This window comes from Rana temporaria, chromosome 4 (genome assembly GCF_905171775.1).
Source record: "Rana temporaria chromosome 4, aRanTem1.1, whole genome shotgun sequence".
NCBI lineage: Eukaryota > Metazoa > Chordata > Amphibia > Anura > Ranidae > Rana > Rana temporaria.
Genome location: NC_053492.1, coordinates 16,539,235 through 16,606,318, shown reverse-complemented (window position 1 = coordinate 16,606,318; position 67,084 = coordinate 16,539,235). Strand labels below are relative to the sequence as shown.

The following is a 67,084-nucleotide window of genomic DNA, read 5'->3' as shown; positions in this document are numbered from 1 at the left end:
GAGTTAGACCGGCTTATCAGTAGATAAGCCGACCTAACTCCGAATCTACGCCGCCGTATGTTTAAGCGTATGCTCAAACAGAGATACGCTTAAACATATCTAAGATAGGCCGGCTTGCGCCGTCCTATCTTAGATTGCAATTTTTCGGATGGCCGCTAGGTGGCGCTTCCATTGCGGCCCGCGTAGATTATGTAAATGAGCTTGTACGCCGATTCACGAACGTACGCCAGAGGTGGAATAACAATGTTAAAGTATGGCCGCCGTTCCCGCCGCGAGGTTCGAATTTTTTACGTCGTTTTCGTAAGTCGTCCGCGAATCTGGAGTTACGTCGTTAACGTCCACGTCAAAATTAATAGGCCCGTACGGCGCACTTAGCCGCAATGCGCACTGGGAAATGTAGGCGCCCGGCGCATGCGCAGTAGCAAAAAACGTCAAAAAACGTGAGGTCAAGCCTCATTTCCATACAACACGCCCCCCTCCAACCAATTTGAATTAGGCGCCCTTACGCCCGCCGCGATTACACTACGTCGCCCTAAGTAAGGAGGTAAGTGCTTTGAGAATCATGTACTTTCCTCTCTTACTTAAGGCGGCGTAGTGTAAACACGCTAGGCTACGCCGACCTTAGTTTTGCGCGCCCCTACCTGAATCTACCCATATGTTTCTGGTTGCTGGAGGGTCTATTAATGCTGGCTACCGGGGAATCTATTGTTGCTGGAGGGGACTTATTTTTGTGTGGGGGGGGGGGGGTTATTGTTGCTGTGGAGGTCTGTTGTTGCCAGAGGGGGTTGTATTGTTGCTGGGGTGGGTCCTATGTTTCAAGGGGTCAATCATTGCTGGAGGGATCTACTGTTGAGGAAGGGGCATAATATTGCTGGCTGCTAGAGGGTCTATTGACGCTGGCTGTTGGGAGTGTTTTGTCACTGGGGTGTCCATTGTTGCTAGATCTATTTTACTGCCTTTCCTTACAATTTCTTTACACATTCTATACAAAATACTTAGAACTATAAAATGACACTTGGTTCTGTATTCTCTAAAAGGGGTGGTATTGGGAGGTGGGTAGGAGGTGGAACCAAGGAACAGTGCTCAGAGGTGGGTAGGGGGCGGAGTCAAGGTGACTCAGAAAGGAGGAGTTCCTGCACCTATTCTCTGAGAAAAAAAGCCCTGTGCCCAACACATTCCATAAACTTACTAATAGTTTTTGCAACCTCTCAACAATAAACATGTAATAAAATATACTTTAAATATATACATACAGTATAACTTCTCTTAACCACTTAAGGACCGGACCAATATGCTGCTAAATGACCCAAGGGGTTTTTACAATTCGGCACTGCGTCGCTTTAACAGACAATTGCGCGGTCGCGCGACGTGGCTCCCAAACAAAATTGGCGTCCTTTTTTCCCCACAAATAGAGATTTATTTTGGTGGCATTTGATCACCTCTGCGGTTTTAATTTTTTGCGCTATAAACAAAAATAGAGCGACAATTTTGAAAAAAAATCAATATTTTTTACTTTTTGCTATAATAAATATCCCCCAAAAACATATATATAAAAAAAAAATTCCTCAGTTTAGGCCGATAAGTAGTCTTCTACCTATTTTTGGTAAAAAAATCGCAATAAGCGTTTATCGATTGGTTTGCGCAAAATTTATAGCGTTTACAAAATAGGGGATAGTTTTATTATTTGTTTTTTTTTTACTACTAATGGCGGCGATCAGCGTTTTTTTTCTCGTGACTGCGACATTATGGCGGACACTTCGGACAATTTTGACACATTTTTGGGACCATTGTCATTTTCACAGCAAAAAATGCATTTAAATTGCATTCTTTATTGTGAAAATGACAGTTGTAGTTTGGGAGTTAACCACAAGGGGGCGCTGTAGGAGTTAGGGTTCACCTAGTGTGTGTTTACAACTGTAGGGAGGTGTGGCTGTAGGTCTGACGTCATCGATCGAGTCTCCCTATATAAGGGATCACTCGATCGATGCAGCCGCCACAGTGAAGCACGGGGAAGCCGTGTTTACATAAGGATCGCGGACGGAGCGGCTATAAACGAATAGCCGCGCCGTCGTCCCGGATCGCTCCCCGCGGGAATCCGACCGCCGCATGTAGCGGGGGGGGGGGTGTCCCGATCGGACCCCCGACCCACGTCTAGGCAGGGACGTACAGGTACGCCAATGTGCCTGTACGTTCCATTCTGCCGACGTATATGTACATGCGGCGGTCGGGAAGTGGTTAATTAAACCCTTCTCAACAACTCACAGTTGTCTCATAATTTACTTTCCCCTCCAGCAAGTCTAGGATCTGCTGAATATGGAGTGAAAATATACTAATATGTACCGTGTTTCCCCGAAAATAGGACCTAGCGTTATTTTCCAGAAAGGCTGCAATATAAGCCCCACCCCAAAAATAAGCCCTAGTTTAAAGTGCTTGTAAAATCCTATAACCCACTCTATTACAGTAGTATATAATGTACAATGAGTGTGTTTCTGTAATAGAATTGCAGGGAAGAGAGCTCCGGCGGTTCACAGAAGCGCAGAGCGGTGCTATAACGAAGGTATTTGGCACAATTATATTACAGAAACACACACATTGTACATTATATAATACTGTAATAGAGTGGATTATAGGATTTTACAAGCATTTTAACTCAGTGGGGATTCCTGTCAGGCAGGGGGAGAGAAGACATCACATTACATGGTAAGACCTACCCTGAAAATAAGCCCTACTGTGTCTTTTGTTGCCAAAATTAATATAAGACCCGGGCTTATTTTTGGGAAAGCACAGTAGTATAGGGTGAGCATAGAAAGGATGAGAAAAATGCGCCTACTAAGTGCAGTATGTCAAACAGGAATACATTTATTGATAAAATTCAGCCAAATGGCTACTCACAAAGTAGTTAACTAGTTACCGACCGCCCACCGTCATTCTACGTCGGCACTTTAAAGATGAATATCTCGGTAACGGCAGCAGCTGCTGCCACAACCGAGATGTTCATCTCTTCTGTGGGCGGCCGTGTAAACGATAACGGCGGTCTCCGCGGCGGATTCGCCGCGAGATCGCCGTTATCGGTGGCGGGAGAGGGCCCCCCCCCTCCCGCCGCTCTCCCGCGCCCTCCGCCGCTTACTGGAGCCGTCGGTAGCGGCGGAGGAGATCGGGACCGTTCGGCAGCTGAGCGGGGTTACGAGTGAAGGAAAAATCTCCTTCGCCCGTCCCCATAGCTCTGCTAGGCGGAAGTGACGTCAAAACGTCAGTCCCGCCCAGCCTCTTAAAGAAACATTTTTTTTTTTTGTCATTTGAAAAAATGACATTTTCAATTTTTTTTTTTGCATTGAAGTCTACATATGAGATCTGAGGTCTTTTTGACCCCAGATCTCATATTTAAGAGGACCTGTCATGCTTTTTTCTATTACAAGGGATGTTTACATTCCTTGTAATAGGAATAAAAGTGATAATTTTTTTATTTTTTTTATTTCAGTGTTAAAAATTGTAAAATAAATAAAAATAAATACGAAAACCCCCCAAAAAATTTTTTAAAGCGCCCCGTCCCGACGAGCTCGCACGCAGAAGCGAACGCATACGCGAGTAGTGCCCGCATATGAAAACGGTGTTCAAACAACACAAGTGAGGTATCGCCGCGATCGTTAGACCGAGAGCAATAATTCTAGCCCTAAGCCTACTCTGTAACTCAAAAAATGCAACCTGTAGAATTTTTTAAACGTCGCCTATCGAGATTTTTAAGGGTAAAAGTTTGACGCCAAGCCACGAGCAGGCACAATTTGTAAGTGTGACATGTTGGGTATCATTTTACTCGGCGTAACATTATCTTTCACAATATGTAAAAAAATTGGGCCAAATTTATTGTTGTCTTATTTTTTTATTTAAAAAAGTGATTTTTGTTCCAAAAAAAGTGCGCTTTTAAGACCGCTGCGCAAATACAGTGTGACAAAAAGTATTGCAATGACTGCCATTTTATTCTCTAGGGTGTTAGAAAAAAAAATACAATGTTTGGGGGTTTTAAGTAATTTTATAGCAAAAAAAATGTTTTAGTCTCGTAAACACCGAATCTGAAAAACAGGCCCGGGGCTAAAGTGGTTAATGTACGCGTGTAGAATGGGGTTGTAGGGTCGCTCTGTGGAAATCACACTGTCAGCCGAGGCTCCGTGCAGTATAGTGCTTCCTCCTGTGTAGAACAGATTCAGATCTGAAGAAAATGCGGAAGCATTGAAATGCGTCATCAACCCGAGCCCAGTCTGACGTCACTTCCTGCCGCCAATAGCCGTTTGCATTCCAGGCTGCAACGCACACCGCTTTAGAGTTAGTTCCGGCTCTGCCGACTCCTTCGAGCGCCACCACGCTCCTCCCATCACGGCACGACTAGTTCTACACCGGAGGAAGCACTATACTGCACGGAGCCTCGGCCGACAGTGTGATTTCCACAGAGCGACCCTACAACCCCATTCTACATGCGTACATTAACTACTGTTTTGTGAGTAGCCATTGGGCAGATTTTTATCAATACATTTCTAAAGTGCCTCCAACGTTGCCTATGTCATTTTGAACTTTATTATATATATGGGGCCAGATTCACGTAGATGGGCGTATTTTAGGGCGGGCGTAACGTATTTGATTTTTGTTACACCACCGCAAGTTTTTCAGGCAAGTGCTTTATTCACAAAGCACTTGCCTGTAAAGTTGCGGCGGCGTAGCGTAAATCACCCGGCGGAATTCAAATTCGGCGGGTAGGGGGCGTGTTTCATTTAAATGAAGCGCGTCCCCGCGCCGAACGAACTGCGCATGCGCCGTCCCTAAAAAATCCCGGCGTGCATTGCTCCAAATGACGTCGCAAGGACGTCATTGGTTTAGTCGTGAGCGTAACTTACGTCCAGCTGTTTTCTGAATCGACGTACGCAAACGATGTAAAATTAAAAAATTTGACGCGGGAACGACGGCCATACTTAACATTGGCTGCGCCTCATAGACCCAGGGGTAACTATACGCCGGAAAAAGCCGAACGCAAACGACGTAAAAAAAATGCGCCGGGCGGTCGTTCGTTTCTGAATCGGCGGAAATCCTCATTTGCATATTCGTCGCGTAAAAAAAACGAAACGCCACTTAGCGGCCGGCCTGGAATCGCAGCCTAAGATCCGACGGTGTAAGACACTTACACCTGTCGGATCTTAGGAATATCTATGCGTAACTGATTCTCTGAATCAGTCGCATAGATACGACCGACAGAACTCAGAGATACGACGGCGTATCAGGAGATACACCGTCGTATCTCTTTGTGAATCTGGCCCATGGACTTTATTCCCTTCCAAAAATCGGGACATTTACCATCATTGGGGTAGATCCACGTACATCGGCGCATTAATACGCTGGGCGCAGCGTATCTAAGATACACTACGCCGCCGCAACTTATTTTTTTCCCCGAATCCTGAAAGAATTTGCGCCGTAAGTTACGGCGGCGTAGTGTATCTTTGGTGGCATAATGGCGCCTAATTCAATTCGATATGATGGGGGCGTGTATTATGTTTTATGTTAATACGTCATGACCCGACGTAAACAACGTTTTTTTTTTTAACTGCGCATGCGCCGTCCGTGGGGGTATCCCAGTGTGCATGCTCGAAATTAACCCGGAATAAGCCAATTCTCACGGCGGTGACGTCATTCTACGCAAAACCCTATTCGCGAACGACTTACGCAAACAACGTAAAAGATTCAAAATTGTACGCGGGAACGACGGCCATACTTAACATTGAGTACGCCACCATATAGCACCTTTAACTATACGCCGGAAAAAGCCGAACGCAAAAAAGGACGTAAAAAAATGCGCCGGCCGGTCGTACGTGGATCGCCGTAACTAGCTAATTTGCATACTCGACGCGGATTTCGACGGAAACGCCACCTAGCGGCCGCCGAAAAATTGCAGCTTAGATCCGACGGCGTACTAAGACGTACGCCTGTCGGATCGACCCGAGATGCCGTCGGATCTTGTTTTGTGGATACAAAACAAAGATACGACGCGGGAAATTAAAAATTACGCCGGCGTATCAATAGATACGCCGGCGTAATTCTTTTGTGGATCTGCCCCATTGTCAGTATTATTTTCACTGCCATTCTGGCAAGTGGAGAAACGGAGGAGTGGAGATCCAGGAGTTTCATCCTATACGTATTATATTTATCGGCGTATATCGCGCACTTTTTTGCCCTGAAAATCAGGGCAAAATCGTGGGTGCGCGATATACGCCGATACCTGCTTTCCCGCGCCGAGTTTTGAATACTGCGCCGACATATACCGAGCGCAGTACACTCGGGTATAGTCGGCCAGTCTCGACTTCTTCCGCGGTCACGTCCTGGACGTACAGGACGTGAGCGCGACAGTTGCCGAGCCTACCCGAGTGTACTGCGCTCGGTATATGCTGGCGCAGCTTTCAAAACTCGGCGCGGGAAACGAGCGGGGAGGACGCGAGGACGCCGCAGAAGGACGCCGGACCCGCCGAAGAGGACACCGGACCCGCCGCAGAAGGACACCCGAAGCCGCAGAAGGACACCCGAACCAGCAGAAGGATGCCGGAAGCCGACGAGGCCGCCGATGGACCGATGGACGCTGCGCAAGACACCAAAACTGTAAGTACAAAAATAACTTTTTTTCCACAGGATTGGGGGCCACTTTAGGGGTGCGCGGCATACGCGGGAGCGCGTTATACCGCGATAAATACGGTAATTAAGCCTAGGAAACAGCACGGTTAACCCTTTGCAGGTCCCCATAGCTATTGTGTCCCGGTTAGGCAGCGCCACTACCCCCACTTACCTTTTTTTCCTTCTATCACAGGTTCCCCTTTGGGGAATTTAATATGGGGGGGCAGCAGCCTTTTTCATACAAACATCTTAAAGCGGAGCTCCACCCTAAAGTGGAACTCCCCCTGATCGGAACCCTCCCCCCCTCCGGTGTCACATATGACACCTTTCAGGGGGGAGGGGGGTGCAGAAACCTGTCTAAAGACAGGTATTTGCACCCACTTCCGGCCACACAGTCTCGGGCAGACTGCGGGCATGACGTCAGCTCCCGTCGCCCCCCGTTGTGTTCTGGTAACACTCGGCTCCCAGTACACAGCGGGAGCCAATCGGCAGGCGTAGCGCGACTCGCGCATGCGCCGTAGGGAACCCATACTTGCCAACTGTCCCGTTTTTAACGGGACAGTCCCGTCAAATAGGACCTAGTCCCGGCTAAATTAGCCTGCCGGGACTTGTCCCGGATAGTGGCGAACGCAGACTGAAACAATGGCCGCCGCAGCTGTCCGCGGCGCTGAATGACTGAATCATGACTGTTATTGTCATGTGACGTCGCGTGCGCCGCTATGTATAATGGGAGTTGTCTGAGAGTCTCTGCGGCCGTGCGGGTGCGGCGTCGGCTACGTGCTCGAGTGACAAGCTCCAGGCACTCAGCCTGCTCCCGGGGGGTGGAGTCAGTTACTGTGAAAAGAGCAGCGCAGCCAGCCAAGCCACGTGCTAGACCAGACCTGACCTCCCATTTGCCCGCCGACTCCAGTCACAGTGCCTGCCTCTGCTGCCACAAGGTAGGTCACTTGTTTCATAAATATAAACCGCACAAAACCGTAATTTTATTAAATTGGTTATTGGTGGTGCCGGACAATTGAGCTTATACAATCGTTTTACTATTTATTCAATAATACGTCATCTTTTCATCATGTTTTTCTAATATTATTATTTTTTTCTGTTACCTCCATGAGAGCTATATATATATATATTTTTTTTTTAATTGAGCTTTTGTAAATCGTGTTATTGGTATCCCAGTTTACTAGTGCAGTGAGATACTTCTAGAAGTTAAAAAAAAAAAAAAAAAATCTGCAAAATTAAAGAAATTAACCACTTAAGCCCCGGACCATATTGCTGCCTAAAGACCCAAGGGGTTTTTACAGTTCGGGACTGAGTCACTTTAACAGACAATTGCGCGGTCATGCGACGTGGCTCCCAAACAAAATTGGCGTCCTTTTTTCCCCACAAATAGAGCTTTCTTTTGGTGGTATTTGATCACCTCTGCGGTTTTTATTTTTTGCGCTATAAACAAAAATAGAGCGACAATTTTGAAGAAAATGCAATATTTTTTACTTTTTGCTATAATAAATATCCCCCAAAAACATATATAAAATTTTTTTTTTCCTCAGTTTAGGCCGATACGTATTCTTCTACCTATTTTTGGTAAAAAAAATCGCAATAATCGTTTATCGGTTGGTTTGCGCAAAATTTATAGCGTTTACAAAATAGGGGATAGTTTTTTTGCATTTTTTTTTTTTTTATTTTTTTTACTACTAATGGCGGCGATCAGCGATTTTTTTCGTGACTGCGACATTATGGCGGACACTTCGGACAATTTTGACACATTTTTGGGACCAGTGTAATTTTCACAGCAAAAAATGCATTAAAATTGCATTCTTTATTGTGAAAATGACAGTTGCAGTTTGGGAGTTAACCACAGGGGGCGCTGTAGGAGTTAGGGTTCACCTAGTGTGTGTTTACAACTGTAGGGGAGTGTGGCTGTAGGAATGACGTCATCGATCGTGTCTTCCCTATAAAGGGGATGACGCGATCGATGCGCCGACACAGTGAAGCACGGGGAAGCCGTGTTTACACACGGCTCTCCCCGTTCTTCAGCTCCGGGGAGCGATCGCGACGGAGCGGCTATAAACAAATAGCCGCGCCGTCGTCCCGGATCGCTCCCCGAGCGGACCCGACCTCCGCATGTACCGGGGGGGGTCCCGATCCGACCCCCCACCCACGTCTAGCAGAGGACGTACAGGTACGTACATGTGCCTGTCCGTGCCATTCTGCTGACGTATATGTACATGAGGAGGTCGGGAAGTGGTTAAGGGCCAGATTCACGTAGGTGAGCGGCGGCGTAACGTATCGTAGATACGTTACACCGCCGCAAGTTTTCATCGCAAGTGCCTGATTCACAAAGCACTTGCGATGAAAACTACGCTGGCAGCCTCCGGCGCAAGGCGGGCCAATTCAAATGGGCGTGTGTCATTTAAATTAGGCGCGCTCCCGCGCCGGACCTACTGCGCATGCTCAGTTTCGCAATTCCCGTCGTGCTTTTTCCGAACGGCGACGTGCGTAGCGTACTTCCGTATTCCCGGACGTGTTACGCAAACGACGTTAAATTTTAAATTTCGACGCGGGAACGACGGCCATATTTTAGACAGCAATACGATTGCTGACTAAAGTTTGGGCACCCAAAACGACGACTAACTTTGCGACGGGAAACTAGACTAGCGGCGACGTAGCGAACGCGAAAATCCGTCGTGGATCGCCGTAACTCCTAATTTGCATACCCGACGCTGGTTTACGACGCAAATTCCCCCCAGTGGCGGCCGCGGTACTGCATCCTAAGATCCGACAGTGTAAAACAATTACACCTGTCGGATCTTAGGGATATCTATGCGTAACTGGTTCTATGAATCAGTCGCATAGATAGAAACAGAGATACGACGGCGTATCAGGAGATACGCCGTCGTATCCCTTTTGTGAATCTGGCCCTAAGTTTGTGCATGAATATGAGGCCTATACATTTAATGGGATATAGAGCCTGATGAACCACAATCATATGTTAGGGCAGGTTCACACTTGTGCGATGCCAGACATTGCATGTAATTTGCAGCGCACTGCTGTTCACATTACATGCGATGTCTGTGTGGTGTGACTTTTTTCTGTTCGGACCACAATCGGATCACATGTGTGTTCACACACATGCAATCTGATTCAAGTCTGAACTGTCAGTTGGAAGTGCGATACGCAAGCTGAACTGGGGCTGTCGTTAACATATAATGACACTCCCTAGCAGTTCGCATATGGCAGTGTGAACTGCCATGCGTGTCGGGTGCGATGCGGGAACCCGCAGTGGATTCGCAGGATTCTCGCATTGCACCAGTGTGAACCGGGCCTAAGAAATATTTTTTTTAGTTTACAAAATGCATGCATGCAATGACAGTTGATAAGGATTAACCGCTTGCCAACCGCCGCACGACGATGTACGGCGACAGAATGGCACGGCTGCGCACATGGGCATCCAGGTATGTCCCCTTTAAGATGCGGAGCCATTGGTCGCGAGCGCGGTGGCATGTTCGCGACTTGGTTCGGGAGCTTAATAGCTGTGCTGCAAAGTGTCCCTGGAAATTTTTTTCAAATGTTGGCAACTGGAACCGGGCAGTGAAGCCGGAGCGCTTCACTTCCTGGTTCCCTCACCGTGGATGGTGGGGGGAGCAGCAGAGTGACGAGCGATCGCTCATCCTCTGCTACGGACAGCGCTGGACTCCAGGACAGGTAAGTGTCCTAATATTAAATGTCAGCAGCTGCAGTATTTGTAGCTGCTGGCTTTTAAAAAAAAATTTTATCAGCGGACATCCGCTTTAAGCGCAGGACACATACATTTTTTTATGTTAGTCACACATGCTTACCTTTTTAGTTTTTATATTATTGTATTGTGTTTCTGGCCTTCCCTTTGCGCCATCATTCTGTTTGTAATTTTAGGGTGATACATTTATGTACAATGCGGTGCACTGTCTGGGGGAAGAACATCTCCAGATACGCCGTCGTATCTCTGCCTTGCGCCGTCGTATCTATGCGACTGATTCTTAGAATCAGTTACGCATAGATATCCCTTAGATCCGACAGGCGTAAGTCTCTTACGCCGTCGGATCTTAGCTGAAATTTTTTTAGGGACGGCGCATGCGCAGTTCGTTCGGCGTGGGGACGCGCTTCATTTAAATGAAACACGCCCCCTACCTGCCGAATTTGAATTCCGCCGGGTGTTTTACGCTACGCTGCCGCAACTTTACAGGCAGGTGCTTTGTGAATAAAGCACTTGCCTGAAAAACTTGCGCGGCGTAACGTAAAACAGATACGTTACGCCCGCCCAAATTTACACCCATCTACGTGAATCTGCCCCATAGATTTCAAATAATTACCATTATAAGATTAGACAACCTGCAAAACCTCATGTAAAAGTGCACACATAAAATAATAGTTCATAAGAATCTACTAATCTACTATGCTATCGACTACTTTCATTATGGTTATTATGTTTATATTAGGCTTCTCTGTGCAAAACCAACTGCACAGAGGAGGTAAGTACAGTACCTGCCACCGATATTGTGTCAATCTTGCCTCTGCCAGCGGCGAGATTGACACCCAGCGATCCCCGTCGCGGGAGCCAGCGCCAAACTATGTCGCTCCTCCAGATCTCCGCTCCGCTATTTCTTATAGATGCTCAGCATCTCGTGAGGGCAGCGAGCGCAAGAAGCACAGCCTCACAGCGCCAGTTTCCAGTGCGATCCCATCGCGCTGGAAACACAAAATCGGCGGCACCTACTGTATAACATGTTTGTTATTTCTAAACAAGACTTTACATTCACTTTAATGAAATCAGCATTTAAAAACTTCAATTTGTATTTACTTGGGTTATCTTTGTGCAATTTTGTTTATTTTTTTTTTTGATGATCTGTATCATTTAACCGGTTGCCGACCGCCGCATTTATATGTACGTCCACAGAATGGCACGTACAGGCAAATGGGCGTACATGTACGACCCTGTCTTTCCGCGGGTCGGGAGTCCGATCGGGACCCCCCCATAACATGCGGCGGTCGGAAACCCGCGGGGAGCGATCCGGGACGAGGGGGCGGCTATTTGTTTCTAGCCGCCCCCTCGCGATCGCTCCCCAGAGCTGAAGAACGGGGAGAGCCGTATGTAAACACGGCTTTCCCGTGCTTCACTGTGGCGGCTGCATCGATCGAGTGATCCCTTTTATAGGGAGACTCGATCGATGACGTCAGTCCTACAGCCACACCCCCCTACAGTTGTAAACACACACTAGGTGAACCCTAACTCCTACAGCGCCCCCTGTGGTTAACTCCCAAACTGCAACTGTCATTTTCACAATAAAGAATGCAATTTAAATGCATTTTTTGCTGTGAAAATGACAATGGTCCCAAAATTGTGTCAAAATTGTCCGAAGTGTCCTCCATAATGTCGCAGTCACGAAAAAATCGCTGATCGCCGCCATTAGTAGTAAAAAAAAAAAATGAATAAAAATGCAATAAAAATATCCCCTATTTTGTAAACGCTATAAATTTTGCGCAAACCAATCGATAAACGCTTATTGCGATTTTTTTTTACCAGAAATATGTAAAAGAATACGTATCGGCCTAAACTGAGGGAAAAAAAATGTTTATATATGTTTTTTGGGGGATATTTATTACAGCAAATAGTAAAAAAATATTGAATTTTTTTCAAAATTGTCGCACTATTTTTGTTTTTAGCGCAAAAAATAAAAACCGCAGAGGTGATCAAATACCACCAAAAGAAAGCTCTATTTGTGGGGAAAAAAGGACGCCAATTTTGTTTGGGAGCCATGTCGCACGACCGCGCAATTGTCAGTTAAAGCGACGCAGTGCCGAATCGCAAAACCTGGCTTGGGCATTTAGCTGCCTAAAGGTTAAGTGTGACAAATATGCAAAAAAAAAATCAGGAAAGGGACAAATGCTTTTTCACAACACTGTATAATATAATGACTGATTAGAATCCCAATGCTGCTTACCTTAGACATAACATTATACTGTTAACAGGATCTCTTTTTCGCCCCAGTCCTGTCATAAAATGGTTGACAGTGAAAACCCCTCCAATGATGATGTCTCCGTCCTGCGCATATTCATAATCATCAAAGGCTGTAACAAGATTCAGATGACAGGCCGGGGAAGGTCTCTGGATCTCAGATACACAAGGCGCCACACACAGGAGGAAGACAAAGAGCAGCATTGTAAGGGGGTGATGGGAGGATGGAGCTGGAGATAAGACATCCCCAGATAATAATACAGAGTACCCCAATATAAGACATGAGATGAGGAGGGGTCCGTACAGCTCAGGATCAGGTAACATGGCTCAGCACAGGCAAGGTGATGGATGTCGGTGACAATGATGCGATACGGATCCTCTTTATATACATTATAGAGTGATGGCAGACAATTGCTTCTACATTTACATCTCAGTGTTTGTGCCGCAAATAGATTTATCCTTTTCCTGAAATGGCACTTTAAAAATGTCATGTCTGACTGCGATTCTGCAAAACACGGTCGAAAAGAGCAATATTATTTTTAGTGAATTTATGTTTTGCTGTAAAGTTGAAAAGTCAGATGGAGTTGAAAAGTACACACGCTCGGAATTTCTGACAACAAAAGTGGGGGTTAGGGTTGGAGTATGACAATGGTGGCAGTCATAGGAAGGTGTGGACATCCTATCTACCCTGTTCATGCATTTAAGAGCAGAGGGCCAGATTCACGTAGAGCGGCACATATTTAGATCGGCGTAACGCATCTCTGTTACGTTATGCCGGCTCAATTTTGTGACGTAAGTACTGTATCCACAGAGTATTTGCGCCCAAATTTGCGCCAGCGTAACGTAAATTCTGAGGCGTAAGGCGGGGTAATTGAAAGTGGGAAGGAAGTGGGCGTGCTTCATTAAAATGAGCCGTGACCCCATGCAAATGAAGGGCCGGCTGGCATGCACATGCGCAATGGTGCTGACTCTGTTCATAGCCTCTCTGCGCTAGGGTGCCCATGTGTCCCGGATTGCCCGGGACTGTCCCGCAATTGACATGTCTGTCCCTGGTCCCGGGCACCTTCATTCCGGGACAATACAGTGTCCCGGAATGAAATAGAAGACACAATTACCCCCTACTAACTAATAACTATATTTCCGGAACTGGTTGCAAGGGTCTGACGCTGCCTGGCATCTTGCAACCAGTGACAATTTACTCTCAGACAGTGAGGCCGGGAGCGAGGCCTGCGCCTAGTGCAGCGCTACTATCCCCACCCACCTCGGCACCTTCTCCTTCTCCGGCACCTAGCGGCAAGCAGCAGGGACTGGTGTGATCTTCACTCTCCAGATTGCGACTCCACTCCTTTCCTGTAATGCACAGGCCTCATGCAAAGGGAGTGACAGCAGTACTGCATCTGGCAGCAGGCTATGGGTGGCAAGCGGCACTGCATCTGATGGCAAATGGCACATTCAGCTGGCAAATAACCCACTGCCAAATTCCCCATCAACCCCGAGACTACATTTCTCCCGTCCCCCCGCCCCCCTCATCTTTTTTGGGGATGGTGAGGGGGACGGGGTGTCCCTGAATGGCAGTTTGGAAATGTGGTCACCCTACTCTGCGCATGCGCAGAACTCGGCCCGGCGCAATCAGTGAGATAGGAACTAGGCTAGGCATACTTAGTGAGATACGCCCTGTGGTTAAATAGGCCCAGACAAACGCCCTTCCATTGCAAAAGTACATCCATTTGTTTCCCTTCCTGAAGCAAGGTGCTTTTGTTCTGTTGTCTGTGGCTGTTGGTTGGTTTGTGTAGGAGTGTTGTAGCAAAGATTTTTTGGAGAGTGTGATAGGAGATTATATTAGCTGTTTGTTTGTTCTGTTTGATTTTGGTGTTTGTTTTTTCTGTGTGTTTTTTGGTGTCTGTATTAGCTGTCTGTTTGTTCTGTTTGGTTTTGGTGTTTGCTTTTTCGCTGTGTGTTTTTGTGTCTGTGTGTGCTGTGTGTTTTTGTGTCTGTGTGTGCTGTGTGTTTTTGTGTCTGTGTGTGCTGTTTGTTTTTGTGTCTGTTTGGTGCTGACTGTTTGGTGGTGATATGGCACCAAAGAAGAGGAAGTTAAACTTCTCTGTTCGGGTGAAGCAAATCCTTGCTAGGGCCATTTCCCGTCATGGGCGATATTTGCATGGCCCTGAGAGCCGGGACATCACCCCGGCCAGGAAGAAGCAGATCCTCCAGGACATTACTGATGAGATCAATGCGGTGGGGGGGAGACGAGGACCGTCAGTGGGATCTCCAAAAAGATCAATGACCTCCGCCGCCTGGTCCGTGATAAGCTAGCCAAGCTTACAGGCCATTCCAGGGGCACTGGAGGGGAACCACCTTGCACCATCAGGCTGACTGAGGAGGAGTGGGCAGTGGCCCAGTGCTTCAACAGGCAGCAAGTGGTGGGCCTGCCTGGCTTTGACTCCGAGGAGGCCGTGAGGACAGGTACGTTTTTTTTCTCCCATCTGGCGAGTAGCATGTGTGGGGGGGGGGAAGGGAATATGTGTGGATCCTCCAACCTGTGTATGTTTTGTGTCATCCACAGATGGCCAGGAGGGTGCTGGGCCATCAGGCCAGCCTGCACCAACCCCCGGACATCAGGCTGCTGAAGTTCCCCAGGCAAGGCTGGAGTCCTCAGGGGAGGAGAGTGGCCACAACTCACCTCATGAGGAGGATGAGGGGGAGGAGGTTGAGGAGGATCGGGTTGACATAGCCAGTGAGATACTTCTCCTTTTGGAGGAGTCTCCCCCTGAGCCTGGCAGCAGTCAGGCCACCACCCAGGCCACAAGCCTCATCTGGAGGCAGTCAGGCCACCATCAGGGGTAGCCCCTCCCACTCCTCCCCCAACAGGGCTCCCCCCCAGGGGGCTCCCCCCCAGGGGGCTCCCCTCCTCCCAGGCCACAAGCCTCATCTGGAGGCAGGAAGGCCACCCAGAAGAGCAGGGGGTGGCCGACTTTCTGCCGGCCAATCTGCGGAGGGACCAGGCCCTTCAGACCCGCCATCTGGGTGAGGTCACCCAGACTTTGGCACAGATGGAGGACAGCCTGTCCTCCATTAAGGACTCAGTGACTGAAGTGAGCTGCAACTCCTTGGCATTCATAAACTGTTTTAATGAACCGCAGACTGCAACAGCAGGCATGGGTCGGGAGGTGCATGCCCTGACCCAGGCTGTCCAGGACAATACCCAGGCTGTCCAGGCCAATACGGCAGCCCTCACTGTGGGCCTGAACAGGATAGCCGTGGCCTTGGAGGGCAGGCCAGCAGGTGGGCAGAGACCAGGGGAGGCTCCTCCTTCCCCTGATTCCCCCCCCATGAGTCTCCCCTGAGGGGCCGGGCCGTGGCCGTGGTCGTGTCCGGCCCAGACGTGGGTCACGCTGACGTTAATTTCTTGTGTATTTTTGTTTTCAGTGCTTTTTTTGGTTTTGTTTTTACTGTGTTTATGATTTGTTTTATGTTTGTGAATGATGTATGAATGTGGGGGTGACATTCCTGCTGAAAAAGGGGTGTCACCCTCATTTGTGGCGGAGTAGGGTTTCCCAGGACCAGGGAGAAGTGATCCCAGGTCCATGTGAATGGTGTATGAATGTACAGTGACATAATTGGAGCCTTGGCGGGGCGTTGCTGCTCCCTAGTACCGTGCGGTGTACTTTGGTCTAATCCAATGCTATGTGGATGTGGGGTGTGTGTGCTAGGGACCACAGTGGTGTGCATGCATGCATTCTCATTGTGCCATGATTAATGTGTGAGTTTAACGTGCAAAGATGCCTTCTACGAGGCGTCTCCTGGCTGCTCTGCCCTCAGAAGACGGGGTACCCTCGGTTAGGGGGGGGGATGTCTGGTTCGGGGGTCAGGTCATCACGTAGGTCAATCTCCAGGCCCCTTCTCATGGCGAAGTTGTGCAGAATGCAACATGCACCGATGATCTGGCACACAAAGTTTGGGGAATACAACAGGGTACCCCCAGACTTATCCAGGCATCGAAAATGGGACTTCAGGAGGCCAAAGGTGTGTTCCACCACTGCACGGGTACGTATGTGTGCTTCATTGTATCTTTCCTCTCCTGGGGTTTGGGGGTTCCGGAATGGAGTCATGAGATGGGGTCCAAGTGCATATGCAGAGTCACCTGGAAGGGAAAAGACAGGAGGATGTTAGTCATGCATGTGCCCCTCGTGATGTCTGCATCATGGGGGGGGACAGTCATGCCTGACACGCATGTCACTCACCAACCAGCCAGCTGTCCCCATACACGTTCTGTTCAAATTGTCTTGGGATGTCGCTTTGACGGTATATGTAGCTGTCATGGCTGGATCCTGGGTGTTTGGCACGGACGTGCCATATGAGGTATTGGGCATCGGCTATCACCTGTACGTTGATGGAATGCCAATGCTTCCGATTGTGGTATATGTTCTCTGTCTCACGGGGGGGCTGTAGTGCCACATGTGTGCAATCAATGGCCCCCACAGTGCATGGGAATCTGGCAATTCTGTAGAAATCTGTTATTGTCTTCATCCGCAAGTCCTCCTGGGTGGGTTTTATGATTTGGTTGGCCATGCGTCTCAGGATTGCAGGGATAACCTGGTGCACACATCTGCTAATGGAGGATTGTGCCATCCCAGCCACCACTCCACTTGTGCGCTGAAAAGAGGCAGTGGCAAGAAAATGGAGTGTTGCCATGACCTTGACCAGTGACTCCAGTGCATGTGAGTGGTGTGTTGGGCTGGTGATGTCATCCTGCAGGGTTCTGGTTAATTCCATGATGGCTTCAGGGCTGAATCTGAAGGTGCGATACACCTCAGAAGCAGCCATGCCAAAGACATCTAGGCGTGTGTGGTATATCCTCTCCTGTGCCCTCCTCCTTCTCCTCTGTTCCCTCCTCCTTCTGCGCACCTCTAAAGTCACTAGTATAGCTATGAGCATGGATGCCCCTGGCATGTTGGCATACAGATTGTTGTCCTGCAAGTGTGTGTGCTCAGCTCGTCCCTAATGGTGTTGCACACGTCTGGTGCAAAGTTAAGCCTGCTTTTATAAGGTGTGACTTTAGACCGGACATTCAGCTGATGCGCACAGGGCGTAGCCTGCGCCGCACAAACATACTTTTGTGGATCGCCGTAATTCCCTCATTTACATATTTGAATAGCAAAACAATGGTGCGTCTAGCGTATTTTGCGCCCCAAGATGCGCCGGTGTAATCGTTTTATGTCGGTCGGAAAAAAATGGTTTTCAGGCGTATCTCGTTTTGAGGATACGGCGCAGAGATATGCACGCCGCGCATCTCTAGATAAGCCGGCGTAAGTGCTTTGTGAATCTGGCCCAGAGTTTCCACATTCTACCAAACTTAAAGGATTCCCCTTTATAATTGGCATCATCTTAGATGTTGGGTAGGAGATTGGTCTCTTTCTAACGGGTTGACCATGGCAACCTACACCCCAATTCAGTAACCAAAGAACACTACTGTGTTCATCCTTCTTTCCTCAGAATGTCCCCATGATGGCTTTTCCTAAAGAAAACCTAAAGTGCATCTTTTAATAGTAGTGGATATCCATGCTGCACCATAACCTCTGCAACTATTGAAAAGCAGCCATAGAATGTATTATCCACTTGCCGATTGGCCCATAGTAAAAATACGTCAAAACTGTGACATTAAAGTGGGGGTTCACCCTAAAATACAACTTTGTACCATGCCATTCAGCATACTAGCGTGAGCTACAGTATGCCTTTATTTATTTATTTTACGCTGTACTCACAGTTTAATCGATTAGTTTTGTTTCAGACTCCCCGCGGGGAGTAGGCGTTCCTATGAAGAGGGGAACATGATTGACGGCTGGCTATGGCGCGTCACGCCTTCTGAAAATAGCCGGAGTAGGACTCGGCTCTTCACGGCGCCATACGGCGCCTGCGCACAGACTAGGAGCTGACTGCGCAGGCGCCGTGAAGAGCCAAGTCCTATTTCGGCTATTTTCGGGAAGCGTGACGCGCCATAGCCGGCCGTCAATCATGTTCCCCTCTTCATAGGAACGCCTACTCCCCGCGGGGAGTCTGAAACTTAACTAACGGATTAAACTGTGAGTACAGCTAAACAAATAAAAATAAAGGCATACTGTAGCTCACGCTAGTATACAGGATGGCATGGTAGACAAAATGTTTTATTTTTTTTAGGGTGAACCCCCGCTTTAAATACCAGTGTTATGGCTAGCTGCCATAACCTTGGTATTGTTTTTTACTATGGCCGATTCTCTTTCACAGAAAAGTGGTGCCGTAGGACCAGGATCACTTTTAGAAGCAGTCTGAGGGATGCACCCCCCCCCCCCCACCCCCCGACGATTCCCAGTCATTCCTGGGTTTGCCTGACCCATTGGTAAAGCCTGGGAGAGATCCAATTCGGCCCTTAGCTGGGCATGGAGAAAACGTATGCAGCGCACACACAATGGAAATTTTTGACAACAAAACCGCAGATTTTTATCCAACGAAAATTTTGGCTCAAACTTGTGTTGCATACACACGGTCACACAAATTTAGCCGGAAATTCCGAACGTAAAGAACTCAGCGACGTACAACTCTACGACAAGCTGAGAAAGTTCGATGATTCCGAGCATGCGTAGGATTTTTGTGCATCAGTATTGCATACAGACGATCGGAATTTCTGACAAGAACTTTTACCGTCCGAAAATTTGAGAACCAGCTCTCAAATTTTTGCTGTCGAAAATTCCGACAGAAAATGTCAGATGGAGCCTACACACGGTCGGAATATCCGACCAAAAGCTCAAATCAAACATTTGTTGTCAGAAATTGCGATCGTCGTGTGTACGCAACATAATGAAGAATGAATGCTGTGATAGAGGGCGCTCCCAATACAATCGCTAAAAATGTAAAAAGTGATTTATATAAATAATATATATACGTTCGTAACCGTGTATAAACATGTATTGGTGAATGGCTTCACTTTATACATGTGCACAAATATTTCAGAAAAAAATAATTCATATATTTATGATTTATCAAACAAATATATTATGATTCCACTCCAACACTATGTGAAAAATAAAATCTGTGTTCCAGATTATATTTGTGACTTCTCACCCAAAGTGACAACAAAATGCTCTCACCAGATGGCCCTGGCCAGCAAGTGACCATAAGACATGAAGTAACGCCTTGAATCCTGGAAACCATTCAACGATCTTCTTCCAATCAATCGTTCACATGTGTGGTGAACTTGGGCGAATGAGCCCGGGAGCAGCCAGATAAAATCTATTAGGTAGATTCACAAAGAGTTAGGCCGGCTTATCAGTAGATAAGCCGACCTAACTCAGAATCTACGCCCACTTATGTTAAGCGTATGCTCAAACAGAGATACGCCTAAACATATCTAAGATACGATGGCTTGCACTGTCCTATGTTAGATTGCAATATTTCGGATGGCCGCTAGGTCGCGCTTCCATTGCGGTCGGCGTAGAATATGTAAATGAGTAGATACGCCGATTCACGAACGTACGCCCGGCCGACGCAGTACTTTTACGCAGTTTACGTTAGAGATAGGCCGCGTTAGAGCTTAGCCCTACATGGAATAGTAATGTTAAGTATGGCCGCAGTTCCCGCGTCGAAATTCAAAATTTTTACGTCGTTTGCGTAAGCCGTCCGTGAATCGGGATTTACGTCGTTTACGTCCACGTCAAAATCAATAGGCTCGTGCGGCGTACTTAGCCGCAATGCACACTGGGAAATGTAGGCGCCCGGCGCATGCGCAGTAAAAAAAAACTTCAAAAACGTAAGGTCAAGCCTTATTAACATAAAACACGCCCCCCTTACACACATTTGAATTCGGCGCCCTTACGCCCGCCCGCTTTAGGCTACGCCGCCGTAACATAGCAGGCAAGTACATTGTGAATCATGTACTTGCCTAGCTAACTTACGGCGGCGTAGCCTAAACACGCTAAGCTACACGGCCGCAAGTTTAGGCCAATGTACTTGAATCTACCTATTTGTTATCTATCCTCCGCTCCAATCTCCCACATCTGAAAATCAAGCTCTGCTCAAAAAGAGCCAGGGAAGGCAGATATAGGGGCAGATCCACGTACCTCGGCGCATCTTTCCGCCGGGCGCAGCATATCTAAGATACACTACGTCGCCGTAAGTTACGACGGTGTAGTGTATCTTTGGCGGCGTAAGGGCGCGGAATTCAAATGGGTGTAATGGGGGCGTGTTTTATGTAAATACGTCGTGACCCGACGTAAACGACGTTTTTTTTTAACGGCGCATGCGCCGTCCGTGGGGGTATCCCAGTGCGCATGCTCGAAAATGAAACCGGAACAAGCCAATGTTTAAGGCGGTGACGTCATTCTACCCAAATCCCTATTTGCCAACGACTTACGCAAACAATGTAAAAAATTCAAAATGCGGGGCGGGAACGAAGGCCATACTTAACATTGAGTACGCCTCATAATAGCAGGTTTAACTATACGCCGGAAAAAGCCGAACGCAAACGACGTAAAAAAATGCGCCGGCCAGACGTACGTTCGTGGATCGCCGTAACAAGCTAATTTGCATACTCGACGCGGAACTCGACAGGAACGCCACCTAGCGGCCGCCGAAAAATTGCACCTAAGATCCGGCGGCGTACTAAGACGTACGCCTGTCGGATCGATCCGAGATTCAGTCGTATCTTGTTTTGTAGATACAAAACAAAGATATGACGCGCAAAATTTGAAATTACGCGGCGTATCAAGAGATACGCCGGCGTAATTCTTTTGTGGATCTGGCCCCTAGTGTAGTATCGTTTGTTTATTGTTAAAAAATGTCACTTACAATATGTCCAGCAGGGGAGAGCATCAGCATGTGAAGAACAACCTAGTGCGGTGGAAGTCCATTCACCTAGGCGGACCACCAACCAGTTTTTTGTGGGTTTCCAAAATATATACCAGCCTCTATGGTTACACAAGAGGATTCATTTTTGGGGTTCCTTTTGACCTCCTGGCCTCAATTACAGTTTTTATATTGTGACCAGTCCATCCTTTCATACAGGTAATCTTTGCTCCTATTTTAGTCTGTCATTTTGGTCTCAGCCAACACGGGATAAAATATTAAATTTGTATTTTGCCTACAATCTTTGTAACATTTGTATTGTTTTCTTTCTATTTTCAGTAGACAGTGCTTGATAAATGTAATTCTCCTGAGGAAGCTACCAATCGTGGCAAAACACGTAGAGAGAATTTTTCAGCTTGCACATTCTTGAAACTGTATTGTATCATTGGATGGATTTTCTATATTCTGTTATTTTTTACTTTTATAAATAAATATTTTTTTCATATAAATGTTGTTGTAAATTGCACCTTCAAAATCCCAAAACCCCTATTTTTTCTAAATATGCTATGCATTAGGCAACCCCCCAGCGGAAGTGACGTGGAGTGCATGTCAGACCTCGCTTCTATGTATTTTGCGTTCCAGCATGCGTCATCAGGAAGTGACTGACAGCTGATGGGCAGATGTGGTAGGCACCTCTGATGGGGGCTGAGCTTATAATCAATGCGCTGATTAACAACGCAGACCCCTCCTATGACAGGAGAGACGCTGATCGGCTCTCCTGTCAGCGTGAACCTAGGAAAGCCGTTTACTGGCACTTCCTGGTTACACGCTGTGATCAGCTGTGATTGGTCACAGCTGATCACATGGTAAAAAGCCCACCTCATAGGCGATTTACCACAATCGGAGTTGCGGTGTGTCAGAGTGACACACCACACCACTGATCGCCGGAGTGTGTCATATGACTTCCAGTCAGGATAACTTAAAGGGTCACTAAAGGAAATTTTTTTTTAGCTGAAATGACTGTTTACAGGGTATAGCAGTGGCGGCTGGTGCTCAAAATTTTTGGGGGGGCGCAAACGAAAAAAAAAAAAAAAAAAAACCTCACTGTGCCCATCACATGTAGCCACTGTGCCATCAAACGCAGCCACTGTGCCATCAATTGTCACCACTGTGCCATGCCATCAAACACAGCAACTGTGCCATCAATTGTCACCACTGTGCCATGCCATCAAACAGCAACTGTGCCATCAATTGTCACCACTGTGCCATGCCATCAAACAGCAACTGTGCCATCAATTGTCACCACTGTGCCATGCCATCAAACGCAGCCACTGTGCCATCAATTGTCACCACTGTGCCATGCCATCAAACGCAGCCACTGTGCCATCAATTGTCACCACTGTGCCATGCCATCAAACGCAGCCACTGTACCATCAATTGTCACCACTGTGCCATGCCATCAAACGCAGCCACTGTGCCATCAATTGTCACCACTGTGCCATGCCATCAAACGCAACCACTGTGCCATCAATTGTCACCACTGTGCCATGCCATCAAACGCAGCCACTGTGCCATCAATTGTCACCACTGTGCCATGCAACACAGCAACTGTGCCATCAATTGTCACCACTGTGCCATGCCATCAAACGCAGCCACTGTGCCATCAATTGTCACCACTGTGCCATACCATCAAACGCAGTCACTGTGCCATCAATTGTCACCACTGTGCCATGCCATCAAACGCAGCCACTGTGCCCCTCAACTGTTGCCACTGTGCCAATTGTCACCACTGTGCCCTTTAATTGTCACCACTGTGCCCCATGATGCCACTGTGCCCATTGTCACCACTGTGCCCCATGATGCCACTGTGCCCATTGTCACTCACCACTGTGCCCCATGATGCCACTGTGCCAATTGTCACCTCTGTGCCCTTTGTCACCACTGTGCCCCATGATGCCACTGTGCCAATTTTCACCTCTGTGCCCTTTGTCACCACTGTGCCCCATGATGTCACTGTGCCCCTTTCCCTGTAAAAAGCACTTACCTGAGGATTCCATGTGCTCCCTCGATGTCTTCTGCCGCTGTGGTGAAGCTTCTCCTGATAACCAGAATCCGGGAACCTGATTGGCTGAAACGGCCGTTTGTCTTATACAATGAGCGCAGATTGCCTGCGCTCAGAGTATAGACAGCTGAGAGCCGGAGAAAAGCCTATCAGAGCCGCTGGCTTTGATAGGCAGTTCCCCTCAGCCAACCAGCTGCCGCTATTCGGGTAACCGGCGTCCCGCATCCGGTTATATGAATAGACCAGGCAGCGCTGGCAACCAACAATAACATACATTTGTGCATTTATGCACGAATGTGTGTTATTTGCGAGAGGGGGTGGCGCTGCAGCGCCCTCTATAGACGGCCGCCAGAACTGCGGCTAAAATGTTAAAATGACATTTTAGCCGAATAAAAGTTCTTAAAGGGCCCGTTTTTTTTTTATTTATTTTTTATTTTTGTGACTGTGGGAGGGGGGGGGCGGCGCCTGTGCGTCCCTATGGACGGGCCGCCACTGGGGTATAGAGATATAATAGTTAACTGATTCCTTTTAAAAATGATTAAAAATTGATAAAAATCAATCATATAATGTACCTACAGTTTAGTTTAATTTTTGTTGTTGATTCCTGGTTCTCTGATGTACAGAGAACCAATAGAGGGCAGTGATACTTTGTCTAAAACTCCTCAGCACCAATCCAGTTTTGTTTTACACACAGTAATCACACCTCCTCGATTAGTCACCACAGAGAGAAATCTCCCAGTACTGTGGTGATCAGGAAACAGACAACCAGGAAGTGTCCAAAACAGAGAGGATTTACAGCAACATCAAAGCAAAAACGGACAATGAGGACATGAAACCAGGACTGCAGTAAGGTAAAGGAAGCTATTTAGCTAAAAAAAAAATCCATTAGTGACCCTTTAACCACTTTGCGCATGTCATTCTGTTATATTGCGGGCGGGAAGTGGTTAAAATAGGGTTGCACCGATACTAGTCTACCGAGCATTTGAAAAAAAAAGGCTTTCCAGGTAGTTTTGGGCACAACATATGCCGTGTCATCAAACAATAAACACCTGTAATAAATAGACATGTGCACACTGAAATATTTTGTTTCGGAATTTTGTTTTCATCTGAAAAATACATTTATTTCGTTATTCCCGAGATTCGTTTTTGTTTATTTAGCTTCGTTAAAAAAACATGCATTTGTCCGAAAATCCGAATTAATTAAGGTTGAATCTGTCATTTGAAGGCTCATGGTGTCTGTTGAATGTTCTAAGAAGATTCCACGAAGCAGCTAAACTGTACTACGCCGCGATCGTACATTTGCGGCCGAATGCTCCGCCCACAAGCTATAGTAGAATTCTAATGTTGTATGACTCTTATGACTTGTATGTTCACTTGCGGCGATCGTATGTTTTTATCTGCTCCGTCGAATCTTCATGTCTCTATAATGTCGAATCTTTTCTCTCTATGTCGAATCTTTTCTCTCTATGTCGAATCTTTTCTCTCTATGTCGAATCTTTTCTCTCAATGTCGAATCTTTTCTATCTATGTCGAATCTTTATGTCTCTATAATGTTGAATCTTTTCTCTCTATGTCGAATAATCTTGGACTAATAAAGTTAGGTTAGGCACATTCAACCGCAGGTTCGATAAGCACACATCGCTGTTGTCACCGTCATGTCGAATCTTCTATCTATATCCAACTGTTGTCGCAACGAAACAAAAATAAGGCATTATTTATGTCAGATCTTTCAGATTCTGCTAATTCATTATCTTTTGTTACAGTAAAATGAATGCAAAAATCCCAGAAATTCGGACGAAAACGCATTCGGACAAAAACTAATGCACTTGTCTAGTAATAAATAAACAAAACTAATTTTGACCAGTGAATAGAAATACTCTAGTAGTTCTTTGAGGTTGTCCTTGTTCTCACCGATACCAATATGCCCTGATACTGGCCAATTTCTATCATGCTCTCACCAAGAATTAAAAGACATTAGGCAGGCAACACAGTGGCTCAGTGGTTAGCACTTCTGCCTTGCAGCACAGAGGTTGCCAGTTCGAATCCCAAACACAACACTACCTGCTTGGAGTTTGCGTGTTCTCCCTGTGCCTGTGGGGGTTTCCTTCAACACTCCAAAGACATGCTGGTAGGTAAATGGGCTCCTGTCTAAGTTGGTGTATGAATGTGAGTTAGGGACCTCAGATTGTAAGCTCCTTGGGGGCAGAGACTAATGTGACTGTACGATATATATATGTAAAGCACTGCATAAACTGATGGTGCTATATAAGAGCCACCCGCCACTATACCAGTCTGGTGTGTCTGGGTTTATTCCAGTGGTGAGCTTAGAAAGACCTCCTCTTCGGAGGCAGAACTTGTCTGTGTGTGACTGGTTCTGTGCCAGAAGATTGAGTACATTCCTTTATCCATATACAGGGCTTTTTTGAATGCCGATTGTTTTCTTTTTTTTTTTTACTTCCCTTGTGTCTGTTTTATTTGTAAAAAAAAAATAAGAAAAAAGAAAAAAAATGATGCAACAGCAAGACAATTTTATATATATAAACATGTTTTGGGTAGTATTATACTCAAAGGGCATTACCGTATATATTCAAGTATAAGCCGAGTTTTTCAGCATATTTTTTGTGCTGAAAAAGCCCCCCTCGCCTTATACTCGAGTCTCTGCGTCCCTGTATCATGCAATCAGACGGCGTCCAGTGTAACCCCGCCCCGCCTCCTCCTCATCCTTGTCTGTGATAGGCAGAACACTGAAGACTAACTCACTGCTGGGAAACTGAGTGTTCTGTCTATCACAGACGAGGACGAGGAGGAGGCGGGGTGTGGTTACACTGGATGGATGCCAACTGCGATTTACCACAGCGAACAGCGCTATAAAAATGCACTGATTACTGTGACTGGCATTGAAGGGGTTAACACTAGGGGGCAATCAAGGGGTTAAATGTGTGCCCTGATAGGTAATTCTTGCTGTGGGGGGTGGGGACCGATGGGTGTCCACATTCATACATCCAGAACCAATTTAGACAGGAGCCCATTTACCTACCAGCATGTCTTTGGCGCATTGGGGGAAACCCCCACAGGCAGAACACGCAAACTCCAAGCAGGTAGTGTTGTGGTTGGGATTTGAACCAGCAATCTCTGTGCTGCAAAGCAGAAGTACTAACCACTGAGCCACTGTGTAGCCTATGCCTAAGGTTGTTTAATTCTTGGTGAGAGCATGATAGAAATTGTCCAGTGTCAGGGCATATTTGCATCGGTGAGAGCAAGGACAACCTCAAAGAACTACTGGAGTATTTCTATTCACTGGTCAAAATTTGTTTTGCTTATTTATTACTAGACATGTGGATTAGTTTTCGTCCGAATGCATTTTCGTCCGAATCATTGGGATTTTCACGTTCGTTTTAACAAACAATAACGAATGAGCAGAATCCGAAATCCGAAAGATCAGACATAAAAAATGCTTTATTTTCATTTTGTTGTGACAACAGTTGGATATAGATAGAAGATTCGATGTGACAATAGTGATCTGTGTCTATCGAACCTGCGGTCGAATGTGCCTAACCTAACTCTATTAGTCCAAGATTATTCGACATAGAGAGGAAAGATTCGACATAGAGAGAAAAGATTCGACATTATAGAGACATGAAGATTCGAAGAAGCAGCTAAAAACATACGATCGCCACAAACGTTCGTCTAAATATCCAAATTAATTAAAGTCGAATCTGCCAATTGAAGGCTTATGGTGTCTGTAGAGTTTTCTAAGATTCAACGAAGCAGCTAAACTGTACGACGCCGCAATCGTACATTTCCAGTCGAATGCTCCGCCCACAAGCTATAGTAGAATTCTAATGTTGTATGACACTAGTAATAATTATATTTATAAATTTATTATTACTAGTCAACCAACATTCGAATTCTTCTATAGCCTATGGGCGGAGCATTTGACCGGAAATGTCCGTTTGTGGCTATCGTATGTTTTTAGCTGCTTCGTCGAATCTTCATGTCTCTATAATGTTGAATGTTTTCTCTCTCTGTCGAATCTTTTCTCTCTATGTCGAATAATCTTGGACTAATAAAGTTAGGTTAGGCACATTCAACCGCAGGTTCGATAGACACAGATCCCTGTTGTCACCGTCATGTCGAATCTTCTATCTATATCGAACTGTTGTCACAACTAAATGAAAATAAAGCATTTTTTTTGTCGGATCTTTCAGATTCTGCTAATTTGTTATCTTTTGTTAAAATGAATGCGAAAATCCCCAAAATTCAGACAAAAACTAATGCACATGTCTAGTAATAAATAAACAAAACTAATTTTGACCAGTGAATAGAAATACTCCAGTAGTTCTTTGAGGTTGTCCTTGTTCTCACCGATGCAAATATGCCCTGACACTGGCCAATTTCTAACATGCTCTCACCAAGAATTAAAAGATCTTAGGCAGGCAACACAGTGGCTCAGTGGTTAGCACTTCTGCCTTGCAGCACAGAGGTTGCCAGTTCAAATCCCAACCACAAAACTACCTGCTTGGAGTTTGCATGTTCTCCCTGGGCCTGTTTCTTCAACACTCCGAAGACATGCTGGTAGGTAAATGGGCTCCTGTCTAAGTTGGTGTATGAATGTGAGTTAGGGACCTCAGATTGTAAGCTCCTTGAGGGCAGAGACTAATGTGACTGTACGATATATATATGTAAAGCACTGCATAAACTGATGGTGCTATATAAGCACCTGTAATAAAAATAAATCAATTCCAGCCACCCGCCACTATACCAGTCTGGTGTGTCTGGGTATATTCCAGTGGTGAGCTTAGAAAGACCTCCTCTTCGGAGGCAGAACTTGTCTGTGTGTGACTGGTTCTGTGCCAGAAGATTGAGTACATTCCTTTATCCTTTATACAGGGCTTGTTTACATGCCGATTGTTTTCTTTTTTATAACTTCCCATGTGTCTGTTTTATTTGTAGAAAAAAAAAAAGAAAAAAAAATATGCAACAGCAAGACAATTTTATATGTATAAACTTGTTTTGGGTATTATTATACTCAAAGGGCATTACCGTATATATTCGAGTATAAGCAGAGTTTTTCAGCAAATTTTTTGTGCTGAAAAAGCCCCCCTCGCCTTATACTCGAGTCTCTGCGTCCATGTATCATGCAGTCAGACGGCGTCCAGTGTAACCCCGCCCCGCCTCCTCCTCGTCCTCGTCCGTGATAGGCGGAACCCTGAAGACTAACTCACTGCTGGGAAACTGAGTGTTCTGGCTATCACAGACGAGGACGAGGAGGAGGCGGGGCGTGGTTACACTGGATGGATGCCAACTGCGATTTACCACAGCGAACAGTGCTATAAAAATGCACTGATTACTGTATAAATGTGACTGGCAGTGAAGGGGTTAACACTAGGGGGCAATCAAGGGGTTAAATGTGTGCCCTGATAGGTGATTCTTACTGTGGGTGGAGGGGACTTACTGGGGGAGGTGACCGATGGGTGTACCTATCTACAAGGGACACACCATTGGTCTCCTCTCCCTGACAGGATGTGGATCTCTCTGTTTGCAGCCTGTGTTTTGTGGCCATTTGTAGCCTCACTGTGCCCATTGCATGCCTCACTGGGCCAATTGCATGCCTCACTGTGCCCATTGCATGCCTTACTGTGCCCATTGCATGCCTCACTGGGCCAATTGCATGCCTCACTGTGCCCATTGCATGCCTCACTGTGCCCATTGCACGCCTTACTGTGCCCATTGCAAGCTTCACTGTGCCCATTGCATGCCTCACTGTGCCCATTTGCAGCCTCACTGTGCCCCTTGCATGCCTCACTGTGCCCATTGCAAGCCTCACTGTGCCGATTTGCATCCCTGATCTCCATGTCATGCAGTTGGCATCCATCCAGTGTAACCACGCCCCGCCTCCTCCTCGTCTGTGATAGCCAGAACACTCAGTTTCCCAGCAGTGAGTTAGTCTTCAGTGTTCCGCCTATCACGGATGAGGACGAGGAGGAGGCGGGGCGGGGTTACACTGGACGCCGTCTGACTGTATGATACATGGACGCAGAGACTCGAGTATAAGGCGAAGGGGGGCTTTTTCAGCACAAAAAATGTGCTGAAAAACTCGGCTTATACTCGAATATATACGGTAATGCCCTTTGAGTATAATACTACCCAAAACAAGTTTATACATATAAAATTGTCTTGCTGCTGCATATTTTTTTTTTTCTACAGATAAAACAGACACAAGGGAAGTTAAAAAAAAGAAAACAATCGTCACACAAACAAGCCCTGTATATGGATAAAGGAATGTACTCAATCTTCTGGCACAGAACCAGTCACACACAGACAGGTTCTGTTTCCTAAGAGGAGGTCTTTCTAAGCTCACCACTGGATTATACCCAGACACACCAGACTGGTATAATGGCGGGTGGCTCTTACATAGCACCATTAGTTTATGCAGCGCTTTACATACATGTATTGTACAGTCACATTAGTCTCTGCCCTCAAGGAGCTTACAATCTGAGGTCCCTAACTCACATTCATACATCCACTGCCAACTTAGACAGGAGCCCATTTACCTACCAGCATGTCTTTGGAGTAAACCCCCACAGGTACAGGGAGAACACGCAAACTCCAAGCAGGTAGTGTTGTGGTTGGGATTCGAACTGGCAACCTTTGTACTGCAAGGCAGAAGTGCTAACCACTGAGCCACTGTTTTGCCTGCCTAAGGTCTTTTAATTCTTGGTGAGAGCATGATAGAAATTGGCCAGTATCAGGGCATATTGGTATCGGTGAGAACAAGGACAACCACAAAGAACTACTGGAGTATTTCTATTCACTGGTCAAAATTAGTTTTGTTGTTAGTTTTATGTGTTTATTTATTACTAGACATGTGCATTAGTTTTCGTCCGAATGCATTTTTGTCCGAAATTCTGGGATTTTCGCATTCATTTTAACAAAAGATAACGAATTAGCAGAATCTGAAAGATCCGACATAAAAAATGCTTTATTTTCATTTCGTTGTGACAACAGTTGGATATAGATAGAAGATTCGACATGACGGTGACAATAGCGATCTGTGTCTATCGAACCTGCGGTTGAATTTGTCTAACCTAACTTTATTAGTCCAAGATTATTCGACATAGAGAGGAAAGATTCAACATAGAGAGAAAAGATTCAACATAGAGAGGAAAGATTCAACATAGAGAGAAAAGATTCAACATAGAGAGAAAATATTCAACATAGAGAGAAAAGATTCAACATAGAGAGGAAAGATTCAACATAGAGAGAAAAGATTTGACATTATAGAGACATGAAGATTTGACGAAGCAGCTAAAAACATACCATCGTCACAAACGGACATTTACGGTCAAATGCTCCGCCCATAGGCTATAGAAGAATTCTAATGTTGGTTGACTAGTAATAATAAATTAATAAATATAATTATTACCAGTGTCATACAACATTAGAATTCTACTATAGCTTGTGGGCGGAGCATTCGACCGGAAATGTACGATTGCGGCGTTTTATAGTTTAGCTGCTTCGTTGAATCTTAGAAAACTCTACAGACACCATAAGCCTTCAATTGGCAGATTCGACTTTAATTACTTTGGATTTTCAGACGAATGCCTTTTTTTTTACAAAACGAAATAAACAAAAACAAATTTCGGGAGTAACTAAATAAAAAAAAAATTCTGACGAAAACGAAATTCCGAAACAAAATATTTCAGTGTGCACATGTCTTACAGGTGTTTATTGTTTGATGACACGGCATATGTTGTGCCTAAAGCTACCTGAAAAGCCTTTTTTCCAAATGCTCGGTATACTAATGTCGGTGCAACCCTACTTTAACCACTTCCCGCCCGCAATATAACAGAATGACGTGCGCAAAGTGGTTAAGTTATCCTGACTGGACGTCATATGACGTAGAGCAGGATAAGCCGCGATCAGTGGTGTGGCGCGCAGCATGGCGATCAGTGGTGTGGTGTGACACTCTGACACACCGCAACTCCGATTGTGGTAAATCGCCTATGACGTAGACTCTTTACCATGTGATCAGCTGTGACCAATCACAGCTTATCACAGCGTGTAACTAGGAAGTGGCACTAAGCGGCTTTCCCCGGTTTGTTTCGTAAAAAAAGCGAATTTGTCTGAAAATCCAAAGTAATTAAAGTCGAATCTGCCAATTGAAGGATTATGGTGTCTGCAGAGTTTTCTAAGATTCAACGAAGCAGCTAAACTGTAAAACGCCACAATCGTACATTTCCGGTTGAATGCTCCGCCCACAAGCTATAGAAGAATTCTAATGTTGTATGACACTAGTAATAATTATATTTATTAATTTATTATTACTAGTCAACCAACATTAGAATTCTTCTATAGCCTATGGGCGGAGCATTAGACCGGAAATGTACGATTGTGGCGATCGTATGTTTTTAGCTGCTTCGTCGAATCTTCATATCTCTATGTCGAATTTTTCCTCTCTATGTCGAATAATCTTGGACTAAAACAGTTAGGTTAGACAAATTCAACCGCAGGTTCGATAGACACAGATCACTATTGTCACCGTCATGTCGAATCTCCTATCTAGCATTTTTTATGTCGGATCTTTCAGATTTTGGATTCTGCTCATTCGTTATTGTTTGTTAAAACGAACGTGAAAATCCCCGAAATTCGGACGAAAATGCATTTGGACGAAAACTAATGCACATGTCTAGTAATATATAAACAAAACTAATTTTGACCAGTGAATAGAAATACTCCAGTAGTTCTTTGAGGTGGTCCTTGTTCTCACCGATGCAAATATGTCCTGACACTGGACAATTTCTATCATGCTCTTACCAAGAATTAACAGACCTTAGGCAGGCAACACAGTGGCTCAGTGGTTAGCACTTCTGTCTTGCAGTACACAGAGGTTGCCAGTTCAAACCACAACACTACCTGCTTGGAGTTTGCATGTTCTCCCTGTGCCTGTGGGGGTTTCCTTCTACACTCCAAAGACATGCTGGTAGGTAAATGGGCTCCTGTCTAAGTTGGTGTATGAATGTGAGTTAGGGACCTCAGATTGTAAGCTCCTTGAGGGCAGAGACTAATGTGACTGTACGATATATATATGTAAAGCACTGCATAAACTGATGGTGCTATATAAGCACCTGTAATAAAAATAAATACATTCTAGCCACCCGCCACTATACCAGTCTGGTGTGTCTGGGTATATTCCAGTGGTGAGCTTAGAAAGACCTCTTCTTCGGAGGCAGAACTTGTCTGTGTGTGACGGGTTCTGTGCCAGAAGATTGAGTACATTCCTTTATCCGTATACAGGGCTTGTTTGCATGCCGATAGTTTTCTTTTTTTTTTTTTACTTCCCATGTGTCTGTTTTATTTGTAGAAAAAAAGAAAAACAATTATACAGCAGCAAGACAATTTTATATGTATAAACTTGTTTTGGGTAGTATTATACTCAAAGGGCATTACCGTATATACTCGAGTATAAGCCAAGTTTTTCAGCACATTTTTTGTGCTGAAAAAGCCCCCCTCGCCTTCTCCTCGTAATCCAGCCCCGCCTCCTCCTCCTCCTCCTCGTCCGTGATAGGCGGAACACTGAAGACTAACTCACTGCTGGGAAACTGAGTGTTCTGTCTATCACAGACGAGGACGAGGAGGAGGCGGGGTGTGGTTACACTGGATGGATGCCAACTGCATGACATGGAGATCAGGGATGCAGATCGGCACAGTGAGGCTTGCAATGGGCACAGTGAGGCATGCAATGGGCACAGTGAGACTGCAAATGGGCACAGTGAAGCATGCAATTGGCACAGTGAGGCTGCAAATGGCCACAAAACACAGGCTGCAAACAGAGAGAGATCCACGTCCTGTCAGGCAGAGGAGACCGATGGAGTGTCCCTTGTAGATAGGGACACCCATCGGTCACCTCCCCCAGTAAGTCCCCTCCCCCCCACAGTAAGAATCACCTATCAGCGCACACATTTAACCCCTTGATCGCCCCCTAGTGTTAACCCCTTCACTGCCAGTCACATTTATACAGTAATCAGTGCATTTTTATAGCACTGTTCGCTGTGGTAAATCGCAGTTGGCATCCATCCAGTGTAACCACACCCCGCCTCCTCCTCGTCCTCGTCTTTGATTTACAGAACACTCAGTTTCCCAGCAGTGAGTTAATCTTCAGTTTTCCGCCTATCACGGACGAGGAGGAGGCGGGGCGGGGTTACACTGGACGCCGTCTGATTGCATGATACATGGACGCAGAGACTCGAGTATAAAGCGAGGGGGGCTTTTTCAGCACAAAAAATGTGCTGAAAAACTCGGCTTATACTCAAATATATACGGTAATGCCCTTTGAGTATAATACTACCCAAAACAAGTTTATACATATAAAATTGTCTTGCTGCTGCATCATTTTTTTTTTTTTCTACAAATAAAACAGACACAATGGATGTTAAAAAAAAGAAAACAATTGTCACGCAAACAAGCCCTGTATATGGATAAAGGAATGTACTCAATCTTTCGGCACAGAACCCGTCACACACAGACAAGTTCTGTTTCCTAAGAGGAGGTCTTTCTAAGCTCACCACTGGAATATACCCAGACACACCAGACTGGTATAGTGGCGGGTGGCTCTTATATAGCACCATCAGTTTATGCAGTGCTTTACATACATGTATTGTACAATCACATTAGTCTCTGCCCTCAAGGAGCTTACAATCTGAGGTCCCTAACTCACATTCATACATCCACTGCCATCTTAGACAGGAGCCCATTTACCTACCAGCATGTCTTTGGCGCATTGGGGGAAACTCCCACAGGTACAGAGAGAACACACAAACTCCAAGCAGGTAGTGTTGTGGTCGGGATTTGAACCGCCAATCTCTGCGCTGCAAGGCAGAAGTGCTAACCACTGAGCCACTGTGTTGCCTGCCTAAGGTGTTTTAATTCTTGGTGAGAGAATGATAGAAGTTGGCCAGTGTCAGGACATATTTGCATCGGTGAGAACAAGGACAACCTCAAAGAACTACTGGAGTATTTCTACTCACTGGTCAAAATGAGTTTTGTTTATTTATTACTAGACATGTGCATTAGTTTTCGTCCGAATGCATTTTCGTCCGAATCTCTGGGATTTTCACGTTCGTTTTAACAAAAGATAATGAATGAGCAGAATCCGAAATCCGAAAGATCCGACATAAAAAAAATGCTTTATTTTCATTTCGTTGTGACAACAGTTCGATATAGATAGGAGATTCGACATGACGGTGACAATAGTGATCTGCGGTTGAATGTGCCTAACCTTACTTTATTAGTCCAAGATTATTCGACATAGAGAGAAAAGATTCGACATTATAGAGACATGAAGATTCGACGAAGCAGCTAAAAACATACAATCGCCACAAACTGACATTTCCGGTCAAATGCTCCGCCCATAGGCTATAGAAGAATTCTAATGTTGGTTGATTAGTAATAATAAATTAATAAATATAATTATTACTAGTGTCATACAACACTAGTAATAATGATTGGTCACAGCTGATCACATGGTAAAGAGCCTACGTCATAGGGGATTTACCACAATCGGAGTTGCGGTGTGTCAGAGTGTCACACCACACCACTGATCGCCATGCTGCGCGCCACACCACTGATCGCGGCTTATCCTGCTCTACGTCATATGACGTCCAGTCAGGATAACTTAACCACTTTGCGCACGTCATTCTGTTATATTGCGGGCGGGAAGTGGTTAAAGTAGGGTTGCACCGATACTAGTATACCGAGCATTTGGAAAAAAGGCTTTTCAGGTAGCTTTAGGCACAACATATGCCGTGTCATCAAACAATAAACACTTGTAAGACATGTGCACACTGAAATATTTTGTTTCGGAATTTCGTTTTCGTCAGAAAAATGTATTGATTTAGTTACTCCAGAAATTTGTTTTTGTTTATTTTGTTTCGTAAAAAAAAACGCATTCGTCTGAAGATCCAAATTTATTAAAGTCGAATCTGCCAATTGAAGGCTTATGGTGTCTGTAGAGTTTTCTAAGATTCAACGAAGCAGCTAAACTGTAAAACGTCGCAATCGTACATTTCCGGACAAATGCTCCGCCCACAAGCTATAGAAGAATTCTAATGTTGTATGACACTAGTAATAATTATATTTATTAATTTATTATTACTGGTCAACCAACATTAGAATTCTTCTAATTCATCTCCTCCTTGAGGTTTGAGTCTGAAAGATTGACTCCTCCCCAGGGCTAGAACTGGGCCAGTAGTAATCGGCGCACGGCCCTAGCAGTAGGACGTGCGGCTCCTGGTCCCAGACAGGCAGGGGTTTCCTCTCCGTCGCCCCCGCTCGCTCCTAGCACCTTGCTGCCGTTTCCACCTGCAGCTTTTTGGACTGACCAGATCCCTTACTGGTAAGACTCTATCCCTGTCTTTTCAGGGCCATCCCCCCCGGAATCGCTGAGAACCGTCCTTGTAAGGACAGCCACCCCAGCGATCCAACTGTGGACACTGCTTACTGCAAACCCACATCGGACCCCACACCACCACCCACGATCGCCCCGCACCTCGCACGCCTCTTGCACTGCGCGCGCGGCCTTTTTCTCCGCATCCGCGCCAGACCTGACTCTTTCGCGGCCGCCGAATTCAGGAAACACTGCGGCTTCAGCCGCGGTCTAGCGGCGCGCCGCAGCCAGGCACAAATCCAGCCGGAAATTCGCTAGATCTGGGAAAGAAACCCCCCCTATCCCTGGGGGACCCCATCCTTCCGGGATTAGCAATCAGCAGTGTTTTTTTTTTTTTTTTTAAATAAAAAAAAGGGAACATTGCCTAGACAAATCTGAGGCTTGGGCCTTGGTACCCCCTCAGAACAAGGACACCTGTCACCCTCCTCTCCTCCCTCTATCCTACGATACTTGGTCCAGGGCTTTGCAGCCGATCGCCCCTCAGGGATCAGGAAGGAATTTTTCCCCGTGACAGCACATTGGCTCAGCTCTGCCAGGGGTTTTTTCGCCTTCCTCCGGACCAAGATCAAGAGGAAGGACTCTGCGAATCCTCCCTCCAATTGTAATTTAAATCATCAACCCCCCCCCCACAGTGACAGGCAATAATGGGTAATCTGCGTTACTCTGCGGACTCCATTCGGGATCTGAGACAATTCGCAACTACATTACCAGCCGTCACCAAAAAGGCCTTAAAAATAGACCAACTCTGGAGAGTCGATCGACGATCGATCATCAAAAATTTTAACCACTTGACACAGTTAAAACACATATCATGTGTTTTGATTAATACAAGATCGGCAGTAAAACACCGATTAGAAATCCACGATTTCTTACTACAAAACGATCTAGACTGCCTCTTTATTACAGAAAGCTGGCTCTCAGACGACTGCAACACCATTCTCGGTGAACTGGTGCCAGAAAACTATCACCTAATAACGGAAAACAGAATAGGGCAAAGAGGAGGAGGCCTTGCGGTGATCCATAAGAATCACATTGTAATCACTAAACCAGCCCTTCAAAATCCTCTTCCATTCATGGAAACCCTTACTCTTCAACTTCAAACTTCCCCCCAGGAGACTGTTCACATTCTCCTCTGCTATAGGCCACCTGGGCCAAAATCGCAGTTTTTGCCATCATTAACGGAGTTTATATCCACTTATACCCTCAACAGCAAACACCTTTTGCTACTCGGGGATTTCAATCTGTGGGCTAACTCCGCACAGGATCCCATTGCGGACGCCTGCATCGATCACCTGGATGGATTAGGACTACAGCAACTTATATGCGGGCCCACACATGCTTCAGGTCACACACTTGACCTAATTTTCAGACAAAATCTGGAAATAAGCATTTTATAAAATGAACCATTGCCATGGACAGACCACCATGCAATCAAGTTCACAATCTCCAAAATCCCCCCAGTGTCAAAAGCACCCAAACCGGTGACAATACACTGGGCTAGGTCTCAGAACAAGCTCCATTCGGAACTCTTCAAATCTACCTTGAGAAACAGAATCAAAACAATCCAGCCTCAGCAAACAGCCGCAGATACACTGGACGCCATAAACGCAGCCTTGCTACACTCAGCCGACTTAGTAGCACCAAAACGCAAATTCGGCAGCCGGAGGAAAAAGTCTGGCTGGTTTAACAACCAGCTATCGCTTCTGAAGCAAGAGCGCAGGAGGGCGGAAGCCGCCTGGAAAAGAAACCCTGCAGAGGATAATCTTATCTTCTACAGAGCAATAACAACACGATATCACAAAGACATTTTCAAAGCCAAGAAACATCATTTTTCTATGGCGATTAACAGTTCCCTAAATCGCCCCCGCGAACTATTCAAAATGGTCACCCAGACCATGAATCCGGGATGTCTTGAAGTCCCCAACTCAGACACCCAAGAGTTCTGTAATGAACTATCGGATTTCTTCATTAGCAAAATTGAAAGAATCCGGGAAAGTATTCTGCAAAACGATACCCACCTCAATCCGGCTGTCAATCAGCCACAAAATTCCCGCAGAAACTTTCTGCAATCAACAAAGTTCACTCTGGAACCTATTTCCAGTGATACCACAAAAAATATCATCGGTGCCTTGCGGAACAGCACATCGCCCAATGATATCATCCCCACTAAACTGTTGAAGGATTGTGCCGACATTCTGGCACCACCCATCACACAGCTTAAAAAACAGTATTTTAAGGAAGGCATAGTGCCATCCCTGCTGAAAGAGGGCACAATGCAGCCCATCTTGAAAAAACCGAACCTGGATCCCAAGGACCCAACTCACCGCCGTCCCATAACAGGCCTAAACGTTCTCTCCAAGATAATGGAGAAAGTAGTGGTACAACAGCTGCAACAGCATCTAGATACCCATAACCTACTGGATCCATTACAATCAGGCTTCCGTCCTGGACACGGGACAGAAACGGCCTTACTGAAAATATGGGACGATGCTCTCGAGGCCGCAGACGAAGGAGAATCTTGTCTCCTGATTCTGCTGGACCTAAGCGCAGCCTTTGACACGGTAGATCACAAACTGTTACTGATGCGACTAGCTTCGGTAGCAGGAGTCGCAGAAGGAGATTTACCATGGTTTTCTTCCTTTCTGGAAAACCGATCACAAACAGTCAAATTGGGTGCCTTCACGTCAGAAAGGCGCACGGTGTCATGTGGAGTCCCCCAAGGATCCCCCCTGTCACCGGTGCTTTTCAACATCTATCTTCGCCCTCTCTTTGACATTATCAGTAGCCAAGAACTACTCTATCACTCTTATGCAGACGATACGCAACTGTACTTGCGCATCGGCAACAAAAAGAATCATCATCCCAGTTTAGAGAAATGTCTCGCTTTGATTGACAACTGGATGACCAACAGCTATCTTAAACTCAACAGTTCTAAAACAGAACTCCTTGTGTTTCAGGCCAGCCGAAAGAGTCAAGTGGTAACAACCTGGACACCGCCGCCCATTCTGGGCCAAATCATCAACCCTAGCTCCAAAGTCAAAAGTCTCGGGGTCATCTTCGACACCTTCATGACAATGGACGCACAAATAGGGTCAGTAGTCAGCGGAGCGCACTATCTGTTGCGCCTACTACGCAGACTTATTCCATTTATCCCTAAAGAAGACGTAGCAGTCGTGGTGGGAACAATCGTAAATTCCAGACTGGACTATGCCAACGCCCTGTACCTCGGACTCCCAAAGTACCAAATCTCCCGTCTGCAAGTCGTACAGAATACGGCCGCCAGACTGGTGACTGGGAAAAAAAATGGGAATCAATCTCACCTTCGTTGAGAACCCTTCACTGGCTGCCAGTAAAGGACAGAATTGCATTTAAAGCACTCTGCCTGACACATAAGTGCATCCATGGGAAGGCTCCGCAATATCTTTGCGACAAGATAGAACCCCACAATTCGAATCGCGTTCTGCGATCCACCGACCAAAATCTGGTCAGGGTACCAAAAACTAAATACAAATCCAAAGGAGAAAGAAGGTTTGCTTTCCAGGGTCCTAGACTATGGAACGCTTTACCAACCAGCATTCGGTTGGAGGAAAACCACCTGACTTTCAGAAGACGAATCAAAACTCTGCTCTTTTGAGGTCATGAGTCACAAACAACTAGCGCCCAGAAGCGATTCAGTTCGCATGTGTTGCGCTCTATAAATTTTTCATTCATTCATTCATTCTATAGCCTATGGGCGGAGCATTTGACCGGAAATGTCCGTTTGTGGCGATCGTATGTTTTTAGCTGCTTCGTCGAATCTTCATGTCTCTATAATGTCGAATCTTTCCTCTCTATGTAGAATAATCTTGGACTAATAAAGTTAGGTTAGACAAATTCAACCGCAGGTTCGATAGACACAGATCCCTATTGTCACGTCGAATCTTCTATCTATATCCAACTGTTGTCACAACAAAATGAAAATAAAGCTTTTTTTATGTCGGATCTTTCAGATTCTGCTGATTCGTTATCTTTTGTTAAAATGAATGCGAAAATCTCCGAAATTCGGACGAAAATGCATTTGGACGAAAACTAATGCACATGTCTAGTAATAAATAAACAAAACTCATTTTGACCAGTGAATAGAAATATTCCAGTAGTTCTTTGAGGTGGTCCTTGTTCTCATCGGTGCAAATATGTCCTGACACTGGCCAATTTCTATCATTCTCTCACCAAGAATTAAATGACTTTAGGCAGGCAACACAGTGGCTCAGTGGTTAGCACTTCTGCTTTGCAGCAAAGAGGTTGCCGGTTCAAATCCCAACCACAACACTACCTGCTTGGAGTTTGCATGTTCTCCCTGTGCCTGTGGGGGTTTCCCCCCAACGTGCCAAAGACATGCTGGTAGGTAAATGGGCTCCTGTCTAAGTTGGTGTATGAATGTGAGTTAGGGACCTCAGATTGTAAGCTCCTTGGGGGCAGCGACTAATGTGACTGTACAATACATGTATGTAAAGTGCTGCATAAACTGATGGTGCTATATAAGTATAAAAATAAATAAATTCTAGCCACCCGCCACTATACCAGTCTGGTGTGTCTGGGTATATTCCAGTGGTGAGCTTAGAAAGACCTCCTCTTAGGAAACAGAACTTGTCTGTGTGTGACGGGTTCTGTGCCGAAAGATTGAGTACATTCCTTTATCCATATACAGGGCTTGTTTGCATGCCAATCGTTTTCTTTTTTTTAACTTCCCTTGTGTCTGTTTTATTTGTAGAAAAATTTTTATGCAGCAGCAAGACAATTTTATATGTATAAACTTGTTTTGGGTAGTATTATACTCAAAAGGCATTACCGTATATACTCGAGTATAAGCCGAATTATTTCAGCAAATTTTTTTGTGCTGAAAAAGCCCCCCTTGCCTTATACTCGAGTCTCTGCTTCCCTGTGTCATGCAGTCAGACGGCGTCCAGTGTAACCCCGCCCCGCCTCCTCCTCCTCGTCCGTGATAGGCGGAACACTGAAGACTAACTCACTGCTGGGAAACTGAGTGTTCTGTCTATCACAGACGAGGAGGAGGAGGAGGCGGGGTGTGGTTACACTGGATGGATGCCGACTGCATGACACAAACATCAGGTATGCAGATCGGCATAGCTTGCAATGGGCACAGTGAGGCTTGCAATGGGCACAGTGAGGCATGCAATGAGCACAGTGGGGCATGCAATGGGCACAGTGAAGCTTGCAATGGGCACAGTGAGACATGCAATGGGCACAGTGAAGCTTGCAATGGGCACAGTGAGGCATGCGATAGGCACAGTGAGGCTGCAAATGGCCACAGTTAAGCTGAAAATCGGCATTGTTGACCATCCTTTCCCACTTATGCCTTGTACACACGATCGCGATTCCCGAAGAGAAAAGTGCGATGTGAGCTTTTTGTCTCAAATTCTGACCGTGTGTATGCTCGTCCCCCCCCTCTTTTCCTGCTGCCTGCCAGGTTGCGTGCTCGTATAAAGGGTGGGGTGGAGTTCCCCTTAATATCCATACCAGACCTGAAGGGCCTGGTAATCTTTTTTGTTTTATCAATGACTTTTCTCTGTATTGCCGGGAGCCGACAATTCATTATAGCCGCAAGTGGTTTTAAATGACTTTTTTCCTTTATAAATGACACTTTGTGCAGGGACAGTTCTAAGCACGGGAAACATGCGCTACTTCACAGGCATACTATACACCCCCCCTAGGTACGAAATTTACAATAAAATATTTCACTTTTATTGTTTCACTTTAAGCATTATTAAAATCGCTACTCCCGAAAAAAACTGCAATTTTTAAAACTCTTTTTGCATTGATACATGTCCCCTGGGGCAGGACCCGGGTCCCCAAACACGTTTTAGGACAATAACTTGCATATTAGCCTTTAAAATTAGCACTTTAGATTTCAAACGTTCGAGTCCCATAGACTTTAACAGGGTTCTAAAGTTCACACAAACTTTTGTTCGGTTCGCAGGTTCTGGTGCGAACCGAACGGGGGGGGGGGGGGGGTGTTCGGCTCATCCCTACTCCTTACTTTCACGTCATCGCTGTTTGTTTAGAAAACCATATTGCTAAATACTTTAATCCCCTGCAGGCCTGTCACTTTAAACCACGGTTCTGTTAGCCCCATATTTCGCACTGCTATACACCCTTTCTAGCAAACTTTGCACAAAAAAAGGGATTTTTAGTTCACATGCATTACAATACATGTTTAAGCTGGCCAACTACGTCAAAGTAATCCCTCTATGGCCAGTCCCTACTCTGCTCTGTAAAATGCAAATGCTTCAGTGGATACAGTGCCAATATGGGGCAGGTATACACAAGTTGTAGGAGAGCAATAAGGTTTTGTCTTTGTGGACCTTGCTTTGAGCACTGGTCCAAATCATTTGGTGGAGGGGGATTATGGTGTGGGGTTGTTTTTCAGGGGTTGGACTTGGTCCTTTAGTTCCAGTGAAGGGAACTCTTAGGCTGGTTTCACACCGCGTTTTTGTGTTCAGTTCAGTCACGTTATTTATTTTTTTAAAACAGATACGGATGTCAGTTTTCACATCCGTTTTCATATCCGCTGACATCCACTTTTTCCAAAAAAATGTGACTGAACTGAACTTCAAACACTATATATAGCTGGTTGCCAAGGAGGGGGCAGGGAAACCGGCTGCCACAATGTCCTTAACAACCGATGAGTCATCAGCTGTCAGTGGGGTTCCCCGCTGACAGCTGAATGTAAAAAAAAAATGTTTGATGTTGATGGGGACAAGGGCCTCTTCCCAACAACCCTGGCAGGTGGCTGTCGGGTTTTGCGGACAGGGGGGCTTATCGGAATCTGGGGGCCCCTTTAATAAGGGGGCCCCCAGATCTTGGGCCCTCCCTATGTGAATGGGTATCGGGGTACATACTACTCCCCGCATCCAATTCTCATAGCAAGAGAATGTGACCGACTCTCTATGGAGCCGGTTCACATGTCACCGGGGAGGCTGCGGAGCGCACTGCACAGAAACGTGCATCTTTGCCTCCGTTTCAGGGCAGAATTAAGGCAAAGATTCTGCCTCGATTCGTTCCTGAAACAAAGGCGATTCGCGGGCGGATTAACTGTGAACCGAGCTTGAGGCCTAAAGAGGTCCGGGACTTTGCTACACACACTCACATATATATATATATATATATATATATATATATATATATATATATATATATATATATATATATATATACATATATATATATATATATATATATACTGTATATAGGCCCGAATTCACATACATTGGCGCATATTTATGCAGCCGTAGCGTATCTCCTTTACGCTACGCCGACGCAGCGCAGAGAGGCAAGCACTGGATTCACAAAGCCAGTGCTGCCAAATCTGCGCTGGGTTTCCTAGGCGTAAGCCGGCGTATGTGGAAGTGGGCGTGAGCCATGCAAATGAGGCGTGACCCCATGCAAATGATGGGCTGAGTCTCAGACAGATAGGTATAATGAACGGCGCATGCGCCGTCCCGTGGACGCATTCCCAGTGCGCATGCTCAGAATCACGTCACAGAACTACTCCCTAAGATACGCCGGATCACTGCCTACGGCGTGAACGTAACCTACGCCTAGTCATATTCACGTCCTATGTAAAATACGTCGGCTTGTGTTCCCTGGTGCAGCCATTTGCATGGATGCTGCTGAGTTACACTTGCTTTATGGGGCATAACTTTACGCCGGACGTATGACTTTACGCGCACTGCGTCGGACGGACGTACGTTCGTGAATCGGCGTATCTCCCTCATTTGCATATGTGAATAGAAAATCAATGGGTGCGCCAAATACGTCTAGCGTAAATATGCGCCCACTCTACGCCGGAGTAGGAAAGTTACGTCGGTCGGATGAAGCCTATTTTCAGGCCTATCTTAGTTTCTGAGTCCGGCGCATAGATACGACGGCACATATTTGCACTTACGCGGCATATCTCGAGATACATTGGCGCAAGTGCTTTGTGAATCCGGGCCATTCAGTATATATATCTATAGATAGATAGATAGATCTATTTATAGATATATCTATATACCATATTTATCGGCGTATACCGCACACTATTTTGCCCTGAAAATCAGGGCAAAATCGTGGGTGCACGGTATACGCCGATACCCGCTTTCCCTCCACGAGTTTGAATACTGCGCTGGTATATACCGAGCGCAGTACACTCGTGTATCTTCGGGCAGTCTCGGCGCCTCTCACGCTGACGTCCTAAGCGTACAGGACGTCAGCGCGAGAGTTGCCGAGCCTGCCACACGATACACGAGTGTACTGCGCTCGGTATATGTCGGCGCAGTATTCAAACTCGGCGTGGGAAACGAGCGGGGAGGACGCGAGGACGCCGCAGAAGGACGCCGGACCCGACGAAGAGGACACCTGAAGCCGCAGACGGACACCGGACCCGACGAGGCCGCCGATGGACGCCGCGCAAGACACCAAAACTGTAAGTACAAAACATCTTTTTTCCACAGGAATTTGGGCAACTTTAGGGGTGCGCGCTATACGTGGGAGCGCGCTATACCCCGATAAATACGGTAGATAAAATGCTAAAGATTATTTTGAACCTCCAAACATTATATATATATTTTTAAAAGCAAAGGCCCTACAGATTAAAATGGTGGGTGTTGCCATTTTTTTCACACAATATTTGAGCAGCAATTTTTGGGGGGGAAAAAACACTTTTTTGAATTTTAATGCACTAGAGCATATTATATTGCCCAAATGTTTGGTAAAATTGAAAAGATGATCTTATGCCGAATACATAGATACCAAACACGGCATGCTTTAACCACTTAAGAGCCGGACCATTATGCAGGTAAAGGACCTGGCCAGTTTTTGCGATTCGGCACTGCGTCGCTTTAACTGACAATTGCGCGGTCGTGCGATGTGTCTCCCCAAACACAATTGGCGTCCTTTTTTTCCCCACAAATAAAGCTTTCTTTTGGTGTTATTTGATCACCTCTGCGTTTTTTTTTTTTGCGCTATAAACAAAAATAGAGCGACAATTTTGAAATAAATGCAATATTTTTTACTTTTTGCTATAATAAATATCCGCAAAAAATATATAAAAAAATTGTTTTTTTTCCTCAGTTTTGGCCGATATGTATTCTTCTACCTATTTTTGGTAAAAAAAAAAAAATCGCAATAAGCGTATATTGATTGGATTGTGCAAAAGTTATAGGGCCAGATTCACAGAGACTTACGACGGCGTATCTCCAGATACGCCGCCGTAAGTCCGATTGTGCGCCATCGTATCTATGCGCCTGATTCTTAGAATCAGTTACGCATAGATTTCCCTAAGATCCGACCGGCGTAAGTCTCTTACACCATCGTATCTTAGGCTGCATATTTACGCTGGCCGTTAGGTCGCGCTTTCGTCGATTTCAGCGAGGAATATGCAAATTAGGTAGATACGCCGATTCACAAGCGTATGTCCGCCCGGCGCATTTTTTTACGTAGTTTACGTTAGGCTTTTACCGGCGTAAAGTTACCCCTGGGTCTATGAGGCGCAGCCAATTTTAAGTATGGCCGTCGTTCCCGCAACAAAATTTTAATTTTTTACGTCGTTTGCGTAAATCGTTCGCGAATAGGGCTGGACGTAATTTATGTTCAAGTCGAAAGCATGACGATTTGCCGACGTCATTTGGAGCATGCGCACTGGTATATGCATATGCGCCGTTCATTAAAAACGTCAAAAACAGCCTATTTTAAATTAGACGGGCTTACGCCGGCCCAGTTACACTCAGCCACCGTAAGTTTAAGCGCAAGTTCTATGTGAATACACAACTTGCTGCTCAAACTTACGGCGGCGTAGTGTATCTGAGCTACGCTACGCCCGCCTAAAGATAGGCGATTCTATCTGTAGTTTTATGGCATTTTTATTAATATTTTTTTTTTGCTAGTAATGGCGGTGATTAGCGATTTTTTTCATGACTGCGACATTATGGTGGACACTTCGGACACTTTTGACACATTTTTGGGACCATTGTCATTTTCACAGCAAAAAGTGCTATAAAAATGCACTGATTACTTTAAAAATGTCACTGGCAGTGAAGTGGTTAACCACTAGGTGGCGCTAAGGGGTTGTGTGTGCCCTAAGGGAGTGATTCTTACTGTAGGGGGGTGTGGCTGTAGGCGTGACGTCACTGATCGTCATTCCCTATATCAGGGAACAGACGATCAGTGTCACTGCCACAGTGAAGAACAGGGAAGGTGTGTTTACACACACCTCTCCCAGTTCTTCAGCTTCTGTGACCGATCAGGTCCCGCAGTCACGGAGCTTCGGACACGGTCACGTGCGCGCGCCCGACCCACGGCTGGGCTCTTAACCACTTCCATACCAGGCACTTACGCAGCTTCCTGCCCAAGCCAATTTTCAGCTTTCTGCGCTGTCGCACATTGAATGACAATTGCGCGGTCATGCTACGCTGTACCCAAACATTTTTTTATAATTTTGTTCACACAAATAGAGCTTTATTTTGGTGGTATTTGATCACATCTGCGATTTTTATTTTTTGCGCAACAACTAAAAAAAGACAGAAAATTTTGAAAAAAATTAAGTTTTTATTTTTTTCTGTAATTTTTTTTGTAAATAAGTACGTTTTCTTTTTTAATTACGGGCACCGATGAGGTGGCACTGATGGGCACTGATAGGCGGCACTGATGGACACTGATAGACGACGCTGGTATGCGGCACTGATAGGCACTCATAGGCTGCACTGATGGGTACATATGGGTGGCACTAATGGGTACATATGGGTGGCACTGATGGGTACATATGGGTGGCACTAATGGGTACATATGGGTGGCACTGATGGGTACATATGGGTGGCACTGATGGGCACATATGGGTGGCACTAATGGGTACATATGGGTGGCACTGATGGGTACATATGAGTGGTACTGATGGGTACATATGGGTGGCACAGATAGGTGGGCACTGGGCATGGATGGGCACTGAGAAGTGGCACTGATGGAAACTGAGGGGTGGCACTGATGGACACTGAGGGGTGGCACTGATGGACACTGAGGGGTAGCACTTGTTTATTTACAATTTTTCCGAACAGTGCCCATGTTTTGGCATCTATTGTGCATATTTTTTACATGTGGATGGCTATGGGGGATGTACCTGGCCATCCACATGTCTCCTCAAATCCCTGGTGGTCCTGGCGGCTTCCCTGTGGTCTAGTGTGGGCAAACGAGGATGGGCTGCGCTGATAAACAATCAGCGTGAACCCTCCCTGTCAGGAGAGCCGCCGATCGGCTCTCCTCTACTCGCGTCGATCAACGTCTCTTCCTGTTTACATCGTGATCAGCCGTGATTGGACACGGCTGATCACGTGGTAAAGAGCCTCCGCCCGATCGCCACGCTGCGTGCGCCGGCATGAAATCCTGCAGGACGTCAATAGAAGTCCAGTCAGGATTTCACAACCACTTCCCGCACGTCAATTGTCCATTGACCGGGCGGGAAGTGGTTGAAGGCGACGTACCTGTACGTGCCTGTGCCCAGCCGTGCCATTCTGCCGACGTATGTAGTCGGTAGGGGGTCCTTAAATGCTCGTAGCTTCCGGTTTCTTAGGCCATAGAGATGATTGGAGCCATTCTGGTCTCTGATCAGCTCTATGGTCAGTTGACGGAACCACCAGCTCCATTCTCAGGTTTCCTGTTGGGAAAGGAGAGCCAGAGAAAACTATGGAAGACGGTGGGGGGGATATTCCCTCCCACTGCTTGTAAAAGCAGTCTAAAGGCTACTTAGCCACTAGGATTGCTTTCACATGAAAGCCGACCGCTGGCTGAAAAGAATGATACCAAGATGATACCTAAACCCGCAGGCATCATTCTGGTATAACCATTCAAAGTCCAGCAACATACCAGTACATTGCTGGTCCTTGTTGGGCATATATTGTAATCTTTTTTTTTTCATGCAGCCTGTGGGCTGAATGAAAAAAGAGATTGATCGGTGGGTATGCCCACCATTAGAATACCTCCCTTCATCCATCCACTTCTAATGATAGGCATACATGCACCATTTCTATATGCCGAAGCATGGGGGCATCCGCCCACAAAAGTTAGGAGCAAATTGCTCCTCCGCCCCTGCTGCCCCCATGCTTCGGCATATATGCTCTTTTTTTTAACTGTGGTGGTGAAATCACCTCCTACAGCGTTGGAGTCACAGCTTTATGTATCGTGGGAGCAAATGCTGTTGCTGTCAAGATAAATAAATCCGTGCTGCAACTGAATGGCGTACCTGCTAAGCAAATGATGGTTAACATTAAAACAAAGTAACATTACAGTATAACACTGAGACCTTACAATACCATACCTGCAAAGCAAATACAAAAAAATAGTAAAAAATAAAAAATGTATTAATGCAACCTCTGCATAAAAAATATATATGCCAAAGCATGGGGGCATCCGCCCTCAAAAGTTAGGAGCAAATCGCTCCTCCGCCCCTGCTGTACCCATGCTTCGGCATATATGCTCTTTTTTTTAACTGTGGTGGTAAAATCACCTCCTACAGCGTTGGAGTCACGGCTTTATGTATCGTGGGAGCAAACGCTGTTGCTATCAAGATAAATAAATCTGCGCTGCAACTGAATGGTGTACCTGCTAAGCAAATGATGGTTAACATTATAACAAAGTAACATTAAAGTATAACAGTAAAACCTTACCATACCATACCTGCAAAGCAAATACAAAAAAATTGTAAAAAAATTTAAATGTATTAATGCAACCTCTGTCTAAAATATATATATGCCGAAGCATGGGGGCATCCGCCCGCAAAAGTTAGGAGCAAATTACTCCTCCGCCCCTGCTGCCCCCATGCTTTGGCATATATGCTCTTTTTTTAACTGTGGTGGTGAAATCACCTCCTACAGCGTTGGAGTCATGAATTTTTGTATCGTGGGAGCAAACGCTGTTGCTGTCAAGATAAATAAATCCGTGCTGCAACTGAATGGCGTACCTGCTAAGCAAATGATGGTTAACATTAAAACAAAGTAACATTACAGTATAACAGTAAAACCTTACCATACCATACCTGCAAAGCAAATACAAAAAAATAGTACAAAATAAAAAATGTATTAATGCAACCTCTGCATAAAATATATATATATATATATATATATATATATATATATATATATATATATATGCCAAAGCATGGGGGCATCCGCCCTCAAAAGTTAGGAGCAAATTGCTCCTCCGCCCCTGCTGCACCCATGCTTCGGCATATATGCTCTTTTTTTTAACTGTGGTGGTGAAATCACCTCCTGCAGCGTTGGAGTCACGGCTTTATGTATCGTGGGAGCAAACGCTGTTGCTATCAAGATAAATAAATCTGCGCTGCAACTGAATGGTGTACCTGCTAAGCAAATGATGGTTAACATAAAAAAAAAGTAACTTTACAGTATAACAGTAAAACCTTACCATACCAAATCTGCAAAGCAAATACAAAAAAATTGTGAAACATTAAAAATGTATTAATGCAACCTGTGCCTAAAATATATATATATGCCAAATCATGGGGGCATCCACCCGCAAAAGTTGGGAGCAAATCACTCCTCCGCTCCTGCTGCACCCATGCTTCGGCATATATGCTCTTTGCTCTTTTTTTAACTGTGGTGGTGAAATCACCTCCTACAGCGTTGGAGTCACAGCTGCATGTATCGTGGAAGCAAACGCTGTTGCTGTCAAGATAAATAAATCCGCGCTGCAACTGAATGGCGTACCTGCTAAACAAATGATGGTTAACATTAAAACAAAGTAACATTACAGTATAACAGTAAAACCTTACCATACCATATCTGCAAAGCAAATACAAAAAAATTTGTAAAACATTAAAAATGTATTAATGCAACCTGTGCCTAAAATATATATATATATATATATATATATATATATATATATGCCGAAGCATCCCCCATGCTTCGGCATATATATATTTTAGGCACAGGTTGCATTAATACATTTTTAATCCGCCTGCAAAAGTTAGGAGCAAATCGCTCCTCCGCCCCTGCTGCCCCCATGCCTTGGCATATATGCTCTTTTTTTTAACTGTGGTGGTGAAATCACCTCCTACAGCGTTGGAGTCACGGCTTTATGTATCGTGTGAGCAAACACTGTTGCTGTCAAGATAAATGAATCTGCGCTGCAACTGAATGATGTACCTGGTAAGCAAATGATGGTTAACATTAAAACAAAGTAACATTACAGTATAACAGTAAGACCTTACAATACCATACCTGCAAAGCAAATACAAAAAAATAGTAAAAAATAAAACATTTATTAATGCAACCTCTGCCTAATATATATATATATATATATATGCCGAAGCATGGGGGCATCCGCTCGCAAAAGTTAGGAGCAAATCGCTCCTCCGCCCCTGCTGCACCCATGCTTCAGCATATATGCTCTTTTTTTTAACTGTGGTGGTGAAATCACCTCCTACAGCGTTGGAGTCACGGCTTTATGTATCGTGGAAGCAAACGCTGTTGCTGTCAAGATAAATAAATCCGTGCTGAAACTGAATGGCGTACCTGCTAAACAAATGATGGTTAATATTAAAACAAAGCAACATTACAGTATAACAGTAAAACCTTACCATACCATATCTGCAAAGCAAATACAAAAAAATTGTAAAACATTAAAAATGTATTAATGCAACATGTGCCTAAAATATATATATATATATATATATATATATATATATATATATATATATATATATATATGCCGAAGCATCCCCCATGCTTCGGCATATATATATTTTAGGCACAGGTTGCATTAATACATTTTTAATCCGCCCGCAAAAGTTAGGAGCAGATCGCTCCTCCGCCCCTGCTGCCCCCATGCCTTCCTGGGCATATATGTTTTTTTTTAACTGTGGTGGTGAAATCACCTCCTACAGCGTTGGAGTCACGGCTTTATGTATCGTGTGAGCAAACACTGTTGCTGTCGAGATAAATGAATCCGCGCTGCAACTGAATGATGTACCTGCTAAGCAAATGATGGTTAACATTAAAACATTACAGTATAACAGTAAGAGCTTATACAACTTGACCCCATATCTGGCACGCTTGCTGGGAAGATACTGTTTGAAAGACAAACGGCCAGAAATTGTAATCAGGGACTCATCAATGCAGACAACTTGATCGGGAGTAAGCAAGGCTGCAAACTGTTGGTTGAAGTGAGTCCCCCTGTGATGTAGGTGACAGCCCCCCTGTGATGTAGGTCATGGTAGGAGTGTGACCTCACAGGGTACCATTGCTAAATCACTCCGCCCCTCCTGCCCACCCCATAGAAAAGCATTCTTAGTGACACTTAGTTGCAGTGCTGGCACCACTGTGAGTAACCAGACAGGCTGACAACAGTGTGTGACATTAGACTTGAGCTGCATTGGCAACCTTAGAGCTGTAGTATCTGGTGTGAGCCACAACCCCCCCTCACACTCCCTAGGTACACCACTGCCCCTCATTCTCCCCTTTCCTCCCACCCCCAGTACTGACTCCCCTCACTCTCTAGTCCCCCCATTACACAGAGCGCCCACCCCCCAGTACTGACTCCCCTCACTCCCTAGTCCCCCCATTACACAGAGCGCCCACCCCCCAGTACTGACTCCCCTCACTCCCTAGTCCCCCCATTACACAGAGCGCCTACCCCCCAGTACTGACTCCACTCACTTCCTAGTCCCCCATTACACAGAAGGCCCACCCCCCAGTACTGACTCCCCTCACTCCCTAGTCCCCCCATTACACAGAGCGCCTACCCCCCAGTACTGACTCCACTCACTTCCTAGTCCCCCATTACACAGAGGGCCCACACCCCAGTACTGACTTCCCTCACTCCCTCAATCCCCCCTGTCCCTTTTCCCACGGCGTCCCTCTGTCCCTCTTCCCACGGCGTCCCCCTGTCCATTTCTCATGGCATCCCTTTGTCCCTCTTCCCATGGCGTCCTCTTCCTAGGTGAGAGGCCCCTTGTGATGTAGGTGATGCAGGGCCCTCTTATTCCTTCTGTATTGTAATGGTACTGTCCCCCATTTATATTGTTAAGTGCTGCCTAAACTGTTGCCTCTATTTAAATACTGTACTGTAGATTAAGAATAAGAATAATTAATAATAATGAGGAAACCATCTGCCCCACACTCCGGCAGTAAAATACTCCCAAAAATCTGGTGCGGGGGCCAGTGATCCCAGTGAGATTCCTCCATCCATGGTGCAGCTTTGATCTGGTGGTGGTGACTCGGATGGTGGAGATGATGTTTTCATCTTCAATCTTTCACTGACAAATGTAAAATTTCTGAAAAGCTGTTGGTCCTCTGGTAATATGGAAATACTTAGGTCTTCTGAGGACATAATAGCGGCTATATCGAGTTTACGATGTTTTGGGACCTCTAGGTGCTGCAAAGAAAAAAATAGGAAACGTTAATCTCAATAGTTTAGACAGAAATTGATCATAAACGTTAAGCGTACGTCATTTACACGCTCACATTCCTGTGCCGGTGCATTTTAATCCCATTCACTTGAATGAAATCTTACTGGACTGCAACAAAAGTAGTACAGTGGAACCTCGGATTGCGAGTAACGCGGTTGATGAGCGTTTCGCAATACGAGCACTGTATTTTAAAAAAATCCTAACTCGGTTTGCGAGAAATGTCTGGTAAAACAAGCAGGATTCAGGCCAATACCGCATTTGGCCTGAGGTGGGGGGCAGCCGATCGGCGCAGTTCGGAAATGCTTGGAAAGACATGTAAATACTCAGTTCCCGAGCCTTTCCGAGGTTTGTCGAGGTGTCCTCAGGCCTTTCTGGCCGTTTCCGAGGTTCTCTGACCCCCCCCCCACCTCTGGCCGCATGCGTTATTGCATGTCATTGAAGTCAAAGCGGAACAAATTATTTTCGTTTCCATTGACTTCAGTGGGGAAACTTGCTTTGATGTGCAAGTACTTTGGATTACAAGCATTCTTCTGGAATGGATTATGCTTGTTATCCGAGGTTCCACTGTACATGCTCTATTTAAAAAAAAAACACAATGCAATCGGATCAAAGAGTACTTCTAAACCATGCAATCCGGTGTAGGCACTGTGTTTGTGACCTACATTTGGGGTGTCATTAGCATTGTATTGACACCTCCGCAGTTCTCAAGTGCAAATCGTTTTTTGGTGTGAACGAGCCCTAAAACCTCTACCCCCCCCCCCCAAATGTGCCCAAACTCCTTTCTTAATAAAATACTTACAGGTATAGATAGCAAATGATTTATTGGGGGTGAAAATCCCAACTCCACCTCAAGCCAGTTTATCTTCTTGAAAAATGGATGCTGTTTGATATCTCTGAGCTCCATTCGCCTGCGCTCCTGGTTTTTCTGAAGTAGCTATGAAGAGAGAAACAGAATGTTAAACACGAACAAACAATACGTAGACAATATAATCCCTCTTTAAAATGTGTCTCTAACAGTAGTCTATTGAAACCCCCCCCGTCAGCCTACTGTTACGTTATAGTAGTATTGTACAGTATGTAAAGCCAGGGATGGACTGGCCATTGGGACTACAGGGAGTTTCTCAGTGGGCCGGCTTCAGTGACAACGGCCTGGGAGTTTCTCACTTCTGCCTAATCTTGTCCCATGAGGGGGGGCACCAAACTGATTCTTTGCCCCGGGAGAAATAATGTCTAGCTTCCCCACTGGTACTGCCTATAGGAATACCAGTACCAGCCATTCTACTCTAATAAAGTAAAACGGCTAGTGGCTAGTGAAGGGAGAGGGGGGGGGGGGTGCGGGAGTTGTCCGGCCGCTGTGGGAGAGACCTGTCAAAGTGGGCCAGTCTGGATGAAGTCCAGGGCCAAATTGTTGTCCCAGTCCAGCCCTGTGTAAAGCTTTCTATTAAAGGGGTATTAAAGGTTTTTTTTTTTTAAATAACAAACATACTATACTTACCTCCACTGTGCAGTTCGTTTTGCACAGAGTGGCCCCGATCCTGGTCTTCTGGGGTCCCTCGGCGGCTGTCTTGGCTCCTCCCCGCAAGAGCTAACCCCCCCTCTGGGAAGCGCTCTCCCAAGGGGGTAAGCTTGTGGACGCGCTCCCGTGTGATACACTCGGCGGACGTTGCCGCCGAGTGTATCACTCGGCCCCCCCCCCCCTGGCCCCACCCCCACCCCCTATGCATTAAGAGGAAAAAACATCCGATGCTTACAGGGCCCCCCAGCCCCCCATTTACTTACCTGAGCCCTCGAAAGTCCCGCGTTGTGAACGCGCTGGCTTCTCGGCCGGGCTTCTTGGCTCTTCTCAGCTCTTCATTGGAAAGATTGATTGCAGCGCAGCCATTGGCTTGCGCTGCTGTCAATCAACTCCAATGACGAGAGGGCCGGGGGGGGGTGGGGGCAGGGCCGGGTCCTGTAGTTGGCGGCTATGGGCACCGACTACAAGACTCGGGAGAGCGCCCGCAAGGTAACCCCCTTGGGAGAGCGCTTCCCAGGGGGTGGATAGCTAATGCGGGAAGGAGCCAAGGGACGCCAGAAGACATGGATCGGGGCCACTCTGTGCAAAACAAGGAGGTGAGTATGGTATGTTTGTTATTTTAAAAACAAAAAATGTAAATCTTTACAATCCCTTTAAGTTAGCCAGCCCTGCAAAATGTGCTATATTCCCAGTATAAAGATCTGTTTGTACTTACCCTTCTAATGAGGTCCATAAGGTCCACATCCATCTCCTTTGGATACGCAGGATTAATCATAGTAATTGCAGCCTTCAGCCATTTTTTAGTGCTGAAATATTCGAAGAAAGGATGAACACCAGTCGCCATTTCGTATAGTGTAATCCCCAGTGCAAAATAGTCGATCATGGAATCAAACGGTACACCGTCACAGACCTGTAGATAGAAAAGAGAGGAAAGAAAAGAGAAGAATGATGAGAATATTGTCATGGCCAGGCATGGGACAGAGATGGTTCTATGCCAGTATAAGTGATGTATTATTCCTCCTAAGTGTACTGATCTTTCTGGGTTAAGACTAGAACTAAATCAAAATTTCTTGCCAAAATTAACACTGGTCCCACCATGTTATAATAAGTAAGGACTACAGTGAGAAGCCTCCACCTTATTTGTATCTCTAACTTGGACCATTATCCGGCAAAGTGGATAATAATGGAGCTGATGTTGGGTTCCAATTAATGGCTGGATGAAGGTCTCCATGTATTACAGCCTCGGAGGAACATTTCTTTAGTATTCAACACTGCCCACTTTTGTTAGTTATTTAGGGCCAAATCCACAAAGATCGTGCCTAACTTAATTTTTTCCATTTAAGTTACACTGCCTTAAAATTTCTACCTAAGTGCCCGATCCACAAAGCACTTACCTAGAAATTTTGGGCTGTGTAACTTAAATTCCGCCATCGCAAGGTGTTCCTATTCAAATGGGGGCGATTCCCATTTAAATTAGGCGCGCTCCCGCGCCGGCCGTGCTGCGCATGCTCGTGACGTCATTTTCCCGACGTGCATATCGCGAAATTACGTTACGCCAAGCTTTGTGGATTGCGACGGGTCAATAAAGTTGCGTCGGGAAAAAAAAAAAGATACGGCGGGAAGAAAAAAAATTCAAAATTTAAAAAAAATCGCGTCGCTGGACAGAAAGGTCTGCTTTTACATGGTGTACTAACTTTACACCATGTAAAAGCAGCCCTAATTTTGCGTATGCAAACTAAAACAAACGGAGAAAAAACGAAGCTGAAAAGCTTCGTGGATCTCCGTAAGTGCTGATTTGCATACCCGAGGCGGCATTTCGACACGAAATGCCCCCAGCGGCGAATGCGGTACTGCATCCTAAGATCCGGGGGCCGGATTCATGTAGATCAGCGGATCTTTAGATCCGCTAGATCTACCTGGTTTACGATCCGCCGGTGCAATTTAGCGAGGCAAGTGCATGATTCATAAAGCACTTACCTCGCAAACTGCACCGTTGGATCGTAACTCCCCCCGGCGGAATGCAAATTCCGCGGCTAGGGGGAGTGTACAATTTAAATCAGGCGCGTTCCTGCGCCGATTTAACTGCGCATGCGCCGCCGCGAAAAAGCCCAGTGCGCATGCTCCAAATGACGTCGCTAGGACGTCATTGTTTGCGGCGGGTACGTCGATTGCGGCCATCGGTATTCCCGATCGCGTTACGCAAACGACGTAAAAAATTTAAAACTAGGCGCGGGAACGTCGGCCATACTTAACATTAGCTACCCCTCATAGAAGCAGGGGTAGCTATCCGCCGGAAAAAGCCGAACGCAAACGACGTAGAAAACGAGCGACCGGCGGGCGTACGGACGTGAATCGGCGGTTTTCCTCATTTGCATATGCGACGGGTAAAAAATAGCAACGACACCTAGCGGCCGGCGGGAGATTACAGCCTAAGATTCGACTGGTGTAAGTCACTTACACCAGTCGGATCTAAGGGAGATCTATGCGGAACTGATTCTTATGAATCAGTCGCATAGATCCGACCGTGGGATCTCACAGATACGACCGTCGGGTCTCACAGATACGACAGCGGATCAGGAGATCCGCCGGCGTATCTATTGATGAATCTGGCCCCGGCAGTGTAAGTCCCTTACACATGCCGGATCTTCTGCCTAACTATGGAAAACTGATTCTGTGGATCAGTTCCATAGTTAGGAACAGGGATACGACTGCGTAACAGCAATTACGCCGTCGTATCCCTTTTGTGGATTTGGCCCTTAGTCCCAGCCTGGAAACCAATGACATGGGACACCCGGGACATGAGAGGAGGCATTTTTCACTAAGTGAAAGTGGAATGCCCTTTTACTATAGCCAATAATGAAGATACAGTAAACACTAAAATGAAGTCAGTAGACTGTTTCTTACCTCTGGGGAAAGATATATTCTGGTGCCTGCAGCCGGTCCTGTAAACTTCTTTGGTTCGAAGATGTCGGTGATTGCCAGTCCAAAATCGCATATCTTGGCATGGCCTGTGCTGCTCAGCAATATGTTTTCTGGCTTAATGTCCCTGCAAGGAGAAGAAAGAGTTAGTATATATCACACAATAACACAAGTATTAGAAGACTTTCATCCTAGGGCAGGGGTCTACAAACTTTCTAAAGAAAGGGCCAGCTTACCGTCCTACAGACTTTAGGGGGGGGGGGCAAGGTGGGAATAGACAATGTCTCAGGCTTGGGGGTCGGTGGGAGCAAAAAAAAAAAAAATTGCATAGTGCCCATTGTTTAGTGAGGAATGGTGCCTCATTGTTGGTGTAATTGGGAAGAATAGGACTTTGATCCTAGGGCAGGGGTCTACAAACTTTCTAAAGAAAGGGCCAGCTTACTGTCCTTCAGACTTTAGGGGGGGGGCAAGGTGTGAATAGACAACGTCTTAGGCTTGGTGGTCGTGGGAGTAAAAAGAATTACATAGTGCCCATGGTTCAGTGAGGAATGGTGCCTCATTGTTGGTGTCATTGGGAAGAATAGTTTATAGATGGCAAAGTCTGACGCTGTTTTATTTATATTACACAAATGTGAATACTTCCCAATATTCCCCAAAAAAATAAAAAAATATTGTAAGCTCTTCAAAAGCGACTGAAAAGCTCTTCAAAAGCGCTCAGTGGGCCATATTCAGAGACAAGATACGACGGCGTATCTCCTGATACACCGTCGTATCTCTGAGTGCGGGAGGTCGTATCTATGCGCCTGATTCAGAGAATCAGTTACGCATAGATATCCCTAAGATCCGACAGGTGTAAGTGTCTTACACCGTCGTATCGTAGGCTGCATTTTCAGGCTGACCGCTAGGTGGCGCTTCCGTATGTTTACGCAAGGAATATGCTAATTAGGTAGATACGGCGATTCAGAAATGTGCGTTCGGCTGGCGCAATTTTTTACGTCGTTTACATTAGGCTTTTTTCGGGCGTATAGTTACCCCTGCTATATGAGGCGTAGCTAATGTTAAGTATGGCCGTCGTTCCCGCGCCGAGTTTTGAAATTTTACGTCGTTTGCATAAGTCGTACGCGAATAGGGCTGGACGTAATTTACGTTCACGTCGAAAGCAATGACGTTTTGCGGCGGATTTTCGAGCATGCGCACTGGGATTTTTTCACGAACGCCGCATGCCCAGTTCACAAAAAACGTCAAATACGCGGGGTCAAGTCAAATTTAAATAAAACACGCCCCCAACATCCCCATTTGAATTAGGCGGGCTTACGCCGGCCCACATACGTTACGCCGCCTTAACTTAGGGGGCGCAAGTTCTTTCTGAGTACGGAAACTTGCGCCCAAAGTTACAGCGGCGTAACGTATCTAAGATACGTTACGCCGGGCGGATAGATACGCTCAGGTATCTGAATCCGGCCCAGTGTTTTTACTGGCAGTTTAGAAGCATCTCAGTGCAAAAGTGGCCTAAGATTTCTGTAGATTTTACAAGAGACAGGTATACGCTGTCATTATGTCCTCTACGAAAAAAGAAGCCAGGGGTTGATTTGACCATTTTACCCAGAATTATAAGTAGAAATTTCAGTGATGTCACCCTTCATTTTACTGCATGGTTAACCACTTAACGCCCGCCGCACGCCTATATACATCCGCACAATGGCACGGACAGGCAGAAGGACGTATATATACGCACTTGCCTTCTAGCGGGTGGGGGGTCCGATCGGGACCCCCTCCGCTGCGTGCGGCGGGCGGGATCCCTCGGGGAGCGATCCGGGACGACGGCGCGGCTATTCGTTTATAGCCGCTCCGTCGCGATCGCTCCGCGGAGCTAAAGAACGGGGAGAGCCGTATGTAAACACGGCTTCCCTGTGCTTCACTGTGGCGGCGCATCGATCGAGTGATCCCTTATATAGGGAGACTCGATCGATGACGTCCATCCTACAGCCACACCCCCCTACAGTTGTAAACACACACACACACAGTGATCCTTAACTCCTACAGCGCCCCCTGTGTTTAACTCCCAAACTGCAACTGTCATTTTCACAACAAACAATGCAATTTAAATGCATTTTTTGCTGTGAAAATGACAATGGTCCCAAAAATGTGTCAAAATTGTCCGAAGTGTCCACCATAATGTCGCAGTCACGAAAAAAAATCACTGATCGCCGCCAATAGTAGTAAAAAAAAAAAATTTATAAAAATGCAATAAAACTATCCCCTATTTTGTAACCACTATAAATCTTGCGCAAACCAATCGATAAACGCTTATTGCGATTTTTTTTACCAAAAATAGGTAGAAGAATACGTATCGGCCTAAACTGAGGAAAATTGTCGCTCTATTTTTGTTTATAGCGCAAAAAATAAAAACCGCAGAGGTGATCAAATACCACCAAAAGAAAGCTCTATTTGTGGGGAAAAAAGGACGCCAATTTTGTTTGGGAGCCACGTCGCACGACCGCGCAATTGTCTGTTAAAGCGACGCAGTCCCGAATCGCAAAACCTGGCCTGGGCATTTAGCTGCAAAATGGTCCGGGGCTTAAGCGGTTAATCATATTATTACAATACTTACCTGTGTACGATGCCCTTGCCGTGAAGGTATCGAAGTCCACATATAATTTCTGCTGCAAGGATCCGGGTGGCATCTATAGGAATTGAGGCTGAATTTCTGATGAGATGTCTTAGGTCTCCTCCGCTCAGATACTCCATCACAAAGACAAGATAGTTCTGTGTAAAAATAAGGGATAGAGATAAGGGTTAAAACGATAGATATCCAGGGTTTGGTGGGGTCATTTATAGAGGCGGACAGTGTGGTCATGCCCCATATAACATTCTTTGCATTTGGTGAGAATGGGGAAGATTACTTACATTTGACTGAAAGGCACCAAAGAGATGGGTGAAAAATGCATGGTGCCTGGTCTCCTCTAGCACCTTGCGCTCTAACTGGACCTCGAGTCCTCTATTTCCAACCAGACAGCTCTTTTTCACAAACTTGACAGCAAGTGGATGGTCATAGGCATCATGAGACGCTAATAGCACCTGAAGAAGAAAAAAAAAGAGGAACATTATTAGTATGGTACAATAATACTGTACATAACAAGGTACATACAGGAATGGGCACATTTTGCAAGAAAATCCACATGGTGGACTACTGCATTGCCAAACTATAGGAAAATCTGCCTAATCACTTTACCTTTCCGAAACCTCCCTCTCCCAGTTTACAATGGAATGTAAAGCTGGCCAAGGATAAAGGGCCTGACCCTGCGCTGGTGAATTTCAACCTATTGATGTAGTTCCTTTCGGCCCGCAAAAATGACTCCTTGCCACTGATAGCTGAATCCAATGACCTCTTGGCGTCCTCCCATTCGGCCCACAAAAATGAGTCCTTGCCACTGATAGCTGAATCCAATGACATCTTGGCGTCCTCCCATTCGGCCCACAAAAATGAGTCCTTGCCACTGATAGCTGAATCCAATGACCTCTTGGCGTCCTCCCATTCGGCCCACAAAAATGAGTCCTTGCCACTGATAGCTGAATCCAATGACCTCTTGGCGTCCTCCCATTCGGCCCACAAAAATGAGTCCTTGCTACTGATAGCTGAATCCAATGACCTCTTGGCGTCCTCCCATTCGGCCCACAAAAATGAGTCCTTGCCACTAATAGCTGAATCCAATGACCTCTTGGCGTCCTCCCATTCGGCCCACAAAAATGAGTCCTTGCCACTGATAGCTGAATCCAATGACCTCTTGGCGTCCTCCCATTCGGCCCACAAAAATGAGTCCTTGCCACTGATAGCTGAATCCAATGACCTCTTGGCGTCCTCCCATTCGGCCCACAAAAATGAGTCCTTGCTACTGATAGCTGGATCCAATGACCACTTGGCGTCGTTCCTTTCGTCCTGCGAAGATGGCTTCTTGCCACTGATAGCTGGATCCAATGACCTCTTGGCGTCGTTCCATTCTTCCTGCGAAGATGGCTTCTTGCCACTGATAGCTGGATCCAATGACCTCTTGGCGTCGTTCCATTCTTCCTGCGAAGATGGCTTCTTGCCACTGATAGCTGGATCCAATGACCTCTTGGCGTCGTTCCATTCTTCCTGCGAAGATGGCTTCTTGCCACTGATAGCTGGATCCAATGACCTCTTGGCGTCGTTCCATTCTTCCTGCGAAGATGGCTTCTTGCCACTGATAGCTGGATCCAATGACCTCTTGGCGTCGTTCCATTCTTCCTGCGAAGATGGCTTCTTGCCACTGATAGCTGGATCCAATGACCTCTTGACGTCGTTCCATTCTTCCTGCGAAGATGGCTTCTTGCCACTGATAGCTGGATCCAATGACCTCTTGGCGTCGTTCCATTCTTCCTGCGAAGATGGCTTCTTGCCACTGATAGCTGGATCCAATGACCTCTTGGTGTCGTTCCATTCTTCCTGCGAAGATGGCTTCTTGCCACTGATAGCTGGATCCAATGACCTCTTGGCGTCGTTCCATTCTTCCTGCGAAGATGGCTTCTTGCCACTGTTAGCTGGATCCAATGACCTCTTGGCGTCGTTCCATTCTTCCTGCGAAGATGGCTTCTTGCCACTGATAGCTGGATCCAATGACTTCTTGATGCTGCTGAAGCAGTCATCACTTACTCCTAGGAAGAGACAGAAAATTCACATTTTAGACTTCTGTTAGCAAATTAGATCTGTGTAATGTAAAGTGTCTAGCTGATTTGTGTTACGATATCAAACATGTTTCTGGTTAGAAATTCTTCATATACAACTCGGGTAAGGTGGTGGATGTTGGACTTAGGAACCAGTTCTCGGGGTTTGGATTTTAGGGTGTTAGAAAAAAAATATATATATATAATGTTTGGGGGTTTCTTATTAAATTTTCTAGCAAAAAGAAAAAGGCCCGGATTCAGGTAGATTTGCGCAACGTTTTTGCCCTGCGCCCCCGCAAATTTGCTCCGCTGCCCTTGATTCACAGAGCAGAAGCTCCGTAAATTGCGCGGGCGCGCCGGCAAAATGCCCGGTGCAAGAGCACGCATTTTAAATGATCCCGTAGGGGGCGGGAATCATTTAAATTAGGCGCGTTCCCGCGCCGATCGTAGAGCGCATGCTCCGTCGGGGAAACTTTCCCGACGTGCATTGCGGCAAATGACGTCGCAAGGACGTCATTTGCTTCAAAGTGAACGTGAATGGCGTCCAGCGCCATTCACGATTCACTTATGCAAACTACGTAAAATTCAAATTTTGCGACGCGGGAACGACGGGTATACGTAACATGGGCTGCCCCTGCTAATAGCAGGGGCAGCCTTGCGCGAAAACCGCCGTACGTAAACAATGTAAATTGCGTACGCAGGGCTCGCGCAACGTTGTGAATCGGTGTTAGTATGCAATTTGCATACTATACACTGAGCACAACGGGAACGCCACCTAGCGGCCACCGCAAGAATGCAGCCTAATATATGCGGGCATAAGAGCCTTATGCCGCGCAGATCTTAGGCTGCAGTCGGCGTAACTAGGTTCCTGAATCAGGAGCACTCGTTACGCCGGGGCAAGTAAGCAATTGCGCTGTGTAACCTATGGTTACACAGGCGCAATTGCTTCTTGAATCTACCCCACTGAGCACAACGGGAACGCCACCTAGCGGCCACCGCAAGAATGCAGCCTAATATATGCGGGCATAAGAGCCTTATGCCGCGCAGATCTTAGGCTGCAGTCGGCGTAACGAGGTTCCTGAATCAGGAGCACTCGTTACGCCAGGGCAAGTAAGCAATTGCGCTGTGTAACTTATGGTTACACAGGCGCAATTGCTTCTTGAATCTACCCCAAAGTTTTTAACTTGTAAACACGAAATCTCAGAAAGAGGCTCGGTCCTTAAGTGGTTAAGCTACGGTTAAAGTATTTTAACATTTGATTTGACCCATAAGCCAATCAAATAGGGGACCCAAATGCTCAATCCTCACACTAGTCCTAACAGTGAACCTGACCTTTGGGCCTAACCCCAAGGTCATTCCTCCCTCAGCTGAAACTACAGTGCTCTTCTTCCATCTTAGTATGTGTATATAGCAGTAATCCCAGTATGTGTATATAGCAGTAATCCCAGTATGTGTATATAGCAGTAATCCCAGTATGTGTATATAGCAGTAATCCCAGTATGTGTATATAGCAGTGATCCCAGTATGTGTATATAGCAGTGATCCCAGTATGTGTATATAGCAGAAATCCCAGTATGTGTAAATAGAAGTAATCCCAGTATGTGTATATAGCAGTAATCCCAGTATGTGTATATAGCAGGGAACCCAGTATGTGTATATAGCAGGGAACCCAGTATGTGTATATAGCAGTAATCCCAGTATGTGTATATAGCAGTAATCCCAGTATGTGTATATAGCAGTAATCCCAGTATGTGTATATAGCAGAAATCCCAGTATGTGTATACTGTATACAGTATACAGTAATGTCAGGGATCTGTATACAGGAGAGTGACCCCAGTATATGTATATACAGTATATAGTAATGTCAGGGATCTGTATACAGGGAGGGGAGTGACCCCAGTATATGTATATACAGTATACAGTAATGTCAGGGATCTGTATACAGGAGAGTGACCCCAGTATATGTATATACAGTATATAGTAATATCAGGGATCTGTATACAGGGGAGTGACCCCAGTATATGTATATACAGTATATAATAATGTCAGGGATCTGTATACAGGAGAGTGACCCCAGTATATGTATATACAGTATATAGTAATGTCAGGGATCTGTATACAGGAGAGTGACCCCAGTATATGTATATACAGTATATAGTAATATCAGGGATCTGTATACAGGAGTGACCCCAGTATATGTATATACAGTATATAGCAATGTCAGGGATCTGTATACAGGGAGGGGAGTGACCCCAGTATATGTATATACAGTATATAGTAATGTCAGGGATCTGTATACAGGGAGGGGAGTGACCCCAGTATATGTATATACAGTATATAGTAATGTCAGGGATCTGTATACAGGGAGGGGAGTGACCCCAGTATATGTATATACAGTATATAGTAATGTCAGGGATCTGTATACAGGGAGGGGAGTGACCCCAGTATATGTATATACAGTATATAGTAATGTCAGGGATCTGTATACAGGAGAGTGACCCCAGTATATGTATATACAGTATACAGCAATGTCAGAGATCTGTATACAGGAGAGTGACCCCAGTATATGTATATACAGTATACAGTAATATCAGGGATCTGTATACAGGGAGGGGAGTGACCCCAGTATATGTATATACAGTATATAGTAATGTCAGGGATCTGTATACAGGGGAGTGACCCCAGTATATGTGTATACAGTATATAGTAATGTCAGGGATCTGTATACAGGGGAGTGACCCCAGTATATGTATATACAGTATATAGTAATGTCAGGGATCTGTATACAGGAGAGTGACCCCAGTATATGTGTATACAGTATATAGTAATGTCAGGGATCTGTATACAGGAGTGACCCCAGTATATGTATATACAGTATATAGTAATATCAGGGATCTGTATACAGGGGAGTGACCCCAGTATATGTATATACAGTATATAGTAATATCAGGGATCTGTATACAGGAGAGTGACCCCAGTATATGCATATACAGTATATAGTAATGTCAGGGATCTGTATACAGGGGGGAGAGTGACCCCAGTATATGTATATACAGTATATAGTAATGTCAGGGATCTGTATACAGGGAGGGGAGTGACCCCAGTATATGTATATACAGTATATAGTAATATCAGGGATCTGTATACAGGAGAGTGACCCCAGTATATGTATATACAGTATATAGTAATGTCAGGGATCTGTATACAGGGAGGAGAGTGACCCCAGTACATTGCAGTGTCTCATATTACAAAGATAACACAGCAGGATGGAGATGCTATTTTTAGAAACATGTCAGTTATTTTCAGTTGAGTCCAGAGAGATTTGAATATTAGGCTCCTCCCACCCATATCTTTGTGACTGTTATTTTCAGTTGAGTCCAGGGAGATTTGAATATTAGGCTCCTCCCACCCATATCTTTGTGACTGTTATTTTCAGTTGAGTCCAGAGAGATTTGAATATTAGGCTCCTCCCACCCATATCTTTGTGACTGTTATTTTCAGTTGAGTCCAGAGAGATTTGAATATTAGGCTCCTCCCACCCATATCTTTGTGACTGTTATTTTCAGTTGAGTCCAGAGAGATTTGAATATTAGGCTCCTCCCACCCATATCTTTGTGACTGTTATTTTCAGTTGAGTCCAGAGAGATTTGAATATTAGGCTCCTCCCACCCATATCTTTGTGACTGTTGTGTGACGTAGGAATATGTTTGTATAATGTGTGTGTTTTCTGTTGGGACCCGTGTTTGGTGACATGTTTGGTGACATTCTGTATAAAGGATGTAATATGAATGTTGTGTACAGATCATGTGATGGGAATGGGGGGGGGGGCTCAGTCAGTGAATATCGGGGTGATCACATGTCACTCTCACCATACTTACCTCTTACAATCTCCTCCTCCTTCTTTTTTTTCCCAATACACGGGAAAACACATTTATAAACTCTCCTTGCTCCGCGTTTTAACGCCCGCCACTTCCCCTTCTTAGGAAGGGGGGTCGCGGTGTCGGGCATTTCAGCGGGCTGGTGATCCTGTAGAAATAAATCCCCCTTGGGGGTGAGAGAAATCTTTGCTTCTCTCTTCGTTTTGCGAACAAAAACGCTCATTTCTCCAAATTCTAAACAATATCAGATAATAGAAAACGTGACACACAACGATCGCTTCCTCTCCGATCAGCTGACACTGAGTGACTGGCCAACAACTGGTGCCCCTTCCTTATAAAGACTCTGCTGATGACATCACAGTGCAGCTGCCTCGAATGAGTATACAAGTTTTTTTTTTTTATTATTCAAAACAAGCAAAACTTTATTGAAAAAAAAACAAAACAAAAGGACAATGTCAGTTATTTTGAGCTGAGGATTCAGTTTGAAAATAACAGACGGCTGGAAATTCAAATCTCTATATTTGTATGAGAGACCTGTGAGTGTCTGCACATCACATCTATGTATAGAGTCATTTTAAAGAACTTTCATTTTAAAATAGATTGATTTTTTTATTTTATTTTTAATAGTGACACCTCAGTGACATTTTTGGTACAATACATAGATTGGTGAAATGACCTACAATTGATATGAAGAGATTTTTTTTTTTTTTATGTTTTTAATAGTAATTATAATGATGATTGGATGAGGAGGAATAGACCAATAGAAAATCACTTATAACCCCCAAACTATCTATCTATCTATCTATCTATCTATCTATCTATCTATCTATCTATCTATCTATCTGTCTGTCTGTCTGTCTATCCTGTCTATCTATCTATCCTGTCTATCTATCTATATGTATATCTGTCTATCTGTCTATCTATCTATCTATCTATCTATCTATCTATCTATCTATCTATCTATCTATCTATCTATCTATCTATCTATCTATCTATCTATCTATCTGTCTGTCTGTCTATCCTGTCTATCTATCTATCCTGTCTATCTATCTATATGTATATCTGTCTATCTATCTATCTATCTATCTATCTATCTATCTATCTATCCATATCTATCTATCTATCTATCTATCTATCTATCTATCCATATCTATCTATCTATCTATCTATCTATCTATCTATCTATCTGTCTGTCTATCCTGTCTATCTATCTATCCTGTCTATCTATCTATATGTATATCTGTCTATCTGTCTATCTATCTATCTATCTATCTATCTATCTATCTATCTATCTATCTATCTATCTATCTGTCTTCTATCTATCTATCTATCTATCTATCTATCTATCTATCTATCTATATATCTATCTATCTATCTATCTATCTATCTATCTATCCATATCTATCTATCTATCTATCTATCTATCTATCTATCTATCTATCTATCTATCTATCTATCTATCTATCTATCTATCTATCTATCTATCTATCTGTCTGTCTATCTATCTAATTAAATATATATATTTTGAATACTGAATATATATATATATATATATATATATATATATATATATATATATATATACTTTTTAATGTAAAAGAAGAAGAATGTTGCCATGGTTAACAAAGCTTCTTATACACAGTGATGGGCAGTGGGGGAGGGGCAGCTGGAGCATCTCATCTC

At 45.4% G+C, this 67,084-nt stretch overlaps 6 non-coding genes across 6 annotated transcripts; 4 read left to right on the top strand and 2 right to left on the bottom strand.

The window, feature by feature from the left end:
- The first annotated feature begins 25,782 nt into the window (after positions 1-25,782).
- On the top strand, positions 25,783-25,906 carry LOC120938420. Its single transcript, XR_005749037.1, has one exon. It is a non-coding gene; the product is annotated as a small nucleolar RNA SNORA65 (small nucleolar RNA).
- A 2,350-nt stretch (positions 25,907-28,256) lies between these two features.
- Positions 28,257-28,380, top strand: LOC120938419. Its single transcript, XR_005749036.1, has one exon. It is a non-coding gene; the product is annotated as a small nucleolar RNA SNORA65 (small nucleolar RNA).
- A 1,407-nt stretch (positions 28,381-29,787) lies between these two features.
- LOC120938418 lies at positions 29,788-29,911 on the bottom strand. The gene has a single exon (XR_005749035.1). It is a non-coding gene; the product is annotated as a small nucleolar RNA SNORA65 (small nucleolar RNA).
- Positions 29,912-32,664: 2,753 nt separating this feature from the next.
- Positions 32,665-32,788, top strand: LOC120938421. Its single transcript, XR_005749038.1, has one exon. It is a non-coding gene; the product is annotated as a small nucleolar RNA SNORA65 (small nucleolar RNA).
- A 1,203-nt stretch (positions 32,789-33,991) lies between these two features.
- Positions 33,992-34,115, bottom strand: LOC120938417. Its single transcript, XR_005749034.1, has one exon. It is a non-coding gene; the product is annotated as a small nucleolar RNA SNORA65 (small nucleolar RNA).
- Positions 34,116-40,499: 6,384 nt separating this feature from the next.
- On the top strand, positions 40,500-40,623 carry LOC120938416. The gene has a single exon (XR_005749033.1). It is a non-coding gene; the product is annotated as a small nucleolar RNA SNORA65 (small nucleolar RNA).
- Positions 40,624-67,084: the final 26,461 nt, after the last annotated feature.